Here is a 53,370-nt window from a genome sequence, read left to right on the forward strand (position 1 = left end):
GGGGCAAGATGGAGGGTGGGGGTGTTGCCTTGACCAGCTTGTCATGGGCAAAGCAGAGAAAGGGGAGGTAACCTTTCCCCTAATGACATCATAAAAGTAAGATTCCAGATCGGCCCATCTGAGCTTTCATTTTCTCAAAGGCAGAGCAGGATACCCAGGGCTTGGTTTACATCTATCACCATTTCTAGCCACTGGGGGACCATAGGCAGGCTGGGGGAACTCATATTAATGTTAAAAAACCTCATAAAGTGACATTTTCATGCCATGGGACCTTTAAAGGTCTGAGTTAGAGCCCAACTGACACTGAATGGTGGAGGTGGACACTGATAACTTTCTTACCAAAGAAATGCAGTGGAAGCGGGGTATTTTACGCTTGAAGAAAATACATATTCTTAACAGACACGTCACCAATTTATCTACTCAGTTATGACGCTGCAGTGATTTTGGAATCTGCTGGAGAAACAGTGTAGAGCTGATGCTATCTATAAATAACTTTACACACACTTTGGCCACACATACACTGATATAAAAATGTGATGAACCAGTATTAGCCTGCAGTACATTTATGCTACGTTTACACGTGGCCGGCTATTTGCATAAACGGACATTTCAACCTCTCTGTTTTCAAAAATAACATCGTGCACAGCTGTCAGTTTTCAAAAAAGTGTTTGTTTACATGTACCCGTGTATATATGCTGCAAATGTCGTCAAGAGCATGCCAAACCTGTAGGTGGCAGTGTAACGAGAAGCTCAAGCCCACGTTAGCCAATCAGAATCCTGAAAATAGCAACAACAGCAACGAATCACTTCCTTTCTCTTCTCTTCCTCTCTCTTCTCTTCCTCACTTCCTCGGTTGCCTAAACCTCCGTTTGTCTCAGTTTACATGCAAACGTGCAAACGAAGTTTTCCAGGCCTTAGTGGTCCCTTAATACTGTATCTGAAGTCTATTACCCGAAATTCAGCCTTGGTGCAGAATTACAGCCACTAGAGCCAGTCCCACAATGAGCTTAACTTAGGATGTGCCATTTCTGTGTCTGTAGCTTTAAATGCTATTGAGGAGGAGGGGGGGGGGGACCAACTGCCATGCTTTGCTTGTTTTCAAGCCATGATGTCCGTCAGTACCCAATCCGTAACGCCTGTAAGATCCGTTCTGCGCATGCGCATAATTACGTAGTAGAAAACTAACAATGTCCCTGTGCGATTTGTACCACACATGCGTTGAAACCCTTTACGACCAAACATCACAACTTTTTTATTAAATCTTTATTATACAATAGTCATAGCTACAAACAATCGAGACTTGTCACGGATCCAAAACCGCGTAGCGTCGTTGTTGTTGTGTTGTTTATGTTAATGTTTTTACTTTTAATACTTCGTCTTGACTAATAACCATAGACTGTCTAGTCTATTATTAATACGATGAAGTGTAAACGTACATAAGTGTCCTTTTGAAGACGGGATGACAGCTCTTCCAGCCACCACTGCTGTATACCACTATAGTAGTTACATGCTAATGGCAGTAAACATGTCATCTTAGCTGGCAATGTTGTTAAATTCTCCCCAATTTCGGGTCACATTCCTGCTGAAACATGTCAGATTGTGTAGTGTTTGGTTCAGAAGCCTTTATCTGTGATTTTTGACGTTAGAAAGTGCTGCTTGCAATGTTAGCATACTCATAGCTAACTATTGTAGCTGCATGCTAACGCGACATAGCGGAGCATATATAGCTAGCTATGTATGTACGTATGTAGCAGGACTTTGTACCGTAAAAAATCACCAATAAAGGCTTCTAAATCAAAAACTAAACAAATACAAATACAGTAAAGTGACCGGAATTTGGGGTGAAATGTTCAGCATTGAGCTATGAGCATAATAGTTTTCTAGGAGTTTGCTGGTCTCTCACAGAGATCTCATTTGTAGCCCTTTTTTTACCTGATACTTTCATCAAAGTACAAGCACATGAAGTGAGAGGTATTCACATGCTTAAACTTTATTTAAAGCATGATTAACCTGAAGCAGGACGGAGTCATGACTTAAAACACCAAAGCAAGGCTTCTAGCTCAGGCTAGCTAGCGTTAGCAAATTACCTTCAAAGTTGCAAAGAAATGATGAAACGTAAAATTTGAAGCCTTTATTTAATTTGCTACATGGTGTTGTACTGGATGGCCGGACGACCCTCCGTATATCATTAACAGATACTTTAGGCAACTCCAGTAAACACCTTGTAAACTTCATCTCTGCCATCATAACGGTCTACTGTCACTGTCTAATGTTTTCTTCTGGTAACCAGAAATGTCCAAACATCCTTACGCCAATGCGTGCATAGAGCTGTGAAGTTTGCCGGTGTTCGCGCAAGTGTAGAACTGATCAGGCAGTGTCGTAAAACACGTTGAGTTTCTGCGCATGCGCTGAATTGTGCGCATGCGCAGAACGGATCTTACAGGCGTTACGGATCGGGTACTGATAATGTCTCTCTCTTTCTCATGGGCGGGCCAAATTCTCTGGGCAGGCAAAGCAGAGAAAGGGGAGGTAACCTTTCTCCTTATGACATCATAAAGGGAAGATTCCAGATCGGCCCATCTGGGCTTTCATTTTCTCAAAGGCAGAGCAGGATACCCAGAGCTTGATTTACATCGCCATTTCTAGCCACTGGGGGACCATAGGCAGGCTAGGGGAACTCACATTAATGTTAAACACCTCATAAAGTGAAATTTTCATGCCATGGGACTTTTAACACTTCTTGCTTTTTATTCATTCTTCCAGTCAGTCAGACTACTGTCTCAGGACTTGACTGCTACAGTTCCTGCATTTGCGAGACAAGTGTAAATTTTTTTAAGCAATTATAAATGTAATCCTTCTTTATTAGCTCACTCCACTGATGAACTGTGCAGGATCTAAGCTGTTCCTGATGTTGTTCCTGGAATTTGCTGGAGCCACTGAACCCTGAATCTGGAAGTCCCACAGGATCTTAGCTCTGTCATTCTTAGCCAACTTTGGAGGTGCCTCCCACTTTGACCATGGGACTTTCTGCTTATACTCTGCACAGATGTTTTTGTACACTGTACAGAAACAGACAGTATTTTAAGAGCAAGTGGCAAAATAGGTCCTTTACCACTTGCTTTTCCATATATATATCGAAAAGCAGGTGGTGAACCTATTTTGCCACGTGCTCTTAAAAGACATTCTGTTCTGTGCAGAGTATGGGCAGAAAGTCCCATGGTCAATATATAATTTATATACAGTATATATATATATACTGTATATAAATTATTAATATATATAGACGAACATGTGGTAAAGGACCTTTTTTTGCCACTTGCTCTTAAAAGACATCTTTTGCTACATTCTACAATGTTACATCCAATTTGGCCACCAGAGGGCGGATTACGCTCATCTAAAGTTTTATAATCTCCAAAGGACTTAAACACAGTGTGAAAAGTGAAACAAAAACGTTACTGTAGTTACTACAGTCAGCTACCCTGCCAGTTCCTTAAAATTAAGTACTTAATACTATTGACAGACATGATGGCTTTGTTTTTTCAGCATTTCAGTGTTTTGGTTTTGTGTAAAGTCCATTAAAGTATTGTTTGTATATGTGTGTGTGTGTGTGTGTGTGTGTGTGTGTGTGTGTGTGTGTGTGTGTGTGTGTGTGTGTGTGTGTGTGTGTGTGTGTGTGTGTGTGTGTGAGGGGTAGGGGTGAGGCTCTGTAACTAATCTCTTGAGATCATACCAGTAAGCCTACATCAGTGGTGGATCTAGAAAATGTTACATGGGGTGACAAATGGGTAGCGAGAGATCTTGGCAGAGTGGCAGGGGAAGACGGTACATAGGAACCCCCATATGTAAACACACTGCTATGCCCTACTATGCCCCGCAACACCCTGCTACGCCCTGAACTGCTACAACTATTATTTCTAGTCATAGTTCCATTATCTTAATTGTTACTATAATTGCAGCCGTTCATCATACCAACTGCTATAATTATTATGAATCATAATTCTCTATAGCTGTATATCTGTATCCGTCTCTGTGTCCCAACCGGCAGTGGCAGATTGCTGCCCACCAAGGGCCTGGGTCTGTCTGAGGTTTCTGCCCAAAAGGCAGTTTTTCCTCGCCACTGTTGCACCAAATGCTTGCTCTTGGGGGAATTTGTAAATTTTACTTTGTAAAAAACCTGTTGTAAAGTAAATCTGTAAAGTGTCTTGAGAGGAGTGAACTCTTGTTACGATTTAATACTATAAATAAAATTAAATTTACCTGAAATTTAATTAAATGGCTTGATCATATTTAGTGATACAGACAAATAGAACAGAAAATAGAACAGAATGTGTCTTATTTTATCAGTAATTATGATCAAACAAAAGGTCAAAGAAATGCTATGATAGAGAAACTGTGAGACATCATTAGATAATCTATGTGTATATGTAAATCTTTACATATCTAACCCTATAACATATGCAAACGAATGGAAATAGCCAAAAGCTGAAAACATGTTATGCTACTGTACTGCAATTTATACGGAAGGAGAATATAAACAAACCATATGGTTCAGGGGTAAAGGCCTCTTCCTCCCTGTCATCTTCATCTGCCTGAGGCTTTGACTCCCTGGCCAAGGGGACCTTGTGTCACCTTAGGTCCAGAAACAGGGAGGATCAAGCCAGCTCCCTAACATCTTTGTCATCATTATTCCGCATGTCCAGAAGGTGGGAAATCCGCATTCTGGTACAAATTCATATCACTTTTGGTACCCCCAGCCCCACTTCCCATTAGGGGTGAAAAATTATATCTTGGGTGCTATGTGTGTTAAGTCCAAACCACTTTCGCACTAAGCGCACCGTTTTGTTATTCATTTCACTCAGCACTTTCTGTTGGATATGAACGTTGGAGAACAGATGTACTTTAGACAGCGCCACCTGTCTAATAGCCTCCAACTTCATAGTCAGTGGCAGTGGACATTTGTCGATCATGTCCAACTTGGATGTGAAATCGGCCAGGATGTTGTTTGCTTTCTCCTTCCATTCACCTGCAATGTTAATTTTGTGTCCAAGATAGGTGTATGTCTCATGCAGAGAATATACACATATAGGTTTTGTCACTACAGTGAACATTGGACATTTGTCAGTTTTTGAACAGTACTGCCGGTTCCCTCCACTCCTCTCATACAGAACAGCACATTTTGTTTCCTTAAAGGGATACTTATTTAGCATTAAACTTTGTATCAGCAGAAACACGGTAAAGGACTACAGCCAGTACTAGGAGCTACTTCCGCACAGCCCATAGGGGGTTGGACTGTCAGCTTTTTCCAGAGATTGCCGAGGTAAAAACGAGCGTCAGCCATCTTGAATCATCGCTTCGCTTCTCAGCAGAAACTGTTAGATAGACAGATTTATTCATCCCGAAGGAAATTTTAGAACAATTATGTGCATTCAAACTACCGCACACGTGTACCACCGGGATACATTGGTACGGATCAGAGAATATGCAGGACACTTTATTACAGACGGAATACTTGACACACTATGCGAGCTTCGCCCGTCGGCTATCGAGACCAGCGGTGTTGCTCGATGCATGTGGCCGGTAAAGGGACAGTGGGGAACGTTGAACGAATGTGTTGGTGGAAAGCTAACGCTAGCCGGCCACCTGTTCCATCAATCCTGCTTGCAAGTGTCCGCTCACTACATCCAACTAAACACCCAACGCGAGTTCAGAGACTGCTGTGTTTTTGTTGTTGTGGAAATATTGCTGTACCGGACTATCCGCCGGGTAAGACTAGTCGAGGTGGGCTGTGTTAACATGGACTGCCTGGTGCAGAAATGGGGTGCTTGTATCCAACTAACTGCTAACTGCTGGTGGAGTTTGTGACTGTAAAATGCCGACCATTCTACATCCCATACAAATTTACGGCTGTGTTTATACTCGGTGTTTATACCACAGCCCACCAAGCGCTAATGCTAGTAGCTATGTGTTAGCTGAACTTTATAGACTATGTGTATGCACTAAATGTAGCCTGTTTCGTATGTCGTTTTTATATAAGGTCGTTTTTATATATTTTAAATGTGTAACACCACTTGAGCCACGGTGAAACGTTGTTTCGTGTATATGGTTGAAATGACAATAAAACACACTTGTTGAGTTGATCGTCTCACTGTCTGTCAGTAAAGGGTAGGCGTGGGAGTAGATGCTAAAGCAGTGCATTCTGGGATTTGGTGTCTTTCATTCACAGGAGCCAAAAACACATTTTCTGGCTTTTCTCGGCCTAGAAGCCACCAATTTCTAAAAATAATTCACATTTCTACTACATACGTGACCCAATTTAAAGATATATTCATCTTTCCAATGGTGAAATATCCCTTTAATCTCCAGGCCTGACCATTCCAGAAAAAAGTTTGTCCTGGCGAGCACGTTTTTTAATCACGCTCTCTTCTCTATAGGCAATCTGGACATCATCTGCATAGACCTGTTCTGGGATAGGAAATATCGCGCAAGGGAGGGCACATTGACCTATTCACTTTTGCCAATGGTCGATGGCAATTATAAAATGAATTGCACTCCAAGGAAGGACACACAGGTTTGTTGAACTATCTTTGTGGGGATCTGTCATTGACATAATGCATTCCCTAGCCCCTTACCCTAACCTTAACCATCACAACTAAATGCCTAACCTTAACCCTTACCCTCACCCTAACCATAACCTAATTCTAACCTTAATCCTACAATCAAGTCTTGTGGGGTCCAGCATTTTGGCCCCACAAAGCTGTCGGGACCCCACAAGTATACTAGACTCCCGGTTTTTGGACCCCACAAATATAGTTAAACAAGCCAAGACAGAGACACACACACACACACACACACACACACTCACTCACTCACTCACTCACTGGAAGAGAGAGAGAGAGAGAGAGAGAGAGAGAGAGAGAGAGAGAGCTGTTTTGTAGAGTGGAGAGGAGAAGGATCGCTCTGTGACCGGCGCGGATAACTGCACGACTGGTACAGGCACGAATCTACGCTTCACAGCTATTCACTGCGCTTCAGCGTGCGGTGTGTTCTTGGTGTAAGTCAGACTGAATGATAGAAATATGTGTTTCATCTCCATCTAAAAACTTTCATTTTGAAAAAAGAAAAGAACTTGAAGCTATAATCGGTATTATTATAATAACAATGTATCTGATAACGATTCAAAACAGTGTGTGGTCAATTGTAGTGATGAACCTATAGAAAATTATTACCTAAATCTGAAGCTCAAATCAGCTTTCCAGAGTTTTTTAATGAGTTGTAGCTCGTTTATTTGCCCGTCCACAACTTTACTGTTTTGGTTCCCTCTCACCTCGCTCATATCATTGTTTTCGGGCACAACAGGCAGCTGTTTCCAAAAAAAAAGCTCTAAAGATCCACAGTACACTACCTGCTCAGCACCAAGACACTAGCTGGTGAACACAGTGGAGTATTTAGCAGCTAAAGCAGGGCTCATCACCAACTTTTTAAAGTGGTTGCCAGGCTTGTCAACCAGGCATAAGCTTTTGGTTGCCGAAATTGACAATACGGTTTCAATGTTTTAAACTGCCTATATTTGGAGCAATTCATTTCCTATGTAACTATACCACACATTTTAATAATGAAACAATGAGAGAATGGCTGGCAATATAATTTCCCTCTCAAATAGGGGTGCAACGGATCACAAAACTCAGTCTTTTGTGACTCAACTTGAGTCACAGAGCGGATCAATTTTCGGATCAGCACAGGAAAGGGGGGAGGGGGTTTAAATGGTTATTAAAAATGAAATAACAATACCTTTTAACAATAATTACTTCTTTCTAATAATTACTTATTTAAATTGATGTTAAATGACAAAAATAGATGAGAAAAGGGTATTTTACAATAACTTTGAATGCACCACAAGGTTTACCAGTTTTAAGTAAATGCAACCTTTATTTTTAGTCTTTTTTCTGACAACAGCAGTGACCATAGTGCTAATTTGTGTCTTTCAGCTCATAGCTTTAGTGGCAGTCAGACTGTTGTCAGACGTCCCGCTGTTGGAATCCTCTACAGTGAAATACAGTCACACTTTTCCACCGTTTAGCTATAAGCATTTTAACCGTGTTTAATCCAGTTACTACTGTAGCTAACGGTAGGCTAACGTTGCTGCCAAGTGTAACGTGTTATTAGTGCGTGGCGTGTCCGTTCTTATTTTGGCTCCCATGTTAACAGGTTAGAGCTTGCTCGCTGCCTGCGTGACAGGTGACACTGCCTGCGTGACACTGCCTGCGTGACAGGCTACGAAATATTCTGTAGCCTATTTGCCGTCAATACTGCCGACGTTGTCTTTGCTGTTATAAAAACAGTATATACAGTATTTATGTTTAACATGAAGTATAGGCCTACTACTGCTTGAGTGCAGTATATTTCAATAGGAAACATACATGTGCACAGACATGTTTCTGGTGTGCAAAGACTTAGAAAACGCCACGCAACTGACACGCAACAGAAACGCCACGCTCACGCCACACAGGCAGTGTGCAGGAGGCCTAACGTCTGTTTCGGAGCATCAGAGAGCAGCGCAGGCATTTAAGTGGCACCATGATGAGGCACCGAAATCCACGTTGCTATTCCGTTCGGTAGATACCGGGCACCGGTGCCATATTAGCACCTCATTTTAACATGCGCAGTATTTTAACATGCGCCGTTAAAGTGAACAGAAAACTGTGTTGCCTGTATGTTTTCACGGCAAACATGCGTGTGTGTAAAGCCGCTTTACAACAGCTGAAATGTGTTGCTCATGAGCGTAGTGTTTAAACTTTACGGAAACAACCAAAGAAAATATTGACTTCTTTTGTAATAAGATTTTCCAGTTTTGTAAGTTTTGATTTGTTTTTATACATAAAAAAATATTGAACAGGTGGTTGCCTAAGGGCCACAAAACGATTGCCAGTTGACTCAATTAATTGCCCTTGGCAACCAGGCAACCGTTACTGCCAAGCCCTGTAAAGGGCCAGATATTTTTCTCTGGAGTTCACTAGGCTACTCCCCCGATACTGCAAGTCACCACAAATCATTAAGAAATTAGCAAGAATTATTGTACGGATTACTCACTTTAGAGTTTACAAATGACATATTGTTCTCAACGCCTGGGTTGAGCTGAATGTGCTCCTGCAGTTGCGTAAAAATGTGATGGCGTCATATGGAGTCATCTACTTACACAGAAAAGGTTCTGGTATGTCAGTTAATCTTTATTGTCCCACATGAAGAAAGAGTTTTTGCAAGGCAGCGTAAAAACACAATAAATGTCAGGGTTTTGGTATTTTGTTCCGTCTTATTGTGGTAGTCTTGTTTTTCTGTAATGTTCTGTTTACTGTTTTATTTTGTAGTCTGTCTTGTCTCCCTTGTCTTGTCTAGCTTAATTCCTGTCTGTTTGTTTCCCGCATTTTTTGATTGTTCTGCCCCACCCTGATTTGTTCCACCTGTTGAATCACCTGTCCCTTGTTAGTGTTCATTACCTGGTGTATTTAGTTCCTGTTCTGTCTTTTATCAGATTACACAGTTAGTGCTGTTCTGTATCTTCGTGTCCTGTCCTGACCTGTCGTGGCTTCTCTTGTCCTGCTTCCCAGCACGCTTACCTTGTATTTATTTGTTGAGTAAGTTTTGCCTACCTTTGGACTCTTTTGTTTGTAGTTTTGTTAATAAATTTTGAACTTTGTTTTGAACTGCATTTGGGTCCAAGCCTCGCTAATTCCAGCTGAAACGTGACAATTAAACACTACAAAACAAACTGTGTATGTTTTGCTCGCAATACAACATACAATATAAAGTTAATTTATTTTATTAATCAAAAATGTCCTTGATTTAACCTCAACCATGTTAATAAACAATCATTTATTAATCATCAAAATGCAATATTGGATGAACAAGGGCTGAACAACACAAGTAAAGGAGTTATTTATATCATAAAAACAAGTGAGTTGAAGTTAAATTAAACAAAACAATCATTTAGTGTGTGTTTGAAAAGTAAAATAGACTAAGTTCTCTGTGTGTAGCGTTAGCTGTAACTTCTCGTGTTACATTTAGGTGAAGTCAAAACTCAATCAGTTCATCAAGATGAGTAATTTCCTTCCAGGCTCCATCCCCCAAGTTCTGCATAAGCTTTAATACCCAGAAGCCTCAGGACCTTTCCCAAAGTTCTTCAACACCTTATCTAAACATTCTGATTCCGTCGGAGCTGAGGAACTGGATCCCCAAATCCCCAATAACAGAAGGCAAAGTTGCAAATTATTTAAAAAATTAGGACCTGGGGATTTGCTGTACCACATATTTACAGGATTTCAATATGCCACCCAGATACATATCCCAGAGTGTAACAATTCCCTTTTCCATCCAGTCCCTCCATAAAATGGGATATCTACCAATACATAACTTTGGATTCCACCAGATACTTGATGAAGCATTTAGATATGGATCCAGTTAAAACTACTTTTAAGTGAGAGATTATCAGATGTGTTTTTGCCTCACCATATAGTTTGACAGACAGGCTTTTTAGGGGTGATAATGGGGCAAGAACAGATTGCTCAATACAAAACCAGGGTGTGGCTCTCTCAGGAGGAAATGACCAGTGGGCCAGATTCCTTCAATTAAAGCATAGTAGTAATAAAACATTTTTTGACATTCCATATCAATGTCCTTGTTACACTGTCAAACTTTTAAAAATATGACAGGGGGTCCTCCAGAGGAAGAGATTGTATAAGGTAATCTACAGGGGCAAACGCCCTGCAACTTAAGAAAACACATATAAATAGACAAAACACAAGCAAATTAAGAAAACAACTTCATTTAATTGACAACACATGCACAGCATTCAGCAAACGCGCTGCAAATACACACAACACAACCAAATACACAAAGGCGCTGCAAATAAAAAACGATGCAAAAAGAAAAGCACACAAACCCCGAAAACAAATGCAACAAAAAAACGCTGCATCCAGATTACACAACGGAAGTTCTCCAGTCGGGTATGGCTGCATAGTAAAAAGAGAACTCCCGTCTCATGCCCTCCCGTCCATAGACTGTATATTAAATTCATAGTATTATTATTAATAACATAGCCTAATATAATATATTATTAATATACAGTCTATGCTCCCGTCTCATGCCCTCCCGGCTGGTGCCGTCCCCGACCTTCGACTTTTCAAAACAAAAGCTTCATACTTTGGTGTTTTGGATGTTTTTGAACTAAACAGTACAGCAATCATGCTAATAGTTACAATAACTTTTTCAGCAGATGTCTTACTTACAACACGATGGAGCAAGCAAAGCAGTTTTGTGTTTATGTGTGGGCGGGATTTATTCAGATTGATAAATCCCACGGTAAAGTTTATTAAACAGGGAGGGACTATAAATCCTGTCTGTTTTTTTGTATTTCAAGAGCAAATTGCTCCACAATATGAATACAGATTGATCACTTAATTTGTTGTATAATCACAATATTACACTTGAGGAGGCCTATAGCCTACTTCAGTAATTTCGGACCTCGAAATTAAACCCTCTCATGTAATATGGCTTAAACAAACGTCAACATTAAACGCTGATGCAGTTTTAAATGTTTTATTGCCACAAGTTTACAGACGGCTCTGCTGATTGAGTATCACCTGTGACCTGAGCCGAGACACACCCACCAAACAAGAGAAAACATATCTCAAACATAGACTTAATATTTGCAGTCTATGATCTCACCGTTGCACACCATTCTGAGATTGAACGTGTCCCGTCTCTCTCTCTCTCTCTCTCTCTCTCTCTCTCTCTCTCTCTCTCTCCCCTTGGGGTCAGAAATCAAGCTGTTCCACTAGCTGCTCCCTCTAGAGGTCTGGAGAACTTCCGTTGTGTAATCTGGATGCTGCGTTTTTTTGTTGCATTTGTTTTCTGGGTTTGTGTGCTTTTCTTTTTGCATCGTTTTTTATTTGCAGCGCGTTTATGTATTTGGTTGTGTTGTGTGTATTTGCAGCACGTTTGCTGAATGCTGCACGTGTTGTCAATTTAATGAAGTTGTTTTCTTAATTTGCTTGTGTTTTGTCTATTTGCATGTGTTTTCTTAAGTTGCAGGGCATTTGCCCCTGTCGGCCACCATATAATTCAGCTTGGGAACACAAACAATTTTTCATTCCCTCCAGGATTTTGTGGCCTTTTTTTTGAGATTGTTAAAGCCCAAATGCCTGGTTCTGCGGGAGCTTTTGGAAAAAAAATGGGATCGAAGTTGCGATATCTTTTATATTTTTGTTGCCAAAGACAGTGAAAATTGCTTTAAAAAGTTGTGTTTCTTTTGGTATACTTCTTTAAAAATGAAAGGAAACTTGTTTTGGGGAGAATAAAACTACTCTGGGCTGAGATTTCCTAGTAACCTTACCAAAAAGCTCAGGATGCTGCAAATGTTGCTATAATATGAAAATGGCTGGTGGATTTAAGACAAAAAATAATAATGTATTGAATTAATCAAATATGAACATACCTGTCAGCGGCTTGTTGATCTTTACATTGTTAGTTAGTGTCCTATCCTGGGCTGTGATAAACATTCATACGTTTGATGAAGTACTTATTGGACTTTAACTTATCATTGCACTTACAATAATGAGCATAGCTGTCCTCAATTTAGGTCATCGTGTACGTTTCATCTCCAGTTTTTCCTGCATCCACCGTGTGTGTTTGTGTGTGTGCGTGCGTCAGTCGCGGGGGAACTGAGCAGCAGCCCCGCCCGCTGCAGAGAGCCGACAGGATTGAAACAGCAGCCGCTTTCAGCGACTTTAGAGTGTACAAACATTACAGCGTACATTGATGCTAAAATCTATACAGGTTGCCAAGCCGGTCTGAAACGGTCTTTCGCTGTAAATTTTTTTGGTAAATGTGAGATGTTCGAGTCACACACGTCTCGTCTTCATATCAGAAAACAAGGAAATTAATTTGGCGACATACGTGTGTTACGTCAATCTGTTCTCACTCCCGCTTGGTCAGTGGTCCTCAGAGTCACATACTAACGCAAAGTCTGGCACGTGTGACTGCTGTGATTGGTTGAAGTCGCGTGAAACTCCAATTATTTGTCAAATTTGCAGTCAAAATTGCGAGTTGCCCTGAATTCACGGTTATTGGTTGAATTTGCGTGAATTGTTGCAATCATCACATCGTGAAATCCTGGAGGGACTGATTTTTATAACATTGACCTTCCTTGCTATTGAGAGATTGACAGTCGCCCATCTATTAACATAAGAGATTTTATTAAATAGTGGATCCAAATTGACTTTAACAAGCTCTTTTAACCGTGGAGAGAATAAGATATCCAGATATACGATACCTGCTTTGGCCACTGAAATGCCAACCCGTTCTCACTCTTAACTCTTAAAATATGGGCGTTTTGGCAATGGCTGTCAGCGTCAGAAACAATGCAAAAAGCACCCTTCAGCGTGTGTGCAGAAAGCACCAGGGAGAGCAGCAGCTACACGGCATTTGAAGATGACGTAGCACTAAGATCGACTATGGTAGCGAGTAGTATGAAAGCCCAGAAATCCGGATAGGGAGGTTTGTTCGGGTGGTGGATGGGTCAAACAACCCAGGACTTCTAACCCAGGAGACCGGGGATCGTGTCCCGCGTGTCACATTTCCTAAACCGTGCCAAAGGCACCTGACCAAGCGTCCATATTTTACACATTGGGAGTGAGAATGTGTTGGAAATGCACCTGATTGGAAGGCTGTTACTGGGTACTGAGCTGTTAAAGGTAACGCTTCTGACTTTTTTTTACCCTATAACCTCAAAATTTTGAAAATTAGTCAATAATCCAGAGTAGACAGGGTATAGATCCAAGGCTCGGACACAAAAAGCAATATATCATCCGCATGTAGCACAAGTTTATGCAACCGTGCTCCCACCATAACACCTAGGAAGGTAGTCTTCCCACTTATGGCTGCTGTCAATGGCTCTATGACTAAGCAAAACAACGAAGGAGAAAGTGGTGAGCCCTGTCTTGTTCCTCTTCCAAGAGCAAAAAGCCTTCTTCAGGGTGTAGCTCCCTTTAGTAAAAATAAAAAATGAGAAAAACATGGGTGTGCAAAACAGAAACAATCGTCAGATTTACTGATTATGCAAATTAGTTTTTTTTTTTTTTAAGTTGTGAGCACTAATTATTTCCCCATGATCCAAGTCATTTAGTATACAGCTGCATTACAGCGCCACTTTCTAGAAACAATGTCCACATTGTTTTAAAGTGACTATTTCTTTCCGTAGGAGGTCAGTCTGTTGCAGACAAAACAGGTCAGGTTGCGGCTGTTAAACAACATTAAGTGATTGTGCCAGCTGATGAGGAAATATATAGTTACACATCCCAGTCTGTCAGTTTCAACAGAAACATTTGTAAATGATGCAACTTCACTGTAATGGGATAGGCTGGTGAGAAGGCACTGAAAAACTTAAGATAGTCTCTTAGGTCACATAAGGATTCCTGTATAAAATGCAGAATCATTGTTAATATGTTACAGTATATAGTAGGGGTCGGAATCACAAGATATCATCACGATACTTACAGTATGTCACAATACAATATTATTGCGATTTTAAACATATTGCAACATTCTGCGATATATTGCAATTTACTACCTTTTTTCCAACTTCAGATGTTTCCCAATTTCAAATTATGTTCCCAAAAGGAAACTTTGTCAACATCTGTTTTATCTAAAAGGATACATTTCTCTGTATGCTCATCTCACTTCAATTTTATTGCTGCAAAATGGGATTGTCATGTAGACAAACTGACCACGGTGTTGTGGTCAGTTTGTCTGCATGACAATAAGAGATTAATACTTGGGGTCTGTGTATTGATACAGTATTGCCACGGAAAATATTGCGATACCATGCTGTGTCGATTTTTTCCCCACCCCTACTTTAAAGCTGATTTTAACTACCATGCTGCTTGGTGGTTTGCTTTGTAACAATGCATCATACGTATGAAATTAGCAAATTTATGTTCTCATCATCTTGAATTGTTGGTCCAGGAAAACAAACTGAACAGCAAGAAAACAGAAAAGACACAATTTGCAACTTTGTATATATCATGCCGTAATATTTCCCACAAAGAGTTCAGGGAGAGGTCGCTCGTAGTGATGAACCTACAGAGAATGATCACCAGTCTGCCACTCCCCTCGGCATTACTAATGAGTTTCTTCTCATTGTTTAGCTGTCCGACAGCAACCTTGTTGTTTTGTTTCACTCTCACCACTCTCATGGCGTCACTCTACTCACAGCAGGCAGCTTATTTCAAAAGCCGTAAAAATCCACTGTTAACAGCACACCTTGAACATAGTGGAGCAATTAGCACCTAACAGCCAAATCATTTCCTCAAACACAGAGCTGAAACAGAGAGAAAATTGGACTTACATTCATTAGATGGACAGAAATATGACCCCAAATGAATTACAATGTTGCTCCATAACTACTGGAAGTGTAGGCATCTGTTCAACATATCAACTTAAAAGTTGATATATGATGTTGTATGTTGTGTTCACAACTTGTTTCAAATTGCCCACAACATCTCTTATTGCAGGTTTAAAGTTACCTGGAAATGCGAAAAAAAATCTGTACAATAAGCTTCTGCGTTAAAATAGTTTAGACTCAGATACAGCGTTTAAACCTCCAGGAAGAGTTTAAAAATCCAGGATGCAAGACGTAATGTATGTAAATTTGAGATGGGGTTGGGCTTCCCAGATATTTTGAAGTCAATAAAAAGGACATCACCAGTCAGAGAGAGAACATGCCAGTGTGTGTTTTACTGTCATTACATCGTCATCTCCTATTCTAAGAGGCAAACCATGTCTGGAACAATGAAAGAATCTGGTAAGTACATCATAGTTTTTAACAAAGCTATCTGGTTTAAGTTTAGTTTGTTTGCATGCATTGTATAAATGAAGTCCTTAGAGTTCCAGGGTTATGCATACAACTCAATATGGACTTCACATTTTATTAAAATTAAATCTGTCTCTTTAGCTGCTAGATTCTTCACCATGTTCATCAGCTTGTAACTGAGTCTGTTTAGTGCTGAGTTGGAAAATGTACAGTAGGTTAATTAAATACTGTTAGGTAAAAAAAATGTTTAAAAAAAACAGCTGCATGCTGATGCTGTAAGTCTGATTGCAGTGAGACTAAAAGCCCCAAAAAGACCAATGAGCTGAGGTTAAAATGCTCTGTAGAGCTGAGGATAACTGAAAAGTTAAGGTGATAATTCCCTGTGGGTTCATCTCAACAAGTAACATCAGTTAGTCATTGAATCTATTATCCGTTAATATAAAAATGTTGATGTGAAAGTGCAACTTTAAGGTTTAAAACAAGTTGGTTAAAAAGGAACAATGGAAAACTAAACTTTGTCAGGAATTGTCTCATCACTTCAGGTGCAGGTGATATTCCCAATGCTATTTCAGACTTTCTGTGTCATGTTCATGTTGTCTCAAACTTGTCTCCTATCAAGCACACAGCTTTGAATACATTTGCCTCTTACAGCTTAAACTGCTTTAATTATTATCAGGAGATTAGAGGCACACATCAGTTAGTGTGTGAATGTGACATTACCGCGTGCTGTCAAGGGTTGACACTTTCCCAGGCTGTCCCAGGTTTTTTTTCCTTCTCTCATCCCGTCCTGTTGCGTCCCATCACGCATTTTTCACCACATACTGTAACTCTACATCAGTGACATTTTACACTCTGCCAGGAATATTGTTTCCTAACACCCGTCCACCCGGTCCTGCCCTAGTTTCAGTTACTATTTCATCACAGTCACCTGTAACATGCTGAGCCAATTTGTTGACCTGGACTCACTGAGCCATCTCAGGCAATGTTCACACTTGGAGTCTTTTTTAGCTGCCAGCGTCTGTTTTACATTATAAATCTATCAAGTAAACCCTGTTTTCTCGGACTCGGTATCGGTAGATATTCAATATTTAAAAAATCGGATCGGTGGGTCAAAAATGCTTATTGGGACATCCCTAATAGGGATAATAATTGTCACAACAAATACTTGCCCTTGTGGGAATTGTTGGGTCTCTGTAAATTAGTGTGTGGTCTAGACCTACTCTATCTCTCAAGTGTTATGATTTGGCACTATAAATAAAATTGAATTAAATTGTATTGGTGGTGCGTTGATGTTACGTAGTGTATTGTAGGACTGTGCAATTCATCAAATTTTTAAACACGATTAAGATTTTGGCTCCTAACAATCACAGAAACAGAGAAATCGAGAAAAACGGTATGTTACGTTTTTCAAGTAAATTCTTTGTCTTGTGTTCAGAATGAAAACAAAAGTTCAAACTGTAAAAGTATGAAGGGAAATTTCACAGTTCGAGGTGTTTTCACTGTTGATGTGTTTAACTGTTTCACTGTTTCTTAAATTCAATGATTGCAACATCTTTCCAAAAGTCAACGAGTAATCGTGTTAAATAATCGTGATTTCAATATTGACCAAAATCATCGTTATCATGATTTTTTTTTCATGATTCACGTATGAATGAGATCTTTGCCTTCTTGGTGATTTGCTCTTTATAAAAAGTGAATAATAAAGTTAAATATTACCGAGGTCACATAAATAAAAGTTGCTGTTATCTTTTTCGGTAGGCTGATGTAGAGAGATTCTATGAACTTTCTCATGTTTGTATGTTGTTTATTTCTTTCAGTCTTTAAGGGAGTGGATCTCCACCCACAGACCAACAACGCTAACCACCGCACCAGCGAAATCTCCCTGACTCAGCTGATTGTGAGGCGGGGCCAGCCCTTCAAACTGACCCTTAATCTGAGGCAACCTTTCAACGCTTCTGTTCAGCCGCTGCGCATCTCTGCAGCGACAGGTCGGTCCTTCATTAAAGTATTTGTTTTCAGTAGTTGTTGAAGGTCTATGCTTCCCTACATAGCCAAAACACAGTAACTAACTATTTAGTCACAATTGAGTTATGACAGAACTCTGACTTTTTAGCATCTTAAACAGCATGTACAATTGTCACAGGTAGATTTCCATTTTGATGAACTGGCAACTCTGTTTGTTAGTCCACATAACTAAATGAGGCATCAAGCCCTGCTAAACCCCTGTAAAGGCAACTTAACTCAGTTTAGCTTAATCTAGTTTAACAGATTTGCAAAAACTGCCATCTCAGCTCCAGTGGAATTCATGTGATTTAGGGTTTAAGCTACATTGAAATCTCATTTAAATGTATAACATTTTTAATTTCAGTATACTGTGGGCTAAATATTAATTGTACACACCTAACAAATCAAAGATATATTTAATCGCAAATGTACAGAACTGCATTAACAAAAGAATAACAGACTATCTCATAATTAAAAGAACCTGATCTCGTAATTTTAAGATCTTTTCTCATAATTATGGGATAATGTGGCTAATTCTTTTTTTTTTTCTTTTGTGAATGCAATGGGCTTCCATATAAAATGTCTCAAAATAAAACTGTTCAAATGCAAGTGAAACAAACAGTGAAACAACACATATTGTTCGTTTTTTTTTACATTTACAAAAATCACTTGATCACTGAAATGTATAAACACACTGACAGTGAAGATTATAACACACAGCTGCAGCTAGTTAAGGGAAGCTGGCAATAAGGTGCCAATTTAAAGATCTGAATCAACACATATTTTAAAACGTCTATATAACAAGGTTTTTTTTTCTCTTGTCTGGTTCTATCTCAATTGTTTTTTTTCTTCTTTCTTTTAAAAAAAATATATTTCTCACAATGATTCTGCTTCCTGTTAACATATAACACATGTTGTACATTTTCCACTGAAGGTTGTCCAAAGGCAGACGCTACATTTCTAGGTCTTCTTTATGCTAGCCTGAAAACTTTGTACTATTTTTTTCTCAATTTCACTTCAAGTACTCTTGGTTTTTAATCTATTCAAGGGGTTTCTTGACAAAAACGTGATCTATCACATCACTGCTTTAACTAGATGGTTTAGTCAGTAAAAACCAATTGATGAATGGATGGATGGATGGATGGATGGATGGTTGGATGGATGGATGGATGGTTGGTTGGTTGGATGGATGGGTGGATGGTTGGTTGGGTGGATGGATGGATGGATGGATGGATGGATGGAGAGTATTGGTACAACAATAAATGAAGGTCTGACTCCCTCAGTGGCTCCTCTCTACAGGAAAACGTCCAACTGAGAAACAGGGGACGCTATCATTCTTCGGTGTCCCAGATGTTGTCAAACGTTCACCATCAGCAAAGGCGGTGTGGAAGGTAGAGCTTGACAAAGGTTCCTCCACAATAACAGGCAACCTGATCCTCAGCATCACCCCCCCGGCTAACACCCCCATAGGGGAGTACACCATGACTGTGAAGCACAAAGATCAGGAAATGGTTCTGGCGAAGCCTGTGGTGCTCTTCAATCCCTGGTGTACCGGTAGGTTGTCTCTGTCTGTCTGTCTGTATAGTATGACTACCACACTGTAAAATACTACTACTAGTTGCAAGTGAAAGTCCTGCATTCAAAATGTTACTTACTGTAAGTAAAAGTATGTACTCTAAGTATAATCAGGAAATTCTTAAAGTATAAAAGTAAAAGTAATCAATGCAGAAAAATGTTCCCTGTGACTGTTATATTACTATGTATTATATCATCAGATCATTAATACTCATACATTAATGTAAAAGCAGGATTTTACTGTTGTAGTTGGTTGAGGTAGAGCTAAATTTGAACTGTTAGCTGATGATTATTTTAAAGGAAAATTCCAGCCATTTTTTAGGTTAATCTTGATGGCTATAAATACGTGAGTACTTTCGATTGAACAAAAACCCGACCAGAATCGGTGCAAGCAACACGGAGTAGCTGCAGCTATGTGTATGAGCTTCCACTGAGCTAAAACGGCAGTTAGAGTGCCTTTGTGCCTCTTAAAGGGGTGATTGAATGCAAAACCGATTTTACCTTGTCATAGTTGAATAATGACAGTTTAGTGGGTAACTAGGACATACATAGAAGCTTAAAATCCCATTGACACCTCTTTCCTCTCTGTCTGTCTGCATGAATTCCCTCTCTCTCTCTGTAGATGACTGGGTGTATCTGAAGGATGAGAATGAGATAAACGAGTATGTGATGAATGAACAAGGAATTATCTACAGAGGTAGTAGCACCTACATCAACTCTTGTAACTGGGACTTTGGACAGGTACACACACACACACACACACACACACACACATACACACACAGAGTCAAGGCTTATTGGTTTCCCCCAAAACACTATACACTAAACTGAATACCTAATTGTAAAATATAATCACTACTGAATACTTAATGTTTACATTTGAATAACACTGATTTTATAGCACTGAACCAGTCCTACTGAATTTGGCTGGTCTGAATTCCCTTTACTACTTTAGTACTTTCAGTACATGTATGATATCCAGTATTCAACATCCAGGCTTATCCCTGGTATCTCGGATATTCAGTTTTTTTAATATATGATAATATGATGTCTCTTTTAAAGATGAAATTATATTCCATCCTCAGTTAAATACCACTGTATTGGCATGAATAAAATACAATGTAAGAGCAGCTCCTCTCTTGCTGTCTCCTTCTGTCCAGTTTGAAGACGACATGGTGGACATTTGTTTGAGGATGTTGGACCTCAACCCCAAATACATGAAAGACCCCGGTGACGATGTCTCTGCTCGCTGTAACCCCATCTACGTCAGCCGCGTGGTCAGCGCCATGGTAGGACTTGCTCTCTATGTTTTTTTGTCTCCGTGCTGGCGACAGCCATGGCCGGAGGGACTTCATCCCTTGTCCTTCAGCACTTACATTGTCCGTCTGTCCCATTCGTGTGAATGCAATATCTCAGAAACCCCTGGATATTTCCAGTTAAAATCTCGTCTCGATCTCGTGAACCCAATCTCGTGTCTTGTCTCGTCTCATGAGCTGGGTGTCTCATCACACCCCTAACAACCTATTCCCATTTTAGAATAATACATATTATTTTATTGAATTATGATTATTAATGCTTTAATAAGGTTTCCCTCTGACATGTAGTGGGGAGTAAAAGTAGAAAGTAACATAAAATGGAAAGATTCAAGAAAAGTACAGGTACCTCAACATTGTATTAAAGTACAATACATGAATAAATGTACTTACATGTACCATCATTAGATGGTGAAAATGGAAAATATCATACCGTTTTTAGTTTGCTTTGGAAAAATCTTTTTTGGCTTTTTATGAAGTTTGAAACTAATAACCCTTTATGACCTACTAACATTCACAACTTCACGCAGACTTAATGGGATTTAATAAAGGGTTTCTCACTTTATAATTAACCATCAGACCTGCACTTATACATAAATAATTCACACTTTTTTTCAGTAGGTCAGTCAAAAGTTTTCTGTTTGCTGTAGAGAAACTCTATGACATCTTTCAATTTCATGCAGTTTCACGTATTGGCAGTTGGGTTATCTCACTGTAATAGTTCTGTAAATGTTAGTGTCAATAAAGAGCTAAACAAGAAGAAGTAGATGCTATAGTTTTAAGATATATAAAGACTTGGCAATGGCGTCTTATGTGACACAGTCTTTAATTAAGTTGTAATTTTGAAGAAAAAAAAGTCATATTGTAAGAATGAGAATTTCCTTGTTTTCTTCCAGATCAACTCTGTAGATGACAGTGGTGTCCTGGAGGGAAACTGGTCAGGTTCATATCCGAATGGGGTCTCACCCTCTCGCTGGACCGGCAGTTACGCCATCCTTAAGCGCTGGTTTGACACCGGCTCCTACCCAGTCAAGTACGGGCAGTGCTGGGTGTACGCCGGTGTGATGTGTTCAGGTAACGTCTGAGGCTACATTTACAATACTGCTGTATGTAATGTTTTGGTTTAAAAACTAATATCTTTTGCTATGGTTGCGTCTCACGTTTGCACTACTCTGGCATTTCAAAGGCCATAAAGCGGAGACATTTTAAAACACTGCTGCCCCCGCTTTGGTTTGCAAACTTCAGGGGTGCATTGTAGTCTGGACAGGCACAAACCTTCGGAAACAATGACGCAGGTCATCGAGAGTTATCTGTTAGGTAGGCTTACATACCTTTCAGGAACAGTTCCACCTAGACATCGCTCATACAAATAAATCCCTGGTTTTACTTTTAACCATTGTTGTTCTTTCTCCAAAGTATTTTCTGTATTTTCAATTTATACATTCATGATTTTCAACCGCAGAGTAACATTGGACAAACTGCTTCCTGTTTATGTACTAATTAAAACGTATCATCTGACTCATCATTTTGACGTCTCTCTTGTGTCTCTGCCAACACTGTAATTTCCCTCACAAGATGTTAGCACCTAAACAAAATAATCCTGTGGTTAAACGAGGAATACTGTACAACCTTAGTCAGCTTCAGTTTATGCACATAATGATAAGTAAAGCACACTACTAAGCCGGAGAAAGCTGTATGAAGTTCATGGACAAATACCTACAAACATAGGTGAGTTATAAGACACTGGGCTCCCTGCCTTTTTATTTAATTCAACCCAATTCACCAGTACCTCAACAGGATTTACAGTGCACATAAAGAAAATTAACGCCAAAACACATTCTCATCAACAGGTTTGTATGATATTGTGTGAAAAGCTATCCACAGCAATCCGTATGATATCTTAATAAATTTGGGCGACCACCAGCTGGTCACGTGATGACCGGTCACATGACAGTTTACTTTAGCAGTCTCTACAAGTAAATGTAGCAGAGAAAAGGCAAGTGTCAGCTGGGTACCGGTCAGCGTGCGGTGCCATTTGTTTCAGAGGCCGTTGCAGTTGAGTTTAGCTGACAAAAGGTGACCATCATGCGGCGATAACAGTTGAGTTTAGGCACCAAAACGACTAGTTAAGATTAGAAAAAATTATTTTGTTTTGGGTACCCTTAAGTAGTACTCCCGGGACACAAACACGTGTTTCCTGGGTGGAAGTCTTGTGTTTTCCCCAGGACACAAACTCCGTGCCCCCCCCCCTTCAAAGCCCTGTGTTTTAGGACCCACCCATTCACCCCGACCTCCTCCCAACGCTAATCTTCGCTCTTAGAAAATGGCAGTAATTGTGGTGCATACAGTAATAAATTTGTGGAATACATACAAATTACAGTGCAATCCTTTTCGTAGCTAATATTTTCGAATGGTTCATGAGAACAACATGGATGCAAACAACCCCACAGTCCACCTATGACTACAAAGTCAGATCCAAAGGTGTGCAAACCTGCATGGGACACTTTATTGAAGTCTGAGTTTGTCTGTCTTGCTGTGACAGTAAATAAAACACCTTTTCACCTGGGATGATAGTCATGATTTTTTGCACCATGGCAGCTTAGCAAAGAGAATAACAACATGTAAAAACAACAAGCTACAAATTCTGACTCAGATCTTTGTGTTTGGTTCCAGTGATGCGCCTGCTGGGCATCCCCTGCCGCGTGGTCAGCAACTTCGAGTCAGCCCACGACAACGACAGGAATCTGACCATCGACGTGTACCACGCCGACAACGGAGTCAGAGAGACACCCACCCCAGACAGTATTTGGTGAGAGACAGAGGCTATTATTATACTAAAATACCGCTTTCTAACATGGCAGTCCTACAGTCCTCGTTCTGAAGCTGATACAAGTATAGCTGATAGTCAGTATGGAGAAGAAAAATTATTACAGCCACAAATTACTCTTTCATTGTACATATGACGTGTGTATTGTATTAAGATAGACTTAAAAAAATCAGAACCTATCCTTTTAACATTGTGACTTGTTAGGGTGTGGGATTTTGATGTTTGGTGTTTTTGCACAAGTGCTAAATCTTGACATTAGTAGAGCTAGAACTAGCTGTCTGAGGGCCAAATAAAACATATTTCCTACTCAAAACTTACCTGAATATCACAGTTCATATGTAAGAATTTTTGATTTGTCTTTTTTGAACACCGGTTGGCGAAAACAAAGTGTAAACACATATTTATACATCCAGCAGTCACAGAGCAACTTTAGCATTCTATGGAGGTGTGTTTGTGTCCACCTAATGAATGTTAGTTCAATATTCACTCTCTGGTTTGGTCTCCATCAGTGATGGAGTACTCTAGTCCTGGACTTGGACTTGAGTCAGACTTGGACTCACGCACTGATGACTTGGACTGGAGTTTTTATGAAGTCAGATTTGGAAGTTGAGAGAAGTTTCTGACTACTTTTATGTGTAATAGGTCATAACAATATGATATATATATATATATTTAGTCTGTAACTGTTTCATACACAAGTCCTGGACTCAAGTCGCTATTCTCTGGACTCTTGACTTGACTCTGACTTTTACTCAGGTACTGGTGACTTGACTAGGACTCGGATCACACTCTTTGGTGACTCGGACTTGGACTCGGACTTGACAGTTAGTGACTGGACTACAAACCCTGGTCTCCACAAACTAAACTTGCATCCCCAGCTAATCTCTAACTGTGTCTGTCTGCTGTCTGGTGCAGATAGGGAACAGTGCTTTTTTAGAGCTTTTTCTCTGAAAACGGAAACAAAGCTATGAGAGCGGTAATAGTAAACCAAAACAATAAACTATTCAACTATTACATTGTCAGCTTAAAAAGGTTTAAGGCATGAATCATTTTTGTGGCGAAGTGTTGGCAGTTTTATAGGCCACATCAAAGTAAAGAGGTGTGACACATTCTCAGGGCTATTATCATGTCAACATGACACACACTACTGACATCTGTGTGATCACTCAGGCCACGTCCACACGTACCAAAACGATTTTTTTTTTACCCGTCTTCCCTGGATTCGTTTCAAGAATAGTTGCATCCAAACGGATCCATTTGTAAAAGACTCAACGCGCTACTTCATATTCCAGGCCTATAGGCGGCGCTGTTTCTGCTAGAGAAATTCACCAAAAACGGAGAAGAACTATAGAGAACGTTATAGACTATAACATTCTCTATAACTTTCACCACTGCTCATTTTTTATAAAGGCCGCCGCAAGAAAATGTGTCTTTGTTTACATTGTATAATATGCTGTTGGATTACTTTTTTATTTTGCAATTCTGTCTGCCATCGGACATGATTGCAGCGCGCTAGCTAGCAGAGCTAACGTTAGCATGCTAACGCTGCTAGTTAACATCGGCAGTCAAACAAACATCAATGAGCCATTGTCATTTTGATAATCTACACGTTTAATGAATGTTAGTTCAATATTCACTCTCTGGTTTGGTCTCCATCAGTGATGGAGTACTCTAGTCCTGGACTTGGACTTGAGTCAGACTTGGACTCACGCACTGATGACTTGGACTGGAGTTTTTTATGAAGTCAGATTTGGAAGTTGAGAGAAGTTTCTGACTACTTTTATGTGTAATAGGTCATAACAATATGATATATATATATACAAATATATATATATATATATATATATATATATATATATATATATATATATATATATATATATATATATTTAGTCTGTAACTGTTTCATACACAAGTCCTGGACTCAAGTCGCTATTCTCTGGACTCTTGACTTGACTCTGACTTTTACTCAGGTACTGGTGACTTGACTAGGACTCGGATCACACTCTTTGGTGACTCGGACTTGACAGTTAGTGACTGGACTACAAACCCTGGTCTCCACAAACTAAACTTGCATCCCCAGCTAATCTCTAACTGTGTCTGTCTGCTGTCTGGTGCAGATAGGGAACAGTGCTTTTTTAGAGCTTTTTCTCTGAAAACGGAAACAAAGCTATGAGAGCGGTAATAGTAAACCAAAACAATAAACTATTCAACTATTACATTGTCAGCTTAAAAAGGTTTAAGGCATGAATCATTTTTTGTGGCGAAGTGTTGGCAGTTTTATAGGCCACATCAAAGTAAAGAGGTGTGACACATTCTCAGGGCTATTATCATGTCAACATGACACACACTACTGACATCTGTGTGATCACTCAGGCCACGTCCACACGTACCAAAACGATTTTTTTTTTACCCGTCTTCCCTGGATTCGTTTCAAGAATAGTTGCATCCAAACGGATCCATTTGTAAAAGACTCAACGCGCTACTTCATATTCCAGGCCTATAGGCGGCGCTGTTTCTGCTAGAGAAATTCACCAAAAACGGAGAAGAACTATAGAGAACGTTATAGACTATAACATTCTCTATAACTTTCACCACTGCTCATTTTTATAAAGGCCGCCGCAAGAAAATGTGTCTTTGTTTACATTGTATAATATGCTGTTGGATTACTTTTTATTTTGCAATTCTGTCTGCCATCGGACATGATTGCAGCGCGCTAGCTAGCAGAGCTAACGTTAGCATGCTAACGCTGCTAGCTAACATCGGCAGTCAAACAAACATCAATGAGCCATTGTCTTTTTGATAATCTACACGTTTTTCTTGCAGTAGCCTTTCTACAATAAGCCGTGCTAAAAGTTACTATAATCCGTTCAAGGAGTTGATAAGCAGACAGATTAGCTAGTTGATAAGTTGTCTACTTCCACTTTATAAACAGCTAACGTTAACGTTAGCTACGTCGCTGCTGTAGCGGTCAGCTACTTTAGCGATGTTTAACGTTAGCTACATAACGTTAGCAATATATCTTGTGTACAATCCAGGACCGGCAGAACAGAGGGAAGTGTCAGGGAGCAGAGACAAAGTATTTAGATGAAGTGAGCTCGTTTGACCATTGAGATGGGGAAAAAAAAAACTTGATATTTTTCACAAAATCAACATTTTAGGTTTGTTTGTCTTCCACATTTTAGAATCAACCTGTTAAACTGAAAGCCTACAGGTCACAGACAATGTGCATGGACTTTTCAGTGAAGTAGGACACATCTTGCGTCCAGCAGTTAAACTTTTGAACTGAAAAATATTTGCATATTTATATGCTCTAGATTTTTCAGTGAGGGAGGAGTATACATCTTTTTCAAGATATTTTAAACTAGGTAATACAACTTTTTTGTGGAAGAAAAAGACATTAGAAGCAAATTATTTTATATGTCTAATAACATGCCAAAAGAGGGTCTTAATATTCTAAAATATTATTGTTAAATATAATGTTTCATTGTTGTATTTAAGATCTACTACACTGTTGCAGATTCTGAATGTTGTTTTGTGTTTTAGGAACTTTCACGTGTGGGTGGAGGCATGGATGAGGCGGCCAGACCTGTCAAAGGACGGCAAATATGACGGCTGGCAAGTTCTGGATCCAACACCACAGGAGAAGAGCCAAGGTATGTTGTTTATGTCCATAACTTTAAAGAGCCCCTATTATACTCATTTTCAGTGTCACATTTGTACTCTTGACCTGCTTTGATGTTCAAAAAACATTTTGGTAACACTTTACTTGAAGGTATCTACATAAGAGTGACATGACACTGTCATCAACACGTGACACTGTCATGACACAGTCATGACACATGAACCCTAACCCTAACTTGTCATGACAAAAACCGAATGACACTTACTAAAAGAAGCGTTATGAGATAAACGTTTATGACTTGTTTATGATGTTTATGACATGTTTATGACAGTGTCATGTCACTCTTATGTAGATACCTTCAAGTAAAGTGTAAGCAACATATGTTTCTCATACTGCCCATTGCTGCAGCTCCTCTGCCTGCCTGTTTCTTCTCTGAAACAGGTCAGCTGACAGATGATTTTATGATCCAAAATAAAAATACAAAAAGTTCCTCTGGGGTTCATAAATGTGCTCAGAAGGATGTTCATATTTCCTGTGCTCAAGCGGGCGTTTTGACCTGAAGGTTCTTGAATTTATTTGCCGTGTTTTGAAAGTCCCATTGAAGTTACAATGTGTATCATTTGTATGTTATTGCTGCAAATTATGATGGCACATGTAAGTTATTGTTTGTTGGAAAATTTAAAAATTAAAGCACCCCCAGTTGCTTTCATCACAGTGTCATTCTTAACACGACCAGATGGCACCAAAGTGAGGAATTTTAAAATCCTTCAGAGACACAAAAATGTCATAAAATTATTCTGTGGTAAAAACGTATTTATTTTAATTATAATTGTAATTATTTCCTGATTTGTCCTGTCTCTCCTCCTGTAGGTGTTTACTGCTGCGGTCCAGCCCCCGTCGTAGCCATCCTGAACGGAGAAACAGACCTCAAATATGACACGCCATTTGTCTTCGCTGAGGTCAATGCCGACTGCATTGACTGGCTGGTCAGTGAGCAGAGCTTGAGCCTAATCTCATCAATGCCACATTTAGTGAATTTAGTGTAAAAGAAAAAAAGAAAAAAAAAGTAAAACAATCAAATGTTACTTTTGTCTTTTTGTTGTTTCTATAGTTTGTGTTTGTGTGTCCTGTCAGGTCAAAGCTGACGGCTCAAAAGTGAATATCTTCTCTGACACGACGAGAGTCGGTCAGAATATCTCTACCAAGTCTGTCGGCTCCAATAAGAGGATGAACATCACTGACAGCTACAAATACAAAGAGGGTGGGTTCACCTGACAAACAGGTCACACAAGCAGCTGTACATGATTACAATAGGGGCTCTGAATATTGACTGAATCACTACATTTACAGGAACAGAGAAAGAGAGGTCTGTCTTTCACTACGCCACCACCAGAGACCTCTCCAAGGTTGATGAGATTGAGAAGAAGGAGGAGGAGACGGATGTAGTAACCCCAGGCATCCCCCCTCAACCTCTTTCACCGCCAATGTCCATGCATTTTGAAGAGGTGCGTCACAGAAACTCCCTGAAGTTTTTTTTAGAGCTATTGAACAGGATGTTTTTTATGTCATATTGCGAATGTTTCTGTTTTTATATATATTATTCTGTTATTATATATCATTTTAAACCAGCACTTATGGGGCATCTTGGTGGGGTTTAGGATCGAGCTCAAATCGCAACGACTACGGTTTAAATACCGTTGGGGACCTTTGTTTCCGTTTCCAATCCCTCTCCCCTCCAGCCAAGTCTATTGTCTCTTTTCTAATGAAAGCAAAAATATCCAAAAAACACTAACCTTTGAAATCTAAACTTGTTTCTTTTTTCTGCTTTGTTGTGAATAGGTCACACCTCATCTTTCAGGAAGATCACTGCATCTACATGCAAATCACAACTTGCATTGACTTACATACAATAACATTTCAAAAATCAAAACCAAAGCAGCACCATTCTTCAAGTTTGACAAACTACATACATTAGTTCCTAAATAGTGTAGGAACTAAATAGTCATCAGATTTTTACTTTTTGAGATCTTATGCATCCTCACCGGAGTAAAATAAAATGAATAATTACATTTAAATTTGATAAGATAAAACTTTATTTATTCATCCAGGGGGAAGTTGCTGTGCAGCAGTTGCAATACAAAGTGGGAAGAGTGCAAACATAAAGGTCTAAGATAACAATAAGATGCAAATGAGTTGCAAATCCATATTTAAAACATTATATAGGCTATAAATGCCAAAACCAGGTTAACATTGTGGGTCAAAAGAATATAAACTTAGCCTCTTTGATTTGTTACTCCTAAATGCAAAATGCATCCTGTTGCTAATACACACCCATATGTCTTTATCTAAAGCCATGACGAGGTCATTGCCCAGATTTTTAACAAGGAGGCAAGAGAAGAAGTGCAACAATTAGACAGAATACTATAACGTTCTTTGCTTTTACATTTGATTGGTGGCAGTCTTTATCTTCTAATTTTGGTGCTCAAACCGTAATTTATTTTCTTTTATTAGAGAATGCCCAAAACTCAAAATGATCATATTTCATAATATTTAATATTCGTACTGTTTCATTCAAAAACAACATCAGTAATGACCAGGGTATCCTAACTCCATCAAGTCAGTTTTATTAATATAGCCCATCCATCCAGCCTGAAAAACCTCCCTAGGGAGGTGCCCAGGTGGTTTGGGCATCCTTACTAGATGCCCAAACCACCTCAACTGGCTCCTTTCCACCCAAAGGAGCAGTGGCTCTACTCCGAGTTGCTCACTGATGACTGAGCTTCTCACCCTATCTCTAAGGGAGACACCAGCCACCCTCCTGAGGAAACCCATTTTGGCCGCTTGTACCCTGGATTTCGTTCTTTCGGTCATGACCATAGGGGAGGATAGGAACGAAAATTGACCGCCAGTTCAAAAGCTTTTCCTTCTGGCTCAGCTCTCTTTTCGTCACAACGGTGCGATAAATTGAATGTAATACCGCCCCCGCTGTGCCGATTCTCCGACCAATCTTCCGCTCCATTGTCCCTTCACTCTGGAACAAGACCTCAAGGTACTTGAACTCATTCATCTGGGGTAAGGACTCATTCCCTACCCAGAGTAGGCACTCCATCGGTTTCCTGCTGAGAACCATGAACTCAGATTTAGAGGTGCTGATCCTCCATGACTACGCCTGGATATCCTGTCCATGAATATCACAAACAAGATTGGTGACAAAGCACAGCCCTGGCGTAGGCCAACCCTAACCTGGAACGAGTCCAACGTTTTGTAATAGTTGTTACCTGTGATTATGGGATAGGGTGGTGGTGCTTGTTAGGTGTGAAGCACACCCAAATAAGAAATGCTTTTGTGACACTGTGGTGTAGCCTCCCCAGGCGTAAACACTTTCACTATCTCATGGTACATCACAAGCTTTAGTACATTATTGGCTTTTACGTAACATTTAAAACATCAACCTCATCAAAGACAAAAAATTGGATTAGTTTTAATTAGTGTCATCTTCATCAATAGGTGCGTTTGTTACGATCGCCTATAGTTCCCTGCGAAGTGGACTGCACAAGGTATTCAGACATGTTAAATAAGATTCCAAACCGTAGGGAGCAAACATGCTCAGTTCAAAGTGAACTGTGAAATGTGTAGGGAAGTACTGAATAACAGTTCATCACTTCACAGGAAGTTCCCAAGCAGGATTACGCATCAGTCATTGCGCCTCGCTGAAATGACACCGTACATCTTAAATGTACATTAATCAAAATCACATGTATTCACAAGTTACAGACATTTCAATAGAATAAGTTTTGTAATGGTATCAGTTTGCGTTTGAATATTTTAGTCCAGTAGTGTGAAATGTCCACAGTAGCAGCAACGTATCCAAGATGTTTACGTTACCAGGGTGACGCAATACCAGTAAGTGATATCAGCGTTGGTGACGTTGCACCTTGTTCCGAATGAAGGAATCGTGTCGAGGAAACTTTCCTTAACCGACATTTCCTGAACAGGGAGCAGGAAGTACGGTTTATGTACACTGTGGAACAGAACAAGGCTAATGTCTCAGTCCTCTCATTGTGTGCTGTTGCAGGTGACCCCACCAAAGAACTGTGAGGATGTGAGATTGATGCTGGTGCTGCAGAGTAAGAGCAGTGCTGCCATGCGACTGTCCATCAACATCAGCATCCAAGCCATGAGGTACAACGGCTCACCAGCTGGGACCATCCAGACCGAGGTGAAGGAGGAGACACTGCAACCTGGGAAAGGTGAATCTTCTTCTGTGGGTGCTTTTCTGGACAGAGGTGTTGCTGTTGAATTTTGGGGGCTGATATCAAGAGAGAAAAAGACAGATATCTCAAAGGGTGGGCAAATAAAGCCAACACTATCTGTGTGTCTAGATAACACAAGGGTTAGGTGAGAAAACACTGTATGCTTCTTGGAATTAGTTGTGAATCAACTTTAAATCTCTCTTCTCTTCCTTTGTCTCTTGGAGATCTCTCTGTCCCTATCCAGGTCCCGTTCTCTGCCTACTATAAACCCATGATGGAGTGTGACATCATGAAGGTTTCAGCCTTGGTCACAAGCAAAGAGAAGCCAGATAACACATACCTGGCTGTGCATGACGTCGTGCTGCTTGACCCTCCTATCTCCATCACGGTCAGTAAAAAACCTCTGCCTCTAAAATCAAGTTATCTAGCTTTGTAACAAAATAATATCAGTTAGGTGTACATAACAATATAGTCTCCAGACCTTCCTCCACAGCGCTGCGAAGGAGGGTCTAGCTAGTCCACACAGCATTCCAGGATAGGAGAAAAACATCCTCTGGTTTATTGGCATTTCTTTAAACCAATCACAATCGTCTTGGGCGGCACTAAGCGCCAGACGGAGCAACGGCGCCTCTGCAAAATAGTCTCGGGAAGGAACTTGTTTTCGGCTCTGTGACGCCATACTAAATGAGTTAAATGCTAACCTCAGTATGCTAACATGCTCTCAAGTAATGTCAATTTGAACTTTCTGATGTTAAGCAGGTAAAATGTTTACCATGTTCACCATCTCTGTCTAGTGTCTTAGCATGCTCACATTTCCTAATTAGCACTAAACTACAAATGATGCTGATAGCATTGTCATTCGTTTTGCAGGTATTTGGTAATAATATGAAGTATTGTACTAATTGAAATTCATCCTGAGGGGGACATTAATGTGTTCACACATTTCAGCATGGCTAACACCAACAACCGAGGCCAAAGTTACCCATAATCCATCAGGTGTATCTCAACTATGGATCCAATAGTAGACCAAAATACACAACAACCTAGTCTCACATTGCTAGACCTATCTCTACAGCGCTGTGTCAGCACTGCAGTAGGGTCTGGCTGCACCACCTATCTATTCTGGGGTAGGGGACAAAACCTCTGGCTTGTTTTTATTTCTTTAAACCAATCATAGCCATCCTGGGTCGCACTAAGCTCCAGATGCAGCAATGGTGCCCTTACAAAAGACATAGCAGAGAAGGCAGAAGGGGAGGGACATCATGTCAGGCTTTATCCAAGCAATGTACACCTATTTCAGTCTGGACCATAGACAATAGAAAGACAGAAACAATAAGTAAATTTGTTCCTTCTTTTTTTGTAAAGATTTCTCTGACAGCTTTAGTTACTTTTCAGATGATGTTTTTCATCCCCTTCCTGTCCAGTGAAACCCATGTATCTCCAGATGTGTCGATGTTGATGTTGAATGTTTGTGATGAAGTGAAGGTTGAAGTGTTCCTTTATGTGTTCTCCTCTTTCTTAAGCTAAATAAAGTCTTTAAAAAGCCTCTTGATTCAGCTGGAAAATGCATCGTCACAAAGCTGGAAAGCAGGGCTGTTTTTCTGACACCATATAATCTGTTAAAATGTGTGTGTTCCAGGTTTCTGGTATAACCAAACTGAACAGAGAGGCAGAAGGGGAGGTGGTTTTCATGAACCCGGTCACCGAGATGCTGAAGGAGTGCACTCTGACTATCTCTGGAAGTGGCCTGTTGAAAGAGGACATTGAAGTCAAGTGAGTGTGTGTGTGTGTGTGTGTGTGTGTGTGTGTGTGTGTGTGTGTGTCTGTGTGTGTGGGTGTGTGTGTGTGTGTGTGTGTGTGTGTATTTATTTGTTTACAATGTATTAGTCTGTGGGTAAACTCTAGTTGGTAATCTGTTAACGTTGCAATATACACAAGATACAGAAGCACAACGTAATGACTTGCACTTTTTTATTAGGGCTGGGTTGAAATGTTTTAAAAACTTGTGCCAATCTTATGTATATACTGACACCAAAACTTTTTTGGATTCCTTACTTTGAGAAATGTAAACACGTTTTTCTACAAAATCCTTTTTTTATTTAACAAAAGAATTCAAAGTGTCTAAATACAAGCAGCTGCACGACAACTTTGCCTAGATAAAACCGTCTAAAAAACTAGAGGACTTTTTGACTTACATCCAGAACTCTCTTATGAAAGAATAAGCAGACAAGATTATGAATCTGATCAGATTTTTTTTTTTTTTTTGTTACTCGCAGGATTCCAGATTTGAAGAAAAACAACCGAATATGTGTCAAGTTCCCCTTTGTTCCCTACAAGCCCGGTAACAAGACTCTCGTGGCCGACTTTGACTGCTCCACCTTCAGAGACATCAAGGGCAGCTGCACTGTCGATGTAAAGCTGTAAATTCTCTGTATCGCTGAGTAAGAGTCACAAACGTTGTAGGTTCAAGTTTGTATCTTGCTCTATCGCAGAGAAAGGCAGCTGCAGTCAGTTTAGATTTATATATATATATATATGTTGTAAATTGTAGATTTGTTCATCTAAAGTTTTACAATCTCCAAAGGACATAAACACAGCGTGAAAAGTGAAACTAGAATGTTACTGAACCACCCAACAAGCAGCAAACTGAGAAGTCTTTTAGTTTTGTGTAAAGTATTTAAAGTATTGTTTGATTTCAGGGGGTCCGTTCGCATCCTCCCCCCTCACACACACGCACTATGTGCTGCATGACATGTTGTCTCACAGCCTAGTTAGTTGGCTCAAAATTGGGTTAATCTTTTACACAATTGAAAATTATGCTAAAACCTCTCTGCAGCACGTAGGCATGTAGACCTACACACACAAAGCATTGACTACCAGCTTTTGAAACCTAGGCCTACATACTGTAACGACTCCACACACTGGCCCCTGGAAATGTCCCTGGGATGATTTTATATTGATGTGATATTCCTGAAATGTCAGAAAGTCAAAACACGTGATTTCCTGGAAATGCTAATTCATCAAGTTAATTAAATAATATTTGATCAGACATGCATGTCTTGTTTGAGATAACTGCAAGATTTAATTTGTTTCTTCACAGTCATGCTCTAAGTAGTTAAACTATTGTCAATTCATGTCATTGTCAAGTTCCCTGTTTGAACTTGTGTACTTAATAAATTTAGATGCCGGATTTAAAAGTTTTAAAAGCCACTTATATTGTTGAATGATAAGAAAACACTGCTCCCACCAGGCGCAAAGCCAGTAATGGGAGGCAGTGGCACTGGCCCCGCCCAGCCACATTTGATAAAAAGAAATGTTTTTATCAATAAATATTAAACACAATATAAACACAACGAAATAAAGAAATGTAAACATGTTGAGTTGTTGTGTGTGTTGAATTTCTGATTAAAAAGGAACTGTTGAAAGCAGTCCTGGGAGTCCCCGGAATGTAATTGGTAACAGGGTAACACTTTATTTGGAGAGGTGTTCATAAGACTGACATGACACCGTCATTATTATGACATGACATCAGTCATGAACACAGAGTCATTTTGGGTAGTCATGACTGTTGTCATTAAGTGTCATTCGGCAAATTATGACACTTTTAATGCAAAGTTAGCGTTGTCCGAGATGTCTTTGTCATGACAACTTGACATTAACGAAGACAACAATCTCTGTGTTATGACAACTTGACATTAAACTAGACAATACAAGCTGTCTTTGTAATGACAACTTGACATTAACCTAGACAACATAACTCATGTCATAAATATGTCATGACAGGCCCAATTATCAAACTTTAATAAACTATTTAGCTTTATGTGTTAACGTGTCATTAAGAGGTTGATTTTTTTTTTTTACATTGGCTGTCATGAGAGCATTATAATTGTGTCATGAATATTTTCCCTTGACCTCAAGTAAAGCAAAACCATTTGGACCTGTCATGAAGTTTGATTTCATCATCAAAAAAAAAAAATAAACATAGAACTATCATGTACATAAAAGAATAAAATTCCCCACTTGCTCCATACTGGGGGGTCTTTTTCTTCCTCCAAGTACGGAACCTCTACTAGTGGCCTGGTAGCCTGAGGGTTCTGTGCAGTGTCAGCTGTTCCTAGGACTGCACTCTTCTGGACAGAGATCTCAGATGTCGTTCCTGGAATTTTCTGGAGCCACTGTCCCAGTTTGGGAGTTACAGCCCTGAGTGCTCCAATTACCACTGGGACAACTGTTGTTGCCTTCACTTTCCACATATTTTCTAGCTCCTCTCTAAGCTCTTGATATTTTCCAAGCTTCTCCTATTCATTATTCTTGATCTTGCTTTCTATCACAACTGCCTTCGTCTGCTGTTTGTCGACCACCACGATTTCCGATTGGTTAGCTATCAGCATTTGTATCAGTCTGGATCTGGAAGTTCCACAGGATCTTAGCTCTGTCATTCTCAGCCAACTTTGGAGATGCCTCCCACTTTGACCATGGGACTTTCTGCCCATACTCTGTACAGATGTTCCTGTGTAGGCTACACTATGCCTGCCACTTATAGGCTATATATAGGCTATATGGAAGAGAAAGTTTATCGTTTGCTCTTCAAAGCCACCAATTGCTACATCCTACAATGCTACATCCAATTTGGCCACCAGAGGGTGCACAACGCTCATCCAAAGTCTTACAATTTCCAAAGGACATGAACGCAGCGTGAACAAGGAAACGAAACGTTACTGTGTGGCCCTCAACAAGCATCAAACTGAGAAGTTAGCGTTACTACGGTCAGCTGCCCGGCGAGTTCCTTGGTACATCACCCCTCCGCACAAGGAAGAGGAAAGTCGCGTGGCTCCGAACGACCAGGAGAAAATAAGTATTGTTAACTTCCACAGAGTAATGTCAGTATTAACAACGTACACAACGGATAACGGTACAGATATTTTCAGGTAGTCGCTAGCTAGTCGTTTCGACCAAGTCATCTGTGTCGTGACGAGGAGGGCTTCCTCGCTGTGTTGACTTCTTTCAGAACCGACAGCCGGTAAGAAGTGTGCGAGCTTCCTTAGCGTAGCTAGCTGTTGCAGTGTGGTTAGCCTGCTAAGTTAGCTAGCTATACTATATTAAAACGCCACTCGAATTAGCATAACTTAGCCAGCGAGCTAACTTAGCAGTTAAGCAACAACCGAGTGGAATTAATGCTAGTTAAAACAAAAGATAAATCTGGAACATAACCAGGTGTGTCTTCTTTTGAAGTAGCTAGCTAAACTTTAAGTGCTACTTCCGACACAGTGTCGCTCTGCTTGAGCAGCTATTAGCAGCTAACGTTCGGTACCAGGCTACAACACAACCAGTTAGTTAACATGGTACGTCGGTAACGTTGCAGTGTGTAGCTACGTAAACTGGGCTCAAATGATTTAAGACAAATGTTAAATTACTGTTTGGACATCATTGGCAAACATTACGTCTATATTTTATACTGAGGGTTTAACGTTATTTTTTCCACCGAGCTACAACTACGCAGTTTAGTAACAACAGCCCTGCAATACATTCTTGAGTTACCTTCAGGAATGCAGTTTTGTTTCATTCGTGAACGTATAACGTTAAGGGAATATATATATATGCGCACATGATTGTAAAATATATGCTATTACCAACTTTATTGTTTATGTAAGCTATTTTAATGATGGATAACAAAAATGTAAAGGGTTTAAAAACTGAATATGAACAGCTCAATAAAACAGTTTGAACAGGAACTAAACCTTGGCCTAATAACCTAAGCACTAAGTGGATCAAAAGTGTGCAATGTTATTTGCATATTTTATCAGGTTTTTCTCAACCACCTAATGCCTAGTAAAGTGTTTTAAGATCTGACACATGAATGTTTTTAGATTTTTATTTTTATTTTACAATACTTATATTGGCAGGTTTTTATGCACTCATAGACTTTGGATGTTTAGGATTTGTCTGACGTTTACTAGGGATGCACAGATCGAATACAGTAAGTTTGCATAAGCTCTAAATCTAAATGTATGACCATCTAATACAACCTTTTTAAAATGTTCTCAGGAGCGAAAGAAAAGTCCAACTGACGCATGACCTAGTAGAAATTCTTTCAGCACAGTTTGGTTCTGTGTATGGAAGCAAATGGAGGATAACAAATTCCTCAGTGAGAGTTTAGAGAATGCCCAAGATCCTATTTGCTGGGAGCCATAACAAATCTGTTCACCTCTGTCATTGTATAATTGTTGTAGAGACACTGAGTACTTAAACAATACCACAGTAAACATAGATACATGTTGTTCATTGCAATAACACTTTTACATACAGTGAAAAGATGCGTGTGAGCCGTGAAGGACATACTGTTTTTTGACAGTAGTAGTATGGGAGGTTGTATTTGTAAGCTGTTGTTCAGTCACTTCATATGGAGGCGGTTTAGTTTAGAGGAGGTATATGAGGTTTCCCCTGTTCAATGTCTGGATCCATTTGCCACTGTGATCAGTTGACCGAGATTGTTTTCATGCACAGATACTAACCAGTGTTTGATCTTTTCAGATAAAGGTTAAACAAGTGGAGATGCCTCAAAAACAGAGGTCCAAGACCTGGACGGAGTTGAAACAAGCTGGAAATGAATGTTTCAAGACGGGCCAGTATGGAGAGGCCACAAATATTTACAGCCAGGCGATCAAAGAGCTGGAGAAGTCCAGTAAGTGCTGTTTAGATATTACTTGTGTGGATACAAACAAAAGTGCAATGAGTATTTTAGATAAGCAATAGATGCAAGGCTTTTGAACAACGTCATCAATGATAAAGCCATATCTGCAGCCCAAATGCTAACTGTAAATTGAGGAATCTTTGCATGCGTGTCTCCCGCATGCGCACTACAGCAGCGCGGGCGGGCAGATTCTACATTCCTAGAAAGCTCATTTATTGAGGTTTACAGGCTGTCGTGCCAAAAAGTGTCCATCCGCCAAAAACTGATCGCTGTCTATCCTACATGCAAATGATGAAATTAATCGTACACAAACACATGGAAGATGAATGCCCAGGCTCTTGGGCTGGCCAGCATGCTGTTTAAGAGCAGCTTCCCCAGCAGGCTGAACGAGGCTCCCTCCTTCCCCCGCCCGGGCCACAACGCTACCTGGATGGGTGACGGCTAGACGAAAAAAGGGGACACGCCAAATCTCTAGATGAGCCGTAAAGCTGTAAAAAAAAATAATAATACTGGGAACCAAGCAATGCAGCCGGTTACAAACGGGCGCACGATCCAAACGGGCACTGCACTAGTTTTTTTTAAATAGACAACGTTTCGATCCTAGTCTGATTTTTGTCCGGTCAGAATATTTTTTTAAAGGGTTTCCACGTCAATCCGTATGCTGACGCATTTTAGGTTGCTTTCACACCTGAGCTGTTCGGTCCGTTTAAACCGAACCCTGGAGCGTTTTATGGGATAGTCTGGTCTGTTTAGGAGGTGGTGTGAAAGTTCATACAAACGTTGGTACGGACCAACCGACCAACCTCTGGTACGCTTGAAAACAGGGGGCCTCGGTTTGCATCCAAGTCCGCTAGAGTTCGGTTTACTTCAGGTGAGAACGCGATCCGACCCAAATACGGGAAGTGAACCAAAACACATTTACTAACCTGCAATTTCAGCCTTCTTTACTTCTAAGATTTCAGGGGAGATAACTTTCAAATCCATAACCTACTATGTTATGTGCACACGTGGCTTGTCGTCTGTGTGACAACACATCATCATCATCATCATCATCATCATCATCATCTCTCTCTTATCAGGGTGCCCTCCTTTACTCGCTGTGTCAGCTGCTCAGATTGTTTGCCTTCTTTTAAAATCTTAGAAACACTAAAGCAAAACCAGAAACCCAAAGACGTTATATATATTTAGTGTCATTATTTCCCGAGACCAGGAAGTGTTGCCGAGTTTCACTCGGATATTATGTGCGTTTAACAAAAATGCAGTCTTAACAAAATGCATCAATGTTGCAAGTTCATCCCTGAATCGCTCTGTGGATACCCACTCAAGCATATAATAACACAAGCAGTGTACAATGAAAACTCAAATCGGTAGTAGATGCTACATGTATCTAAATAAATATTAGAACAAAGCAAATAGTACATGAAAAATAACAGAGAGGCCTACGCTAAAGGAAACATTGCACTAGGCATTACAAAGTGAAACGCATCCATTTTAGTGTTAAAACATTTGTTTACCATACCGTTTTCTTTTGTACTAGTATTTGTTTTAGGCCAGAGGCCTAGGATCTCTGTAGCAGTCTGAAAAAAATTATTTTATATTATAATGTATTATAACAAGGAGCTTAAAGTCTGAAGATGTAATCAAAAGGTCAACTTATTTCAGGGGTCAGTTCACAGACCTCACTGTCAACCGTTTTTAAGCATGTTCCCTGAAAAATGATCTGCATGGTTACCACACTGCTTTGGTCCTGACACTTTCATCAATGTTTAGTCCACCCCAGTAGCGCTCTCTTTTTATTATGGCTGTCCATTAGGGCTGCAGCTATTGATTATTTTAGTAATCGAGTATTCTACCGATTATTCCATCGATGAATCGAGTAATCGGATAAGAAATACTTCTGTTTTATTGAAGAGCAATAATAAACAATAGTTTGATTACATTTTCGGAAAAAGCTACATTTTTGTTGCCTACATTGCTTACAATATCATCTCTCAAAAAACTAAACACATGAAGTGCGTTTAAGTGCCATATTACATTGTAACATTTTTAAAGAAAACATTTTCTGAAATGACATCAACCTCACACTAAGGCATACATTAAACATACATAAACATTACCTTAAGTTGTGCAACTTAACTTTCAGAACTACAAGTTTCATCCTGAGACTGATCTGTATATAGGCCTGTATGTAAATATATGTAAATATTAATTATACTCAATCTATTTTAATTTATATATAAATTAAAATAGATTGAGCTCTGTTACACTTACGAAGTATGTATATCGTTGATCAGTTGTTTCTCCGTGAAGAGAGAGAGTGAGAGAAAATGGTGCACAACAATCAGCTGTTTGTCCGACGGGATAGTCAACAAGTCGGCTCTTTAGATCAAACTGTGGTCACTGCTACGTATTTTCTTGTCTTTGTTTTTGGTAGTTGGTGTGTTTGGTGTAGTTTCATCGTCCATACAACTCCGTGATTTACTTTTGTCGGGTCCGCTTCGGGGAAAGGATGAGAAATGTTTTCTTTTGAGATGCTGTAGCACTGACGTCGTGCTATTATTGTGCTAAGCCAGTTCGGTTTTTCAGGAGACATACTGTGCAGAGCTCTCGTTTTAATTACGTTTGAACTGATTCCAAACTTTGGACACTTTCTGTTGTTTTCTCCAGCCTGTCTCTTCTCTTAGCCACGCACTATTTACGCTCTGGCGTGTGTCGCCCGCAGACTGAGCAGCGTCTCGTGTGCGAGAATAATAATGATCCGTGTGGGAACACCATGCGTCAGCAATACAACGTTGGTAACATTGATTTAACGAAGCTTCGAGGCAAATCATTTTGCATCGAGGATTTTTCTTAATCAAATTATTTGAGTTATTCGAGGAATCGTTTCAGCCCTACTGTCTCGTCAGTTGGCCTTTGCTCTTCTTTCTTGTTATGTGAATTCTAAATGAACATAGCTAAATCATGTTTGGCTTCATGACCAGTTTTGTGCTCATCTTAAACTATCTAATTTGTCTCTTAAGATAAAAAGGAACCAGAGGATTTGGGTATTTTGTACTCAAACCGTGCAGCCAGCTACCTGAAAGATGGCAATTGCGCGGAGTGTGTTAAAGACTGCAATATGTAAGTGTTTTTATTTCTGATTTAGTATTTTTTTTACATTTTACAACATGTTATCTGTAGTCTGTGATTCTGTGCAGTTGTCTTACTTTTTGTAACATGTGTTTTGTTGAAATATCACTTTGTTTTAGTTATACCACATTAATATAAATTCTCATCGGCCAGGGTTTTTTGATTATGACACTAGTCTCTTTATGTTCTAACGGAGCTCAGATTTCCAAATAAGCTAAACTCATAAAAGAGCCAGACTTATCAAAAACATAGCCCAGATTGACAAACCTACACACACTTGAGCTCTTTTTCTAATTAAAAAAAGTGATAATCAATGATCAATCAATCGAACATGTTTACCTTCATGCCACCAACATTGTGTTGTAGTAAGGATGTTTTTAGTTTTAGATGTCCACGGTCTCTTGCAGCTTTGACTTTTGACCTTGTTTCAATTGGAGATTAAGCCTATTCTGTCTTTTCTCGTTGTAAGTCATCTGGATGAGAGTGTCTAACTTGTGAACTGCACATATTTCCTCTCAGGTCTCTGGAGTTGTTCCCATTCAATGTGAAGTCCCTGCTCCGTCGTGCCTCTGCCTACGAAGCTCTGGAGCGCTACAGGCAGGCATACGTAGACTACAAGACTGCTCTGCAGATCGACTGCAATATAGCAGCTGCTCACGACGGCACCAACAGGTACCTGGGCTGTAGACTGGCCAAGCGGTGATGGATGGCATGTCAAATATCAAGAGAGGCAAAATGAACCACTGTTTTCAGATTGAAGAGTAATTCAAAAATGATACAGAGAGATGTTGTTTCAGTCATATTTAGGGTACTTCTTCATAGTGTCAAAACAAGCATGAATCCACATCTATAACTTCGACGTTATTGAGCTTCATGTTCACACAGAGCACTGTTGAGGTGGTCAGTTTTTCATCTAGCTTGTGAGGATGCGTGAGTTCTGTTCACACCAGGATGTGTATTTCTAGTTGTTTCTATCAACCTGTTGGAGTTAACACTAGCTGACTAGAACTAGAAAATGCATTTCCTGCAGCAAATGCTTGTGAATGCTGAAAAGGTAAACTGGATTGCTTCCATAATTGCGTAAGAAGATGAAGTAGTGTGGATAGCTGGAAAAGTGGGAATGGTTTAATAAGTATGTATTGCATTGAAATGTTGAATAATACCAAAAATGTATTAATCAAAAGTGGAATATGTTAAGGTTTTTTTTTAAAAGAAAAGTCCTAGTATAGCATGTCGAAAAGTTATAGTATAGCTATGTCAAAAAAAGTGATAGTCATATTATAGCATGTTGAAAAAAGTGATGAAAAAGTCATAGTAAAGTTTATCCAAGAAAAACTTAAAAGGAAAAATGTCATAGAATATTATGTCGAAAAAAGTCCGAATTCATGTTGAAAACAGTAATAGTATAGTATGTCGAGAAAAGTCATATGTAAGTCTGTGTGTGTGTGTATATACATACAGTGGGGAGAACAAGTATTTGATACACTGCCGATTTTGCAGGTTTTCCCACTTACAAAGCATGTAGAGGTCTGTAATTTTTATCACAGGTACTCAACTGTGAGTGATGGAATCTAAAACAAAAATCTAGAAAATCACATTGTATGATTTTTAAGTAATTCATTTGCATTTTATTGCATGACATACATGATACATCAGAAAAGCAGAAATTAATATTTGGTACAGAAACCTTTGTTTGCAATTACAGAGATCATACGTTTCCTGTAGTTCTTGACCAGGTTTGCACACACTGCAGCAGGGATTTTGGCCCACTCCTCCATACAGACCTTCTCCAGATCCTTCAGGTGTCGGGGCTGTTGCTGGGCAATACGGACTTTCAGCTCCCTCCAAAGATCTTCGGAAATTAGTCATAGCATGTCTCAAAAAGTGATAAAAAACATAGTATAGTATGTCAAAACAAGTGATAGTCACGGTATAGTGTGAAGGTATAGAAAAGTCACGGTATAGTGTGAAGGTATAGAAAAAAGTCATAGTATAGCATGTCGGGGGGAAAAAGTGATGAAAATGCCATAGTATAGTATATCGGAAATGTCTAAAAAAACATAGTATAGTATTAGAGATGCACCGATTTTCTTTGAGTTAGGCCAGCCGATACCGATTTTAGCACACACAAATATTTATTTTCTATCTTTTCTTTAATTGAACATTTTGCACAGAACATAGACAATTTTTTTGAACAGATAATGGATCACTATAATATAGAACTATATAAATGATTACTGGTGTGGGAAATTCACACACATCTAAAGTGCAATGTTAGAACCATTTCCTTCTTTTCTGTCGTCCCTCCACGCCCTACCTTTTTCCTTGCAGGTGTTGCATATTGCAAACTTGTTATCTTCTGCACACACGCTGAAGAATTTCCAAACAGCTGACATGTTGCAGGTTAATTCACGAGGTTCCCTACATGTGCGAGAATCACGCGCTTCACACCGCGAGCGGGTACGCGCGACACACGGCGGAAAAGTTGAGAGAAAGGAAAAAGAGACTGTGCTGTCGCGTCCGTGTGTGCGTGCGTCCTTGAGAACTGTAACTCGTATAACTTCTGTTGTCAGTTAATTGTAGCATTGACCGGCATGAAATTGGCATATGTCAGACTGACCTGCCGGTCGCCGGTCATGGCAGAGCACGTGAAAACCGGCCAATTCCGGTCACCGGCCGGTCAATCGGTGCATCTCTATATAGTATGTTGAAAAAAGTGAGTCATGTATGAAGGTATAGAAAAAAAGTAATAGTATAGCATGTCGAAAAAAAGTCAAAGTGTAGAGTATGTCGGAAAAAATGCCCAGCCTCGACTGGGTATCGAACCTGTCAGAGTCTGCAGTGATTACTTGCTGAGCCAGTGTGCCACTAAAGAATTTACATTGAAAACGGTAATAGCATAGTATGTCGAAAAAAGGAATAGTACAGCATGCAGAAAAAAGCCATTACAAAGTTTTTTATATTCTGCTCTCTGTTTTTGTGTCCCAGGATGACGAAGGCTCTCACAGAGGCCGATGGTCTGTCATGGAGAGAAAAGCTTCCTCCCATCCCCACCGTTCCTCTGTCTGTTAGAGAGAAACTAGCCCAGAAAGCTACAACCAACGGTGCGCAACCAGACCCTACACCGAAACAGAACGTCAACAGACAAATGAACAAACCTAGTAAGAACATTTATATTTTCTGTTGTGTTTTCTGCTCATGTAATTTAAATTATAAAATGTCTTTTTAATAAATGATTCACAAGCATTTATCATCACATTCTTCTCCTCTGGATAGTTCCCAGTGATAAAGATAAAAAGAAAGCCCAAGCCCTGAAAGAAGAAGGCAACGCCCTGGTGAAGAAAGGAGAGTACAAGAAGGCCATAGAGAAGTACAGCCAGAGCCTCAAACACAACCCCACTGAGATCACAACCTACACCAACCGGTGGGTCACGTCTTCATTCATACATCCATTTGTTTAATCTCTTCAATGGCTGATGAAACGGGGGTTACGGGTGTCTTCACACCTGAAACCTTTGGTCCGTTTAAACCAAACCCCAGAGCGTTTTGCTGGATAGCGGAAGTGGTGTAAAAGTCTCTCGAACTCTGGTCGGCCTGAAAACGTGGACCTAGTATCGTGTCCAAGTGCACGACAGCGTGGTTCACTTTAGACGAGAACACCCAAATATATAGCCTGACATCGTCATACTCAGATTCTAGTCAGAATATGAGTCTGATACTGCTCCATTGGGCTGTGATTATGGGGTGTGTTTCAACCGAACCAGGAAAAAAAAATGCCTCTGCACTCAATTGGATAGACCTACAACCAATCAGAGCAACGGAGAGTCAAAGGCAGGCTTCGACCAACCCCCGAGGAACAGCGCCATGTCTTAAAGCAACCATGGGCTTAGCAGCCAACGGTGGAACTGCATCCCTCTGGCCCAGAAAGACTTTTCCCATAGACTTTGCATGGCGAAAGAAACTTCTATATTTCAGCAGATAATTTGTTTTGGGGTACATCAACTAACCAGCCCGAACACTTAAAAGGTCCTTGTTTAAAACGTCTTTTTACATTTCTTTCAAACATTTTTAACATTCACTAGTAGCCAAATCCAGAGTTATTGAACTAGGTATGATGAACTTTTAATACATCTATGGCTTCAACAGAGCAAAGGCAGAGGCGGCAGTTTCCGTGTCGTGCGGACGGGTGTGGCAATATGTACGTGATCGCGGTTCTCTGTTCCTCTTTTAAAATGAATGCGCTGTCGATATCTTCTATAACCGACATGATGGCGGAATCTACACATCTCAATTCTCCAGCGGCAGCCACCTTTGTTGTAAACAAATTGAACCCAAGCGCTCTGTGGTTGATTCCGTTACTGTTGATCATCTGTCCGTCATCATAAAAAGCCCGCCCTGACCATTTGATTGGTCCAAACAGCTCTGGTTCGAGCATAGTTGCTCCACAACGGATCAAGTCCAGACCGAACTTCCCGACCTCAAATGTTGTGGGCGGGGCTAAGTTCGACTGTCCTCCAGGCTACCAAATATAGGTAGTGAACCAACAAACAGTGCATTCTGTTTCTCCCATCAGGACCCGCCTTCTCCTTCGGTCTCATTCGAAGAATGACATGCTCGACCACTCGCTCTGTTGTCAGCTGAAAAGGGAAGTTTGCAGAGTTTCACTTGGGTATTCTGTCTAATAGACAGGCGACTGCTTCAACCGCGTCGCATTTGTTTACAATATTTGGTGTGTTTGCCAAAGTGCAGTGTAGGGCTGCACAATATTTTGTTTCATCGTCTACATCGCGATGTGCGCATGCGCGATAGTCACATCGCAGGACGTTGCGATGTTGACACTACAACTTTTTTGCTGCTTGATAAAAAAGTAAACTTTCACCGTTCTCCTGTTCCATGATCGTTACCGGCCGACCCTTCCTCTTTAAGACAGGTGGTCATGTGACGTAACGTTAGTCCGACGGGAGGCGGGGGGGGGGTTGTTATGGGAAGGGAGGCTCTCCCGTGTGTAGAAGAGTACCGTAAGCGGCAGCTGCCGCTAACACAGTGATGCACATGCTTTTCCATGGGGAGTGAAGCTCCAGTAGTCAGTGTTTTATGTTCGCTGCAAAGACAAACTAAATCACCTGATTAATGCAGCGTAATCACGACATATCCCGGCCATTTTTCACCGCAGAAAGCTGCTACCAGCCAGGCTAAAGCTAACATGGTTAGCCTAAAGAAACAAGGCGTCTGTCCCAACTAACGTTATGGTTCGGAACTGCGACGCCGGAAACGTAACGCTAATCTACAACAGCAGTCTGTTTCTGATATAACGTCATTTACACTGATTTAAGTGCTCTTGGATACAGAGTTTGTTGCAAGAGTGTGACATGCAGGCTCTGTATGCACAGCAAACCAACAATCATGATCAATTTTAATCAAACAACCAAAGCAGGCCCCGCTAGTCGACCACAACCTGAAATTTAGAGGAAGCAACATGCATGCATTATTAATATCATTCAGTTTAGCCTGGATTGATATTATATGAATACAATGGTGTCATGTCAGTCAACAGTGTATTTCTTCCTAATTTCCCTCTCCAAAATCACTTCATTAGAGTAGTCACAGCGTTTACTTGCTTTGGTTTTTGTAAAGCATTAAAGTTCAACAAAGACTGGTTCACATAAGAACATTTCCTTTTACTATTTATGTCCTCTTGTAAAAATTAGTGTTTTTTTCATATCGCAATATATATCGCAGGGGAAAAAATATCGCAATGTAAGTTTTTTTTCCAATATCGTGCAGGCCTAGTGCAGTGGGAACACAAATCAAACCAAATCAAAAATACAACAATGTTGCAACTTCACCCCTGAATCGCACCGAGTCTACCGAACTGTAGGTGGGAAAGTGCCCTGAACTGCTGAATATGTTTGAGATGTCCTTTTTTAAACTATTTTACCTACCATCTGTCAGCCAATCAGAATTTCCTGTTAATCTTTCAAGGACGATACCAATTTTTGGAATTTAAAATACGGATTAAGTCAAGAAAATAATAAATATACAGTACTTGTTTTCAGGATAGAAATTCTGTAAAATAGTTTAAACCATTCGTGGCGTTTTAAAGTTCTCCACTGTAACCCAGTGTAATAATTATAATTAACAATATCAATTTGTTTTCATGCATATGTGAGTGTACTCTGGTCAGAATGTATTATATATGTAATGAATCAGTACAGATGAAAAGCCTCCCATAGGCAACCAGGGCAATATCTATACAGGATCATATCTATCATAGCTTAGCAACACTATCGACAGCCAATGAGGAATTCAATACAAATATATTGACAATCATTTTTTGTGTTAAGTGAAAACGGTTCAAACAGACCAGTAGGTTTTTGGCTAGAAATTTCTTTATATAAGTTTTCATAATTTTGATTGCATTTTGTGTGTGTGTGTGATCAGGGCGCTGTGTTACCTGTCAGTGAAGCAGTACAGAGACGCTGTCAGAGACTGTGACGAGGCTCTGATGATTGACAGCAGCAACATCAAGGCTCTCTACAGGAGGGCTCAGGCTCACATGGAGCTCAAGGTGAGAGGGTGTTCTCTATCACTGCACTTCTGTTCCTGATTCCCACACAAGAGTAACCAGGCGTACGTATCAAGTGTCTGTCTGGAGAATTGTAGGGCGGTTGACAAAATAAAAGCATTTCCTAATTGCTGATGTAACAAATATTGCCAAAGTACAACATTCAATAGACACAGATGGCTAAACTCTATTTGTTCAGCCCATTTCAACATACATCCTTACCTGGATGTCTTATCTGCATTCTGGATCAGGAAAAAGTCCCCTTAATGATCTCAAGGCAGGTGTGCATTGAACATGCGGCACAGTTTAGCACGTGTATGTGCAATACATCTTAAGTTTCATGAAGGTTTGCATTTTTCAGCTTTTGCCAGAAATATTTTAGATAGTATTTATTGTCCCACAGGGATAATCATTTCCACACACCTTCTTTCCATAGCACAAAACCACATATAGAACCCATAAAACATGTAACCCATACAAAACACGTCACATTAAGACACCCACATAGACATATATCAAATGTGAAAAAAACTACAAAGCAACTGAGGTGCTGGTGGCGGTATTACGGTTTGTTCAGTGTAGGATCATCATTATTATTTTACCTAGCATTTCTTTTAACATGACTGTCTGGTTGAAGGATTTGTGTCTGGGAGAGAAACCCGCAGGTAAAGAGCAGTACGTAGGATTTGGTAACATCTGGCGGTGAGGTTGCAGATTGCAGCCCACTGAATACCCCTCCGCTCAGCTGTCCCTTTCCAAGCGTGTAGTACAAACTGCTGAAAACATCAACGGCCCTCTCTAGAGCCAGTGCTCGGTTGGTTCTTTGTGGGCTGCTGTAGAAAGATGGTGGGCTCTGCTCAGGGCTCATTCCAAGCTAAACCAAACCACAATTCTTAGTTTCAGGTGATAATACACCAATGAAAACACATTTATGAATATTATATTCCATTTCTGCCGATAGATTCCCTCCCCCCCCTCCCACCTAAACCCTACACACAGAATCTCCGCAATTCCCTAATCGTCTTTCCTAGTTCTAATATGGTCACGATGAATTTTTTTAAACAAAAAAACATTTATTCCAGAATAAAAGTAATTTTCAATTCCCAAATCAGGGATCACGTTTCCTCTTTTGTTTGTTTCTGTAACCACTCCACCTCTTAGTTTCCCACTCTCAATTCTCGTGGTCACTCCTGCAGGACATCAGAGCCTGTGAGGAGAACCTGAACAGCCTGCTCAAAGTGGAACCAAACAACTCGGCTGGCCTGAAGATGCTGCAGGAGGTGCAGAAGAAGAAATGAGCACACATCAGGGACTCTGGATGCGGCGGTAAGGATCTGTCACTGCACTGCGTACAGAAAGGAGAGGAAGGGGATGTTTTGATGAAGAGTCGGTCGACAGAAGGCAGCCGAACAGTGACACGATTCAGCCGCTTTAGGTCAGAGACTTGACCTGCGTTTCCCAAAAGTTTCATTCACACCGAGCCCGTTTGATCCGTTTACTCACTGGAACAAACGGGAGCTTGGTCTCGAGTCTCTTCTGGAAAATGCAGCTCTGGTCGATGAGAACCGAGGGTGTATCAGGAAGAAGCCTTGGCAATGTTTGTATTCTACCAGTTCTAGTGTCACTGAGTATTTATGGTTATTTATAAGAGCTGAAATTGAGACGCATCATAATTCTAACTGAGAAATAAGCCTTTGCCATCATTTGTGAAAGTGAAGTTCAGCAGGTACCCGGCCGTCATGTGAAACTCCTGCTGGATGCCACAAAAACATTTTCAGCTTTTTCTTAGCGCTCCCACATCTGGCCTCGTCTTTCACACGCAACACCAAAGATCATCTACCATACGATGAGGCATCCGAATGTCCCGACATTAGAAAGTTTCCATTATCCGAAAAAATGAAAAGAATTGCAGCTTGTTAGGGTCTAGGAAATCAATGGCCCAATACAAGAGATTTCAAAAGTACAGCAGTCACAGTATATACCATCGCATGTAGCAACTCAAGCTAACCGTTGGTTCTATAAAATGTCAGAACACATTCCCATCACAATAAATACCTAAATTGCTAGTTTTGTGTGACAAATGGTCCCAAACCCATATATAATCAACATGTATAATCAACATATCAATGTTAGTATCACATAAAACCAACTTGAGAATCTAGGAGACTGTCGCTCGACAAACGACTGACTGACTGCAGCTCCACCCCTCTTTAGAATTTAAATGTCTGTCGCTTCAAAATCTCTTAACCTCCCTATCTTAGCACTGGTGATTGTGAAGGTTTATTATTCCGTATTTGAATTACAAGTAAACGACCATTTTTCACTTATGTGAATGTCATGTTCTACACTCAGGTAGTTTACTTATTTATCCAATTTTTTTTCTTCTCCTGAGGCTTTTGAGTTTGTGTGAATTGTTTGTTTCCCATGATGTTCTGGCCGTGTTCACGTCCTATATGGGATGGACGGTAGAGATTAGCGCGTTTGACATATACGAACTAGGGATGACTGCAGAGTTGGTCAAAACAGTTGGTTAGAAATACATTGTCTTGGCAAAACAGCACATCTCCATTCGTGTTTAATTGCGTTCAGCTGACATGAGGCGTCCATATTTTTTCCTTTTCGTGCAATCCTGGAATTTTCTGGCCAACTGATTGACGTGAACTCTACAAGTCAAACTGGTAGTTACGCTAACTTTTTATTTGTTTATTACCTAGGGCTGTAACGATATGCGATATGAAACCGAACTCGCCGACACTCGCATCCACGAACCTGGAGTGAGAAGACAGAATGGCGACACACCCCTTCCACCTCCCAGAGTTGTCGACCTCGGCCAATAAGGAGTCAGTTTGTTAAAAGAGGTCTCCCCATGGATGGAAGGGTCGTCCTCACATTTGCGAAGAGAGTAAACGTAGCGGTTGAATTAGTAACCAAGCTAGATGAACTAGAAACTGGCCGCCACGTCTTCAAAAATCGTGATAGGAACCGAATCGTGGGCTTGGTGTATCGTTACAGCCCTATTATTACCTTTAGGATCAGAGCATCGATTTGTTCCCTTTCTGGTTAAGACAACCGTGTGAACCAAGTAAATCTATCCTCAAACGGGTCATCGTATACAAAGTACTGTCCCATTTCATCGTACTATTGTGAAACAAGTATAAATCTCAACGTGATCCTGCTGTAGTTTGGCAATCTCTGTCTTGCCCGAAGTGCCTGTCGTCATCCTCTGTCTGCTGCTCTGCATTAGTTTCTGGTTCAAAGAACAAAAATAAATTGCACATCCAGTTACGTGTGTCATGAAAGAAAATTGTGACAACACGTGTACGCTTATTCGTGTCTGCACAGGGTGACCACAGCCTGACTCTATTGGAAACTGAGCTTTTGGTTTATCACATTTCTGCTGTTTTTATAATTTGCCATTTTGTTTTTCTGTCAACCGGCTCCTGTTTTAACTGCAAATAAACTTAAGAACTGAACAGACCCAGAATGACCACGTCTTTTCTATTACTTTAAAACAAACATTCTACATTTTGGGAAATACACTTAACACATGCTTTTTGGCGGCGAAATAGATCAATACCACTCCTGGCTGTAGCTGCTTAACTTAGCAGAAAGACTGGAAACAGCTAGCCTGGTTCAGCCCAAAGGGACCTACGTCAGACTATAGATTCACCATTTTACCAGGAAATATGAGCCTGACTATTTCTTGGCTCTGGGCACTTGCCAGGCAGCCCAGGAAGTTACTGTGCCACGCCAAAGAAAAATCCAGAACATATCCTGTTAAAAGGTTGCACTTCTGTTTCTGTAGGAATTAAACAAGACGGAACATGTCAATCAGTGAGCTTCAGTGTTTAAAGACCTTCCTGAACTCTCGTGCTCTTCCTGTGGATGGTGATTTTGGGAATCTAGTTTTTTGTTTTTTTTGGAAAAGTCAAGGTCTGTAGCAGAACATCACACTAGAACCAGTGTTTAACTATTTAAACTTCTCCCTCGTCAGCTGCACACGCAGACATCTTCAAATCGAAAGCGCAACTAACAATTATGTTTGTGTTGGCGGTGAACTTGGCTACATGACTCTTCCCAGAACCGGTCCAATTTGAACAATAATTTTTAAGGAGAGGGCATTTACAGAGCACAATTTCTTTTTTTCCCCCCCTTTAGTCAACTAGAATTAACAGTTGTATTTGTCAAAAGATCGGATTAGTTTAGATCCATACTGTACCACAGTCTCTCTTCTGTCCCTCTGGTGTGTCCAGCTCAGTTAAAAATCCAACCATCTGACCAGCACAGTTGAAGCATACTAAATGACATTGAATCTTTACCAAATAAAAAGGTTCGGTAACATTTACTTGAAGGTATCTACATAAAAGTTTCTTTAAATTTCTTTTTCTCTAACCTTTATTTATTCAGGGAAGGTTCACTGAGAGGCAGCCTCTCTTTTGCAGGGACGCCCTGATCACATTCACAGTTCCACATTCATACCTGGAAGCTGCCCAGTACAACCACAGTCTGATCTGCTGGCCACTGAGCAGCTCCACTGGAGCGGTCACTTCTTTAACCTTTAGGCCCCACTGACGTGACACTGTCATGAACACTTTTCATTCTGCCGTTTTGTCTTTCTGTGAAAACCAAATGAGAATAAAAGTTCGCATCCTAACTAGAGATGCTAGTACCAGTATCGGGAAGTACTGGAGTTCATGCACCGAGCCGATACCATGTAAGAAAGCCCTAAAGAAAATCTACATTACAAGTTTATTTACACAAAAAAATGGTATCGGGCCATCTCTAATCTTAACCGCATTTGCATACAAACCGTTTAGAAAGCAGACATGATCCAGGAGAACACAGCAGCCTTCTGTTATCCTGGGGAACATTTGCATTTCTGGGGGGTGAGGGGAAGAAACCCAAATCTTTTGAAAAAGCTCTACACGTCCAAATGCTACTCCAGTTAAACTCTCTTATCGTTTCCTGTTCTTCCCAGACAAACGTCCTGCATGCTATACATCACGTGTCAAACTCAAGGCCCGGGGGCCAAATCCGGCCCCTTGCAAATTTTGATCTGGCCCGCATTTCAATTTAGGTTCACAGCCAATCTTGGCCCGACTAGTTGTGCACCACACCAAAAAAAAACAAACAGGAAACTGTTTTTTCATACTTATAATTATGCGACACTGTTGTGCAGAATTTGACAGCTGCTTTTAAAGATGTTTGTTTTTCATGACTTGCTAAATTCTACGATGGCTAAGAAACTTTTTTTAGCTGACTTTTAGGGTTTTATGTCAACCAAACTGTACGGGAGAAAGCTATATGAGACATGCAGTAATACAAAGTTAATGGACTTTTGTGTTAAATAAAAGCATGTCAATAGACTCAACATGTCTGGCCCTTGTTGTGATGGTCATGTGAGTTTGACACCCCTGCTATACATCTTCAGTCAGGAAACTCAGTATGAGAAAGTCCAAACAGCATGCAGCGTTAACAGGCTGGTGGTGGTAATAAACAGAGCAGGGCTGATTCGGAACTGATAAA

The 53,370-nt window shown here is 40.2% G+C and overlaps 2 protein-coding genes across 4 annotated transcripts; both read left to right on the plus strand.

Moving 5' to 3' along the window:
* The first annotated feature begins 15,742 nt into the window (after positions 1–15,742).
* Positions 15,743–35,401, plus strand: LOC144517250 (protein-glutamine gamma-glutamyltransferase 5-like). Its single transcript, XM_078249252.1, has 15 exons — positions 15,743–15,853; positions 17,680–17,850; positions 19,166–19,420; positions 20,064–20,182; positions 20,602–20,730; positions 21,651–21,828; positions 23,428–23,563; positions 27,128–27,237; positions 28,077–28,192; positions 28,341–28,467; positions 28,557–28,711; positions 31,282–31,456; positions 31,684–31,847; positions 33,099–33,232; positions 33,736–35,401. The coding sequence occupies exons 1-15, from the start codon at positions 15,829–15,831 to the stop codon at positions 33,881–33,883; spliced, it is 2,142 nt and encodes a 713-aa protein (XP_078105378.1). The 5' UTR covers positions 15,743–15,828; the 3' UTR covers positions 33,884–35,401.
* Positions 35,402–36,148: 747 nt separating this feature from the next.
* tomm34 (translocase of outer mitochondrial membrane 34) lies at positions 36,149–51,321 on the plus strand. Of its 3 annotated transcripts, none has more exons than XM_078249254.1 (8): positions 36,149–36,479; positions 37,991–38,141; positions 41,171–41,270; positions 41,799–41,951; positions 44,268–44,440; positions 44,556–44,703; positions 47,721–47,847; positions 49,041–51,321. In XM_078249254.1, the coding sequence occupies exons 2-8, from the start codon at positions 38,012–38,014 to the stop codon at positions 49,140–49,142; spliced, it is 933 nt and encodes a 310-aa protein (XP_078105380.1). In that variant the 5' UTR covers positions 36,149–36,479; positions 37,991–38,011; the 3' UTR covers positions 49,143–51,321. The 3 variants fall into 3 exon arrangements, with proteins under 3 accessions (XP_078105380.1, XP_078105381.1, XP_078105379.1); XM_078249255.1 differs by having other exon boundaries at positions 36,149–36,314; XM_078249253.1 differs by lacking the exon at positions 36,149–36,479 and adding an exon at positions 36,509–36,801.
* The last annotated feature ends 2,049 nt before the right edge of the window (positions 51,322–53,370 follow it).

Source organism: Sander vitreus, chromosome 4, assembly GCF_031162955.1.
Source record: "Sander vitreus isolate 19-12246 chromosome 4, sanVit1, whole genome shotgun sequence".
Classification (NCBI taxonomy): domain Eukaryota; kingdom Metazoa; phylum Chordata; class Actinopteri; order Perciformes; family Percidae; genus Sander; species Sander vitreus.

Coding starts and splice junctions, on each gene's coding strand:
- LOC144517250 (XM_078249252.1), top strand. CDS start 15,829: ATGTCTGGAACAATGAAAGAATCTG. Junction 28,712..31,281: donor TGTCCATGCATTTTGAAGAG/GTGCGTCACAGA, acceptor GTGCTGTTGCAG/GTGACCCCACCAAAGAACTG. Junction 33,233..33,735: donor AAAGAGGACATTGAAGTCAA/GTGAGTGTGTGT, acceptor TGTTACTCGCAG/GATTCCAGATTTGAAGAAAA.
- tomm34 (XM_078249253.1), top strand. Junction 41,271..41,798: donor TGTGTTAAAGACTGCAATAT/GTAAGTGTTTTT, acceptor ATTTCCTCTCAG/GTCTCTGGAGTTGTTCCCAT. Junction 47,848..49,040: donor AGGCTCACATGGAGCTCAAG/GTGAGAGGGTGT, acceptor TCACTCCTGCAG/GACATCAGAGCCTGTGAGGA.